General features: G+C 28.5%; 2 protein-coding genes and 1 long non-coding RNA gene across 5 annotated transcripts in view; 1 reads left to right on the top strand and 2 right to left on the bottom strand.

Moving 5' to 3' along the window:
• Positions 1 to 8,610, bottom strand: part of LOC135929427 (fasciclin-2-like) — a 20,994-nt gene extending 12,384 nt beyond the window's left edge. The window contains exon 1 of the mRNA XM_065466003.1: positions 8,433 to 8,610. Coding sequence (XP_065322075.1) covers positions 8,433 to 8,547 — 115 coding nt within the window. The 5' untranslated portion in view covers positions 8,548 to 8,610. The remainder of the gene's footprint in view (positions 1 to 8,432) is intronic.
• A 19,720-nt stretch (positions 8,611 to 28,330) lies between these two features.
• On the bottom strand, positions 28,331 to 71,522 carry LOC135929898 (uncharacterized). 3 transcript variants are annotated; one of them, XM_065466637.1, is made up of 23 exons: positions 71,459 to 71,522; positions 51,228 to 51,585; positions 48,706 to 48,921; positions 48,472 to 48,606; positions 48,167 to 48,370; positions 47,217 to 47,398; positions 46,128 to 46,797; positions 44,448 to 45,779; positions 43,065 to 43,643; positions 42,685 to 42,791; positions 39,736 to 40,062; positions 38,191 to 38,639; positions 37,980 to 38,098; positions 37,481 to 37,699; positions 36,961 to 37,137; positions 36,317 to 36,589; positions 35,453 to 35,644; positions 34,461 to 34,614; positions 33,663 to 33,934; positions 33,070 to 33,458; positions 31,941 to 32,318; positions 30,150 to 30,249; positions 28,331 to 28,983 (listed from the first exon to the last, which is right to left on the bottom strand). In XM_065466637.1, the coding sequence occupies exons 2-23, from the start codon at positions 51,391 to 51,393 to the stop codon at positions 28,583 to 28,585; spliced, it is 7,041 nt and encodes a 2,346-aa protein (XP_065322709.1). In that variant the 5' UTR covers positions 51,394 to 51,585; positions 71,459 to 71,522; the 3' UTR covers positions 28,331 to 28,582. The 3 variants fall into 3 exon arrangements, with proteins under 3 accessions (XP_065322709.1, XP_065322711.1, XP_065322710.1); XM_065466639.1 differs by having other exon boundaries at positions 33,681 to 33,934; XM_065466638.1 differs by lacking the exon at positions 71,459 to 71,522 and adding an exon at positions 58,634 to 58,719.
• LOC135929899 (uncharacterized) lies at positions 42,226 to 42,782 on the top strand. The gene is made up of 3 exons (XR_010572661.1): positions 42,226 to 42,313; positions 42,460 to 42,594; positions 42,647 to 42,782. It is a non-coding gene; the product is annotated as an uncharacterized LOC135929899 (long non-coding RNA).
• Positions 71,523 to 72,089: the final 567 nt, after the last annotated feature.

Genomic DNA, 72,089 nt, shown 5'->3' with positions numbered 1-72,089 from the left:
ATAACAATTTCAATCTAATCGATTGTAAAAATAATATAGAAAATTATATATACTTATTTAAGTCTCTTTTGTGATTGATTATATTTTGTCATATTTTTTTTATTATTGGCCAATAAAATTCTTAAGAATATTATACAATTAATGAGCCAACAATCGATACAATTACATTTCTTAATAACAAGCATGATATGGGGTACATATAAATATAATTTCAACTAATTTTGCTATCATGTAAGATATACGATATTTAATTATACATTCGCTATTAAGTGCTGCTGCCGCCGTCTATATGAATAAATTGGTAGACTGATATAGTTAGTTTTCTTTTTTTAAAGAATGGATAAAATATATTTCCTACCATATACATGATTTGAATGTGACGTGATGAAAGTATAAGGTTAAATTCATTTGCATATCATTTTTTGCTGGGGTTGATAGATAAAATTAAAATTAGATAAGATAAGGATAGAAGGAGGAGCATTATAATCTAATTACATTTCAAATCGGCTTGTTAACCAAATATAAATAGTTGATATTTATTAATATAAAGGGTTATTAAAAATGTGGATTATTTCGAAACCTCTGCTTCACCTGTAATATATTATAGAAATTGAATTGATAGGAGCTTAAGACAAAAGTGAAAATGTAGCAGATAAAAAAAATAAAATAAATATAATTAATTATTTAAAGGAAATTATATTTGTGCGTCAATTGAGCGACATCAAATTTTGAGGTAAAATTTAAATATTTTTTTTTAAACAAAATGATTAATGACTAAGGATAAAGAATGGAGGCATTAATTTAACTAATTATCGATGGACGAAAAAATTTTAGAACATCTGTCCAGGTAAAAAAAATTATAATTTATTTTCAACGATTCATTAAAACGAACAAAGTTTATATATACTTTTATTTTATTGATATTATAAATTATACATCCTAAATGTGTCTAATTAACATAAAATGATATATGATATAGGCAAAGCAATAAAAAAAATGAGAGAAGTAATATTTGATTGTTTTAAAACAAAAAGAACAATTTGTACGTACTTCTTGTGATAAAATGTCGTCTGTCCTTATTTTTATTTTTTATCTTTTAAAAAAAAGCAGACGATCGTGAAGTAAATTAAATAAAAATGGAGTAATTCAATTTGAGTTTTTTTTTATAGGGTTAGAAAAAGTTTTAAACAGACTTCGATGTTACAAAAAATATAGCATAGATCTATTGCTTATTCTTTTACCTTATTCGGAATGCTGATAAGCATTACCTAAGTAACATTTAGGTTACAAAAAGGTAAATTATACTCGTTTTATTAATTTGTACGCACTTCTTGCGATAAAATATCATCTGTCCTAATTTTATTATTTTTTTTAAAAAAAAAGCAGACGATCAATTACTTATTCTTTCGGGATGCTTTAAGTATTGTCTAAGTAACATTTAGTTTATAAAATACTCAAATTTTATGTTTAGATAATTCCGTTCTAGGTCAAAATCTCATTCCGATTTTGAATCAATGTTTTTTTTACTATTAAAATGAATCCATTTAAGAAGGGAATAAAATATCGCGGGAGAATCAATAACAAAGGTAAATATTTTTATAAGGTATTTTTTTGCAAATGGTCAACTTATCATGGATATTAAATTATTTTTATTTTTTTCTTTTTTACACGATTATATCACGTAATTATTCATATCCTTTCTCATCAAAGATATTTCTTAAAGAAAAGAATTTCTTTAATATTAAAAAATATAATATGTATTAATATATATTTTATAGTCAATCAAAATGAGTTAAAACTCTTATCATGGTGTAACTGATTATAAATTTACCATATTTAAATTTAGGAATGAATTAAATGTTATTTAATGGATGCTGGATTTATTTTCAGTTCTGAGATATAAATATACTAGAAAATTTATAGAGATTTTATTAGCTAAGATGATGGAGTTTAACCAATGACATATAATAACACCTAGACTGATGATGCATTCATAATAATGCATTTGAAAACGTCGAGGAAACAACTTATATATTTAATTGTAGTTTTTAACATGAGAATAATTACTATTAGGGTTACCAAAATGGCAGGTCCAGCTTATTGGATGATCAAGCAATTCTTTAATAAAGTTTGCATCAGACATTGGAATAAATTAGCCTCTCGTTTAAAATTTTTAATAATGATATGGGTAATCAAAATGGCGTCCGAATATGTTTTCATTGATGTACACTTTTAATGAATTCACCGTCAGTCTATACTATTTTTAATCATATTATTAATTTTTAACTCGAAACATTTCAAGAACTGTTGTCGGAGAAATTGAATCACCATTCAGGTTTCGTTTAATATTCCTGATTATAAGATAACTACAATAAGTAAATAATGGCAAAGAAATATGAAGCTTCAAATGATCATTTTATTTGCCATAAAAATTAGTAGACACAATTATCAGCATAAGGATACTGACAGCCTTCCTATTTATTTTTATCACTCAAATATTTCCCATTATACTGAATCTATGCGACTAATGATCTTATTATTCTCTCATTTTCCAAAATAATTTTGTTTTTATTCTAAACCAGTGTCCAAAAACGAATTTACTTTTTGTAAGCAGAAGTGTATTAAAGTGCAGCTGTTTTAAGGTTTTTTGTTTCTTACTACGACCGTGATGCAAAAATCGTTCCATTTTAGCCAATTTTTAAAATCGGCGCAAGCCTGAAGATTTTGTTCATAGAGGTCACAAAGGTGTGGGCATTTATTAGCGAAATCTAGAGGCTTAGGGAAGATTTCTAGCTAAAATATTGAGTAACCATTAAAATCGGCTCATTGGAACGATTTTTGCATCACTAACTAGGATAAAGGGGCACTCTGATGGAAAAAGGCAGGAAGGGCTTAATTTTTTTTAAAAAATTAAATTGTTTCTTTTGAGCATCTTTGAAAATCACCAAAATTTTTAAAAAATTTAAGAAGATAAAAATTATTTTTTTAAAAAAAATTTGTAATTTAATCATTGTAAAAATTTTAATGTATTAAAAATCAGAAAATAAAACTTTAGAAATTTTAATTTGATTAAAATTCTCGGAAAAATCTTCAGAGATCTAAATCTTTTAAAAAATTTTTATTTTTAAGAGTCTTTCAAACTCGGACTAAATAAATTTCCAGGATAAATGGGTCAACTGTCGGATGGATTAAAAACTTGCCCATCTCAGTATTAAATTATATTAATTTAAATTAACTTTTGAACAATAAAAAAAATAAATGAATGATTTATCAATTTGAGTCATTTTAAAGTTTTGATATAATTTTTCTTGAAAAATTATAAATTCCCGGAACAAATTAAAAATGCATTAAAATTTCTTACCTTATTTTTTTTTATGAATCACAATTTATTCCCGGTGCCTTTCTTCTAACTATCCTTTCTTAATTTTTAAATTTAAATTCATAAAACAACAAAAAATAGAAGAAGTAAACCAATTAAAATACAATTTTTTCCAACAATTTTAAAACATTTACTTTATATTTTTATTCCCTTTTTTTTTATTTTACCACTTATATATATATAAAAAAAATATACATTAATGTATCTATCCATCCCATACTGAGTGAGTAATTTAATTTAAAAAAAATATATTAACACTTTTTTATAATTTAATTTAATATATTTATTTTTCATTTTTTAAAAAATTTGCATATCATTAAACGACATTTCTTTTTATTTTTAATGATGACTTTTATTGTTATTAATTTTTATATATATATAATTCGACTTGATAAAATTATGGAATATGAATGACTAAGATTTTGTATCCGTTTCTTTATTTCTTGACAATCCCTATTTACAACAAACAATTGTGTGCCTTTTTAGATATCGTATAAATCAAACCACTTGTAATACAAGAACTCTTCAATTTATAAAAATGACGATACAAAACAGTAAGAATAAAACTTCAAAAAGTGGACCACATCTATATTTCAAAAGTGATCATATATCATAGGCAAAAATTTCCAAATCACCCACCCCTTCCCCACTTAAATTTCATTAGATGGCTCTAGGCCAGCTTTCTGCGGTGCTACGTATTCATTTAGGGGGGGGGGGGGGGAGATGGGAATGGGTTGTGGAGCATAGCGGCTTAATTTAGATTGGCTTAAAATAAAAAAATATTTAAGAAAGATTTGCATTTAGGGAATCCCTTCCCCCAGCAATGACTCATTCGATCATTAACTTCGTCAAGGCCGCAAGAAATTCACCCCCCTTTGAGCGGTCATATTTATTGACATTTTTTTTCTCTTCAACTCCCGTACTTTTCGACATCAAAAAAAATCTTATTTATTTAATCTAACTATTCTGATTCTTGAAAAACTCGATAACCATGTAATTTAATATTCCTTTACGCCTTTAGCCAATTATATACGCAATTTTTTTATTTCTCTTATCTTTAACATCTAATATAAATAATAAATTGAATATTTTGAATTTGAACCCAGGTAAAGAAAATAAAAGAGAATTATCGATGGTGGACGGTCATTTACATAATTTTATTTTTTATTTAAAAAAATAAAAATACATTTCCGCACATTCACGCTAATATTTAAATGAATGCGTGATGATAACGTGACTTAATCCTATATGTTTTGATGATTATTTTCTTTTTATAATGTTGTTGTGTTGATTATGTTACATATCGGTAACTTAGTTCGAAAAAGTGGAAAAGATAAATTAATATTAGAGGCATAAAAAAATTATCAAAAATCCATCCTTTTATACCCCCATCCCCTTACACCTATATTTTCTTCTATCCATATTCCACCCTTTAAATTTCGATGACGTTATTTCTTCCTAACGGTAGAAGTGTCGATTAAATTCTAAATATTCCTAAAGTCGGCAGAATATTCCTAAATGGAGTTGGAATAAGAATCGGGGGAGGGTGGCTACAAAAATTTCCTCTTTCCTTTTCCCTTCGCAATTTACATAATATCTTTTGGTTGACGTATCAATATCTTTTTTTTTAAAATTTAATTAATATATTTTGAATTAATTTTCTTTTATTGGACAAAATGACAAAAGGAGAGAGGTTATCAAAATATAATTTTAAAATGTATTTTTTTTTTCGATATGATTTGAACTCTTAAATTGTTTTTAATTAAATGCATCCATCCTTCTTTTGTAATTATGACTCATTTAGTCCATCATTATATCACCATTTATTAAATATTATAATTAAATTAAAATTCAATATATTAAAATTTTTTTAAAAATAATATATAAATATAAAAGCCAAAATACATGCGATTGCGTATCAACAAGACGCTATTCGACGGTCGGGCTGGGCTTTGGTTTTAAAACTCGGGCCGAACATGGGTCAGACCTAAAAATACGTATGTCTTTAAGGGATTTTAAGTGAACATGTTGGATCATTTAACATGGCATCATGTAAAGTGTCCATTTTACCCCATAATATATAAATAATGATTCGAATCACAAACAAAAATGTTTTGAGAAATTTAAAGGAGTTGCTAAGTTGAAATAAGTGATATTTTTTGAAATGTCAAAATATTAAATTTTTAATCGAAAAATGATATGAAAACGTTTTGAGTCTTTGACATTGTTTTTAATTTGCGATAGAAAGCTAGTATAACGAAAATTCAGAAAGAATTATTATTTATAATAATAGATTTTTTTTGTTGTATTTTATTCAAAATTCAAAAACTATGAACTTTTCTTCATTTTATTTTTTTTTTGACGTTCAATTGTAATAAATTTCAAGTTGGGTTTGGAATATATAAAAAAAAATAATTTACTTTACATGTTTTTTTAAAATGGAATCTAATTACAAATTTATTTTAAACAAGTAGGAATAGGATAGGTGTATTATATTGTATAAAAAAAATGTGGGTTATTTTATAGCTGAAAAAAAGGATATATGTAATTATTTACCATTTTTCTTACTTTTCTTTTTGATAATTTAATTTTAATAAAATAAAAACATTTACAACTTTGTATATAATGCCAAACTTTTATTAGACATGTCGGCTCTGTTAGTAATGGAGAGATATGGTTAAAATTATTTGTTCCAACATTTTTGATAAGACAGACACCGAACAGTGACCGATTATATAATACATAGAATTAGATGCGTTTTCAGAACAGGGTAGGGTCTTGGGACCCCTTTCAAAATACCGATTAAGATTAAACTTTTGTCGTCAAATTGTCCTACTAATTAGTGCTTCAAATTTCCGATCCTGAATACTCGGATTCAAAGCTCTGCATTTAAAATGAGAGAGAGAGTCTTAAAGGATCTTTTAAAAGGGAAGTTTATTATTTTTTTTAAATAGAATCTCCAAAAATAAAAAGAGGTTCTCAAGTTAGACAGGTTTTTTATACAGTTATTTTTAAGAGAAAATAATATAGGTGTATCTTCTTCCCTTCCTAGAAAGAAAGAAAGAAAGAAAGAAAGAAAGAAAGAAAGAAAGAAAGAAAGAAAGAAAGAAAGAAAGAAAGAAAGAAAGAAAGAAAGAAAGAAAGAAAGAAAGAAAGAAAGAAAGAAAGAAAGAAAGAAAGAAAGAAAGAAAGAAAGAAAGAAAGAAAGAAAGAAAGAAAGAAAGAAAAAGAAAGAAAGTAATAAATAAATAAAGAAAGATGGAAATAAAGAAAGAATCTTTAGTAAATGTAATGTTGGTAGGTAGGTACATTTACATAGGCAAATGTTATAAAAAAAATATTTTTTCTCAAAAAGAATTATGTATATATATATGTAAAACAATGAGTAATTCTTTTTGTCATGTATACGATATATTTTATCGTACAAGAAAATTTATTGATTTTAACACCTAAATAAACAAGGTATTAAGAGTTTAATTTAGTCATAAATGTATTAATAAATATATAGTTTAAAAGTTTATTTATTTAAAAAAAACGATTTTTTTTTAGTTTTTTCAAAATAAAAACAAAGTATTAATTAATTTTAAAATGGATACATAAAAATTCATTTTTATTATGTGTGTTTGGTCAAATTAGACAAGTTTCATATATAAATTTATGAGTGAAATCACTGACGTGCAGCGCAAATTGGTTGGTAGCATAGGGCTCGACCTATAAAAAAAATCCGGTGGGGGAGGCTAAGACCGATAAATTAATGTTTCAGGGTTCTTGTGTGTGTCGTTAGTTTTTAGCATTTTTTTTTACTAATAAACGCATTGTAAAAAAAGATCCCAAAATCCCTTCTGACCTCGTAGGATTTTCCATACTAAGCTATGCACTCTTGAGGTTCGGAAATACGGATTTCCGAAATTTCTATCCGCAATATTTGTCGAGGCCTTCTTAAGGCGCGCCGAACACGCTCACAGCCCTATCCAAGCGAAGTCGTGAAATGAAATTAAATCATAATTAGTCTTTATTTTTAATTTTTAACCAATGATAAAGATTTAAAAAATATTTAAGATTCCATCCAAAAATTTGGTAAACTTTCTAAACTTGAACAAAAATAAAATAAATCATGCCCAAATTACAAAATTTGCAAAAGTTTTGAAATTTTTTTAATCCTCAATTAGACAAAAAAAAATTATTGATGTTTTTGAAAGAATATTTGATGGTAAATCAATCAATCATATTTATCCAGAAAAATATTAAAAAAATGAGAGGGCAGGTATTTCCGATTTATTTATTTTTCCGAAAAAAATCAAATTTTAATAAAAACAAAAAAGTCAAATAAATTACACTTTTTTCGCAAAAAAAAATGTTCAATTTAAACCCCGAATGTCAAACCGAACCCGAAGCTGTTTTTTATAGTTTCCAGCTAGCCGATCCGGTATTCGACCCGGTTTTCAAAAGCTACCAATTTTTTTCCTCCAAATGAATATGGTTATTTAAGACAAATCGTTTTACTACTTTCAATCTACGTCGGAAGCTTATATTCGATTAATTCTTTGGCGGGAAAATTAGTAGAGAATTTAATTGTGACTAAAGGCAGGTTCTGGGATATAAATAATAAAATATAGAATTTGTATCCCAAATTATTTTGTGGGGGCCAATCAAAAGATAGCAAGGCTTTAGTTTTAAAACCCGAAATATATTTGTAGCTAAAAATCGGAAAGTAACTGAACCGTTACAAATTTTAACATAATAGCCAAAATGGAACTGAATCGTTACTTATAATTAGCTTTACGGTTCAACTCGACACCGCGTTCTCATTGTGTAAACGATACTTGCGCTCAGCCGCATCGTTTTAAAAAACACGATATTAATTTATTTTTTTTTAAAAGGAAAATAAGAAAATTTTACTAACAAAAAAACAATATATTAAATTTAAAGCTTATCCCCTTTAACCGTTGATTTGCATACTCATCTTTATCTATTTTTACTTATAATTTACATTTTTATATTATATATAATGTAAATATATGGCGACTTCCTAATTTATTATGATTTTTTTAACCTTTAGCCGATGATAAATTTAGAATGATAAGAATGGATAGTAAGAATCCTGAGAATTTAGTAAGATTCCTAAAAATAATCCCAACTCTCGATCCCGATAAAAGATTTTGATTCATTTTTTTAGTATAAAATGTTCTTCCCTTTTCCGAATAATTTTTCACTTTTGATATATAATTTTTATAAAATTGAAAAAAGAAAATCAAATTACAAATATATAATAATAATTTTTTTAATTTATTTTTATTACAAGATAATAATAAGAATTAAATAATAAAAAATGAAAACCAATTTTATTTTATATTTTATTTTTTTTGTTAAAAAACAATAATAAATAAATAAAAATAAAAATTTGACCACTGAAATTGAAAGGTAATTAATAATTTGTAATCATAAATAAAATGTATTTGGATTATAAAACATGATTAATAAAAGTTCAGACGTCGATGATTGGATGAATTTTCTTATAATTTATTTTTGGAGGCCATTTTTTAAAATATTGTCTCACTTTTTTAAGCTTGGTTATTCAATTTATAAGTTTTAAAAATGAATTTTTAAAAAAAAATCAAGTCTTATATTTATTTTTGTTAAGGTGTGCGTGTTTAATAATCTGAGAATTCGAGTTTAAGCATTTCCGTTCAGATTAGCCAAGCTATATAATTTGTAATAATGCGTTTAATTGTTTTATTCAAATAAATTGTAATAATATATTCCCATAATTTTCCGGCTTTTTGTTCGGGAAGAATAATCAATCATTTTTTTCATTACCTCGTCAATTTATAAAATTTAACAATAAAAAAACAACAAATATATTAAATATTACATAAAATATTAATTTCGATTTTAAACAATAAATAAATTAAAAAATAATATCGTGGGTCATAATTTTATAAAATACATAATTTAAAAATTTATAAAGAATGTAAGAACGTGGGTAAGAAGGAAATGAGTAAAATTTAAAAAAAAATAAAATTATTTAAATATTGCAGTTAGAGATCTGTAAATCGCTAACGGGCTTTTCAGGCAGGGGCGGGTCCATTTTTAAAAATAATTTCGGTACGGGTTAGGTCGAGCCTAATATTTTTAAAAAAATTTTGGACAGAGTCGGGTTTAAATTTTTAAATGATTTTGTCAAATAAATTGATATATTTTTTTAAATTATTGCTAAGAAGCAGGACACCGATATTTTTTATTTATAGAATATATATAAAAATTTTCTATATATTTAAATGATTTCGGGCAGAGCCGGGCGGACAAATAATTTTTATTTCGGGTCGGGCTTTTCGGAACAAATAAAAAATAAATTCTTTTGGAATCGGGTGGGCCGGACAAATTTTTTTTAAAAATTCGGGCCGATGCAGATCATTAGTTTGGTGTACTATAATAATATAAGCTGTAATTATTATTGTTAAATCTTACAGAATTTTCTAGGAGAAAAAAAACTTAAGATAAATTTTGAGACACTCAACAAATCAATTAATTTTATAATATATGTTAAAAAAAAGTAAATCAAATTTATAAAATGATTTGATATCTAAAACTTTCCCCACAATTTTTTTTAAATTGTTTTTTTGTCGCTAACTCACATGAGAGGAGTTTGGGACATCATAGCTTTAAAAAGGAATCCACCATTTTTCAAAATCTTAGGAATCAGTCATAATCACTCAAGATATCCGGAACAACAAAAAATCTATTTTCAGGTCAGAATTGCAAACTGGTAATAAAAAACATGCTTTATAAGATATTTTTAACAAAAATTTTTTAATTTAATTAATTCATACAAATTATTTTAATAATTTAACTAAATGAAGAGAAAGCTTTCCAAAAGGAGCAATTTAACGAGGGCCCTTCTGCCACCTAGTTTGGATTTTATATCCCCTACTTGAATTTACCAACGGCCTAATAGTGTTATTTAAAGCCAAAATTATATTGCGATAGCCTCTAAGATTTTCATAGATGTCGAGACCTTTCTGCCATATATTAGTAAAATCTCCAGGCTTCGTGTAATATTTTTTTTCTTGGCTAAAATATTGGGTTTGCCATTTTATTTTTCGAGATCGAGCGGTTTAACGACACTAGATCTCGTTCCCCTTTGAATTCCAGGAATGGACAGTTGGACAAAATATACAAATTTTTCTAAAATTCGTGATATTTTTTATTTCGTAGGAAGTCCAAAGGAGAAAATGAGTTGCCAAATCACATGTTTTCATCATAAATTCTATATTTTTCGTTTTTATTTTGGGTTTCCCCATTTTTTGGGGGAAAATTTGGAATAATTCGGAAAAAAATGAACTAGCTAATATTCTATAAAAAAGATGAAGAAATGTGTTATAAAATATTCTTGTAATGAGATAACTTCAACATTCTTTTTATTCACGACTTCAAAACGATTATAAAAAAATTACAACATCAATTCTCAATTGTTTGATGGATCAGAAATATTGATAGTTTAGAAGAAATTTCCCGTAAATTTTATGGGTAACTGATATACTGAATGTTATTAAAAATTTTTTATCTGTTTTGTTATAAATATTAGATAGCATCTTAAATGAGGAGGTCTTTCTTATTGCATTTAATAAAATATAGTCATTTTACCCAAATTTCTACTACTTATTATAAAATTTTTATATGATATCTCTCGCCAACGTTTTATAAGTATAATAACTATAAAAGTAGTAATCGAATATTTTTATTAATCGTATCCGATTCGTATTTTCGAATCTAATAACTGTATTTATTCGTACGATCCTCGTTCGAAGGATCGAATAATTCCTTATTGGTATTGGTTACGAATAATGAAAACATTATTCCATTTTAATCGAATATTCGATTCGAAAATAAAATTCTATAAAAATGTTTTCTAATTATTAAAATGTAGAGAAGAAAAAAGAAGTGATTTTTAAGGCGTGGGGTATAAAAAAAAGTAGAAAAGTAAAAGGTTACGCGAAGGAACAAATTAAATACTCAAGAATAATTTCGAAGATTTATGAATAATTTTTAATATTTTCAATTAATTTTGAATATTAAGGAATAATTTTGAATATATGGTACCTCTGCACTCTGCAGGTATCTAATATATTTCCCTTTTCATATACGATTTGAAAATTAAAATCCAGTGATTTTGTTAACGAATAATTTTTTGTTTTATTCCAAAAATTATTTTTACAAAGAAAGAAAGAAAAGAAAGAAAGAAAGAAAGAAAGAAAGAAAGAAAGAAAGAAATGAATTAACATATTTGTTATAATTATACATGTTTTATAATGATTCTAGCTAATAACCCGTCAAGAATGACAGGGTTGAGGGGTAATTAGTTATTTTTCTCCCTAATTTTATGATAGTTGTTACCTGTTATTTGAAAATAATATCTTTTTATTCTTTATAACCCCCTCCCACCTTCAGGCCAGGACCCCAGGCCTGCGAAAAAATTTGTTTTAGGTGAATGTCTGATCCATAGTTGATAATAGAATTCCCAAGCGTCTAAGCTGATAATAATTTTGAAAAATTTTCCCTAAACCCAGTCTAATATAATTCATAAAAATATTTTCCAATCCCAGCCCCACCCATAATAATTTTAAAAAATTTTTCTCAAACCTGGCCAACGCGTAATAATTTTGATTTTACCTCAAGCCTGGAGATAGGTAAATCTCTTAAAGCCATATTCATTTTTATTCTTTTTAATCCCGCTCAATCCTATTTCAGACCCAGACCAACTCATTAGGACTAATTGTGAATACTATTTTTTGAGTAAAAATATATTTAAATTAGCATTTACCTGAGACCCATATAAATAATATGCTTAATATCTAATATCCCAAAAGGTTCATGCTCATAATCATGTTGAGAAAATTTTCACAAGCCCAACAAAGGCCATAATAATTTTGGTAGTTAAGAACTGAAATAAAATATGTAAGAGTCATAATTCATTTAAAAATACAATCAGAATATGAAAGTTGCATGAGCCTTGGTTTAATGTATAACCCATATTTAAAATTCAAAAATCTTAAAGCATAAAATATTTATTTATAATACAACAAAGATTAAATAATAAAAAATCCGCTAGCTAGCGTTTATTGTTTAAATAAGACAATACATTGATTAAAAGCCCCCTATCATTCCAATTTTTTGCCGATGCCCATCCCCGTCAAATAACATATTTTTCGGCTTAAAGTAATATAAACAATTGTAGGTCTTTACATTTTTTTGATATTACATTTTGAATATGAATCTATTTGTTAATTATTTTTTTTCAAAAAAGTAAACGTCAGAATTAATTATGCAATTATTATTAGCCCCCACCTCAAGACAACGATGCCTTTCTGTTTTGTTTACTAAACCCCTAATGAAATTATTATTTATAATCTACTAAAATTTCATGATGAAACATAGAATTAATCCTTGTTAACTAATAACTGGGTCTAGCAAGGTTCTGGTTTTCACACACGTGAAGAATTTAGTTGTTAAAATCTTGCCTGCTTTTAGCCATCCCCACTCCTCTCTCCACGAATAAATCAAATATTATATATTCAGGTTCAAATCAAGAGGGATTATTTATACAATTAAATGTTGGGCAGTGTGACTTTGATCCCAACTATATACGTACGACTATTAATATAATGGATCGCATTTGACTTTTAAACGCAGAATTTTTAATCAAAATCTTCTTAAAAAAATAATTTTCATGTTCTTTTTTTTATTATTAATTTTTTCATTTTATTTTAATAGGAGTGTATAATTCGTAATAATTTTTTTTAGTGGTATTAGTGAGCCGGGCCAGAGATTAGAATATTTTTTTAAAATTATTTTCAAAAATACCTTCTTTTTTTTTAGCTAGCATCTATCAATATTTAAAAAAATTTCAAATTTAGAGGGGGCTCATCAAATTTTTCAGGGGGCTCACCCCCTACCTAAAGCCTAATTTTGTTTATAATATTTAACTGGCTTACAATTTTAATAATATGACACATTATTATTTAGGTTTCTTTTTATTAAAAAAAATTTAATTTTAATCTCCAAAACAAGATCAAATTTATATTGCCCAAAAATAAGATATTTTTATAATGTATTAGAACTTATTGATGAATTCTGATATTTGATAGGAAGTGATAGTGTTTTTAATTTAAACCCACTCCCAAATATTATAAATAGTTGTGCATTTTGTTGTCCAACTGCAAATATTTTATGTTTAGGGCCTTATATATTTTTTAAAAAAAGCCGTGACGATTTAAAAAAAACCAATCCGAGCCGGAAAACTTTAGTTTAAAAAAATGAAACCAGTTAGGTCAAATTTAGCGAAAGATCGAAAACCGGGCCGAGCCTGAGAATTTGGCCATTTGCATTGCAGACCACTGATTGCTTTATTAGCCAAATCCTATCTCCTTAACTTCAAATCTCATTTCTTTTAAATTTGAAAAAAAAATGAACATGGTTTTTATTAACTTTTGATTAGATTTTCATTGTTAAATGAAAATAATATAATTATTACACAAACAAAACCTTTATTTAATATAAAAGAAATTCAAAATTCAATTATATTTTTTATTTATTTATGAGATAATTATAACTAACCAAAAAAAAATCGGTGAATGATATTTACGAAATATTAATATTTTTATTTTATATAATGATAATAATTTTTTAACCCCCCCCCCTCCTTTTTTTAAAAACTAAATTAACATGGGAGCTTTGTTATAATTTTTTTTTTGTTATTGGATAATTACATTCCTATAATGATAATTAAGAAAAAAATTTACAAAAATTATCATAATAATTCATTATATCTATTTTTTAAATACCTTTATAATATTAATGATTACTAATATTTTTATTTTTAATTTTTATAATATAATAGATAAGTTTTATATATAATAAAAATTAAAAATTAAATTTTATATAATAATATTATATATAATGAGCATCTTTCTTATATTATTTTATCATACGATTTTGTTTAAAAAAAAAATTAATGAAAATTAAACAGGTAATCATAATTCTTTATTTGATGTTTTTTTTACACACCTTATATAAAAGATGATAGTACAATGCCCATTTACGCAAAATTTATTTTATCATGATAAATCAATATATTTAAAAATTAATATACCAACCAATTTAAAAAATATATATTTTAAAAAAAGAATTAATTTCTTTATATCAGAGACCTGGTGCCGTATTTTAATTTTTTCAAATAGGCCTGTGCCCAGGTCCTATATTTTAAAATTCGAAATCGCCATTATTTAGCTAAAAAAATCAAAAATATATTAAATATATTTAATAAGAATCCGAGCCAATGATACCTCTGCAGGTCTTTTCTTTACATATATTCAATATTTTAAATATTTTTGTTTCATTTGAAACTGTGATTCTCGCATTATAGTGTTCGGCTCGATTTCTAAAATTGGCTAACCCCAAATTTTAGCCAAAAAATGTTATGTATGCCTCGAAATTTCGTTAATAGATGTCCAAACTTTTCGGCAATCTCTGAGCAAAATCTTTCAATTTAGCCGTTTTTTAAAATCTAATCGTTTAGCAACACTATCACATTGAAAATCATAGTTAGAACAAAAATTTTATTGATTAGAATATAATTTAAAATTTAAAATACATTATTTTTAATATAATATTAAAAATAATAAATAAAATAACTATTTTTAAAATTTATAATATTTTTCACGAATAAAGAATACTTTTTAAGGGGAATAAAATATGGGAGAGAATAAATATTTTATTTATTTTTATTTCTATCGAATATAATATGTACCTGATTGTATTTGCTAAATATATATAAAAAAGTTTTAACTTGAAAAGGTATTTTTAATTAATATTAATCACCTTGAAATCGATAAAAATTAGCTATTAGATTTGAATTATCGATACTGCGACAATTTTGAAAAGAATAGGAGGAAAATCACCAGAGATAAAAATGATATATAATTAAAAAGTAAGAAGAGAAATTATGCTTATCAACAAATCATTTATTATTTATAAATAATTATAAAAATGTATATATATATAAAAAAAGATTAGAACAATGTTTGTTTTTTACATTTTATTATCATCTTAACTTGAAAAATTTTTAATTTTGAGGAGATTTCCGAGGATTTAAAATTTTTTTATATAAATATTTATATCAAAATTTGTCTTAAATAAACATATAAAAAGATACAAGAACGCGACATTAATTTTAATTGAGAAAATATACCATACCATACCACTTATGAACTCACATAATATAAAAGTATAACAAAATATTTTAATTTATCGGTATCTATGTTATAAAGGTTCCACAATATTTAATTATGTATATAAGATTTGATTATTTTTGTAAATTGTAATGTACATTTTTTTTTAAGTCAACCAACTGTAAATAAAAAATATATAAACCTATACATTAAAACTTTTAAATTATTAATTATTATCTAAATTAATAATTAATAGAAAGACAAAAAATTTAAATAAAAAAATAAATTAACGTTACTAAAAAAATAATAAAAAACTCAACATGAAACTGTTTTATTGAATGACAATTTATATAACAGTGACAGCTTAAACCCGATTAATAAAAATTACATATGTTCGATTACTCATTTTAGCCATTCGGTATAAAGGTGCGCATGCTCTTTAGTAGGTATAACGGCAGGGTTAACTCTATATCCCTGCTTACTAAAAGTTATTATTTTAAAAGATGATTTTTTTTTTCCCCATTCTTTTCCGAATATTTTCTTTCTTTTCTTTTCCACTCCTTTTTTTTCTTCTCTTTTTATAATTAATAATTTTATTTTCCCACTCCATTTCCTTTTGAAGGACGTTTTTTAAAAAAAATTATAATTCTTTTATTTTTTATAAAAAGAATTATGATGTGACAAAATCGTGACACAAATTTGTATTCTCTCAAAAAATGTAATTTTTTATACAAAGTTATGGGAAAAATTAAATAATGTTATTTTTTTTTAAGTTTTAATAAATATATAAAATATTTTTTATTTTGGAAATTCGATCTTTATAATTACATTTTTATTTTGTGAATATTTTTTTTATTAGTATTTATATCCCAATTGATTTTTTAAATTATTTTTTCTTTTATATTTTTTTTAAAAAAAAATTTTAAATTATTGTAATATAAATTTCTTTATTTAAAAAATAAAAATTAATAAATTAACGGTAATGCGATATTAGACAAATAAAATTTATAAAATGCCTTTATATATAAAATATATCTCATTTTATTTTAGTAGAGCCAAAGTACGCAATATTTTCTTTATCCATGTTAATTTTATATGCTAATGTTACAGTTAAATCGCCTAATTGCCATTAGTGTTGTTAAACAAATCAATTTAGCCAATTTTTGAAAAAACCGTCAAATCAAAATATTAGCCAAAATAATATTACCTTAGTTTCAAAATTTCGTTGACAGATGTCGAAATCTATCTGTCATTTATTTTTGGATAAGATCTTAAGTTCCGACTAACCTTGAATTCATAGTGGAGCGATTGCGATCGCGATTTAACAGCTGATTGATTTTTAAAATCTGTTTATGAGATCAATTATTCTTTATTAAAATCATTATTTCTTAGATTATTATTAAAATTTGAATTAAAGATAAAATTAATATTAATAAATAAAAATTGATCTCATAAACAGATTTTAAAAATCAATCCGCTGTTAAATCGCAATCGCGCCACTATGAATTCAAGGTAAATCAAGCCGTTTAAAACATTATTTTCTAATAATTATAAATAAATGATCAGAAGTTCATGATCAAATTTTTTGAAATAATTTATAAGATAGGTATTCATACTAGTGATCTGCATCGGGCCTAATTTTTCAAGCCAGGCCCGAAATTTTTTAAAAAAGTTTTGCCGGCCCGAACCCGAAATTTTTTTAATACCGGCCCAGCTCGGTTCGAATTTATTTAAATATAAAAATTAATTCTTTTAATATATTATAAATACTCAAATCAAAAGATATATGTCATATGGCGTCTAGTTTCTATAAATAAAGAAATTCAACATATAATTGATAAATTTAGATCCATTTTTAAAAAAATTCTAAGACCCGACCCGGCCCGAATTTTTTTAAAAAAATAGGCCCGGCCCGAGGCCTACATTTGCAGATTTCTAATTCTTATCACATAATTTATGGGACTACATTTTTGGCAAAATCAAATCAATGTAGAAAGAAAAAACTCTTTAAAACAACTGATGTAACTTTTAAATTATTTTATTTTAGCCTATTAAAATTTTTTTAAAAATAATTTAATTTTTCCAGAAAATGTATTTCAATCAACATGTGAAGAATTAACTATTTCTACAAAAATTTCGGACAATTTTATAATATATTTCGCCACTTGATTAAGGCGATATGCGTAATGGCTGATTACGCATTTTGATAAAAGAAGTCATCATAATAATATTTCGGGGGTTGAGTTACAAGTTCCTATTTAGCCCCCATAAATGTCTGGTTACCCCTTTGTCGCTTTCGAATTATAACTCCCCACCCTCCCCAAGAAATAAATCCGTTAACTGCCTCAATATGGTGCAACAATTAAGAATATGAATGGAAATTCAAACGGGTGTCCTTTATAGATATAATTTAAGATATCGAAATTTAGCTTTGCCTTATTACGAGGAATATACTAAATATATTTTTTTAAACTAATAGTTATTTTTTTCCGAACCCATGTTGAATAAATCCACCCCCCCCCCACTCCTCCCTTCTTTATTTATTATTTTGTAGTTATCAGCTGAGGCGTACGAGGTAGGAATTCCTAGGCGTGGAATGTTCTAGACCAAATTTTTCCCAGATAGAAAATTCGGGATTGGGGATTAGGAATCTTTTTTTTACGGGAAGCTCTAGACCTCCGTCTAGTAGTTTTTAAATTTAAATTTGATAAAACATTTAACCGCTAAATTTTAAATTACAAAAATTTAGAGTTATTATTATATTCTAAATAATATAAACGATTGATATAAGTGGTTTAGATTGGGTAATCATAGAAAACTACTTTTTTTATGAGATCCTTTTAGCGGGTATGAGGAGAATTGGAATTAAAGGAATTTGAATATATTAATGCCAACCAATGGCATATGATAATACCTAGACTGACAGGCGCGTACGCAGGAATTTAGTCTGGGGGGGGGGGGATAATAACAATTTTTAAGAAATATTATTGTTTTTTTAAAATATCAAGTATAAATTTATTATGACTAATAACTATTTCTAATACACAATTTTAAATTAATGTGAATTATAAAAAAAATATATGTATAAACCGACATATAAAAAACTATAAATTAATGTGAATTAAAAAATAATAAACGGATATAACTGGCGATATTTGAAAAACTATAAAATAAATGTGAATTATAAAATATAAAGAGAATATAACCACTATAAGAATCACTTAAATGACCCAAAATAGAAATTTGAATTTTTTGAGCCTTTAAAATTTATATATAAAGTATAAAAAATTTAAATGTTGGAAATATAAATTAATATACAAAAAGTTTCTTAGGAATAATTGTATTTTGTATGTTATATTTATCCAATGTAAAATCCAATCTTTGTTGGGATGAGCTATTGCAATTAGCTCATCCTTACCTGTCGTCAAATGCCTATGAATATTCAAAAAATCCACTTTCAATCTACTTTCAGAAGTTGTAATTCTTGGTATGTTTAAATATAACCGGGCCGAGCCCAATTTTTTAAAAAAAAAACACCTAGGCTGGGCTTGAATGTTTTTAAAAAACACCCATGTCGGGCTATATATTTTAAAACAGCCTATATTAGAAATCGTTATTATTAGCTATAATATCAAAAATAAATATAATTTATTATTAAAAAATCCGGGCAGGGCCTGAAAATTTTATTTTAAAAAAAGCCGGGCCTGGTCTGAAATTTTTTTTAAAAAACCCGTGCCCGGGCGGTAAAAAATCTTAAAAAAAATCCGAGCCGTGCCCTGCAAATGGTTCTTCTGTATGGCTCTGTTATTCTTCTTAAAAAAGAGAATGTTCTCTCATTAGTTTACTAATGTGAAGAGTTGTTAATATATATAAACCCTTTTAATACATTGGGAATTCAAAAATGTGTTTGAAATAATGCAGAGCATCCATAGCATTTTTTTTGGAAATATATCAACCATAGTTAATCTTATAAACATAGTTATTCAGCTAATAAGGCATCATAAGATACTTTAACATCTTCATGATAAAAATCTACAAATTTTTTTTTTTTATCACCATCTGAAAAAGGTTGAGAAGACTTTTGTGGAAGTAATATTTGCAGATTGGTAAGTGCTGCATGATGAATTTAAAACCATTCATTTATTTGGGTTATAAGTGTATCTGTACTGTATCTCAGATATACTCGTCTACTTATCCATATTAATGTTTTAACGATGAGCTTGCCTTGCTACAAGTCGAGGAAGACAAATATTAAACATGTATACTATGCTTTTGACTCAACAATAACATATATAATATGAAATTCTTCATCAACATTAGCCCTAATTTCCTTGAGTTCTAATAAAATACTCTCCGCTATTCTCATTTTCTTAATCAAGTCAATGTCATGTTTTTGGAAAGTAATACATAAAATAGTTGTAAAATTAAATAAAACATTCTAATGAAAAATTTTTTTTGGAATAAGCATTGAATCCAATAATTTTCTTGCTTCTGAGGAAATATTTCTTTCAGACCATTGTGATATTTCATTAATAGAAAATGATTGGCTCTTCTAACTCCATAAAAGCTGTTACTGCTTGATGGCGGAGACTCTATCTTGTTGTACAAGGCTGCAATTTCTTTCTCCCTATTGGACAAGAAGTTTCAGAAATAATTATTATTTGACTAGAAATTTGAAAATGGTAGATAAATATTACGCCACTAAAAATTTGAAGATAATAAGTAAATATTACGCCGGAAAACTTGAAATCGAAATTAATTGATAAAATAACTTAGTAGATGAATGTAATAATAAATGTAATTAAATATATATTTAATATGAGATAGGAATAAACATTAACAATATAAATTAATATAAAAAATAATTTTGTGAAATATATCCGGCATCTGCATTTTTTGGCTTTGGGGGGGGGGGGGATATGTCCCCCTGCCCTCCCCCGTTGCTTACGCGTAGGATTCATAATAATGCATTTGAAAGCGTCGTAAGCAGCTGAGCCCGCAATTTTGGTAACACATAGTAATTATTCTCAAATGTTAAAAACTACTATTAAATTGACAACTTGCTTCCTTATTATCTTGGCCTCTCGTTTCAAATTTTTAATGCTATGGGTAATCAAAATGGCGTCCCCAGCTGTTTTTCATTGATGTACACTTTTATTGAATGCTGCATCGTCAATCTAGGTATTATTATATGTCATTGGTGCCAACCTGATTATTCAATTTTAGCAAATAATGTATGGGTTTATTTTTTCAATATTAAAATTTAAAAAAACAAATAATATTTCCCCATATTTTATATTTTATTTGATCCTTTTTCTATAAATTAATAAAGCCCAGATTTCAATTTATAAAAATTAACCACAAATAGAAATATTATGTTGTTATATCACTCCATAAAAAAAAGAAGTATATTTATTTTTTTAAAAATTAATTAATTAATTAACAAGTTTTCTTTTTTCTTCAAAAATATTTTTATATTCCTATTTTCCGAGTTGATTGAATTTAATAAAAATCCATATGATTTTTTTTTATTATTTTTTTTCTTTTTCTTCCTTTTCTTCCTTTCTTTAAAAAAAAAAAAATAAATATCGGAATTTATCGAATGGAAAAATAAAAAGGTTGGGAATGGAAATATTGAAAGTTTGCTAACCTTATTTTTTTTTATTCTTATTTTTTTTTTAAAAAAAAATCAAGTTAAACAAAAAAAATGAAAAATATTCACGAATTAACCCCCATAAATTGGCATTCATATTTGTGTGTACAAAAAAATAAATAATTTGGTTGGGTTGGTTTTTCAAATTATCAGAATGGATTTGATAAGTCAACACTTTAAAAGATGATTGTCGCTGTCTTAAGTATTTTCATTTATAACACGAGGAAAATTCATTACATTAATTTGAATGTGGTTCCATTTCCCATTCTTCTCCTAGAACAAAAAAACTTGCAAAATGAAATATTCTTACAAAAGATTGTAATTTATATTTTTTTTAAAAAAAATAAAAATAAAATTATGCTTTTATTTTAAATTTCAAGAAAAGAAAAAGCCAATTTAAGAAGCAATAATAGAATATTATAATTAATTAAGGTGATAATAATAAAAAATAATCTAAAAAGAAAAATAGAGAAATAGGAGGTTAAAATTAAAGCTATTCTTCTATTGTTCTTTTTCCATTCAATTCCAATATATAAAATAAATTTCTAATATTTAGTTAAATTATTAATAATCTTTTTCTAAAACAAAAATGGAATCATTATTATGATTCAGATGAATCAAAAGGAATGATTCATTATTATAACTCTCAAGAAATTAAAAATTTAGAAATTTTTTCTTTCATCTAAGAACATACAAATTCCTAAGATTTTTCTTAATAAAAAAAATAAAATAAATAAGATATATATATATATATATTATACTCTGTATTTTTTTATTAATAAAAGTAAAATTAAAAATTTAGGGCATTTTTAATGATTATTAATTCTACACAGTGTTGTTAAATGGATCGATTTGACCCGATTTAAAAGAAAAAACGAAGAACTTAATATTTTATCCAGAAAAATATTACGCAAGCCAGAAGATTTTGCTCATCGATGGCACAAAGTGTTGGATAATCCAATTAACGAAATTTCGAGATTTAGGCAATATCTGTCTAAAATACTGAGTTAGCCGCTTTTAAAATTGGGTTCAAATCGAGCCGTTTAAAAACACGAAGGTTAAGGCCGAGAGCTCACTTTAAATTTTTTTTAAATAAAAAAACTATCGGGGGAAGTTGTCATGGGGTTTGGCGCGCTAAGGTTGCAAATGAAGTTTCTAATTTTAAGCTGGAATGTTCTAGAAGGTTTTTAGTGAATTCCAATGGGCTATTTATTTTAATATTGATACGATTTTATGTTTGTGTAGGGTGCATCGAATATAATTTGTACAACCTTTATTATATATTATAAAGTTTTTTTTCTTTACAAAAAAATATAATTCGGACTAATTTCAACGAATTCTATTAATTTATTGGAAATGTAAAATATAGAGGGCGGAATATGTTCTAAAATCAAGTGAAACATTAGTAATGATATCCATATTTTAGAATTTATAATAATATTGTCAACCCTTTCCCCAATTACAAATAAATTATGGTCACAGACTATCAGTGCCGTTGCCATCCCTAGAATATTTTCCGCTCTTAAGCAAGGATCTAAATTTTTGACAAAACACAATAAAAGGGATGTAGAAACCAGCAAAAGACAAAAAAATTTCGAATCAACCTAACCATAGTAGGTAGGATAACTTTTTATTGACCCAAAATTTATATAAAAAAATTCAGATCCTACATACATCTAAAAAGATGCACATTTAAGAGCATGTTTTATGCCATTCTAGTCTAACTACATTTTAAATGAACGATTCAGTTCCCCCTGCCCTGATTTTGTGCCGCTTTATGCAGTAGCTGACTAATTGTTTTGGGCCAGAATTGAAATTATACGCTCTATGAGAGAACGTAGACTAAAATACGATAGAGTCCATAAATAGGGTATAATCTCTCACACAATGTTGTGAGTTCAGGAATGATATTCAGAAGCGAGAATACGGTCATCAAAAAATCGCAGGAGAAAATATGATGGCCTTAGAAAGTGAAGGGAAAAGGTTAAAAGCTAGGACACTTGTAATCATAGCCTTATGCAATAAAAAAAATGGAGAACGAAATAAATGACGGTACAATCTTAAAAGATAGAGTTCCCAGATTCAAAATAATTCATTTTTAAATATATTATATGAACGTATAAGTAATATATTTTCTAATATAAATGGATTCCTTTTTGTTCGTTGTGACGGTAACACAAATTTTAGCCACAAAAAGGCCCTTTCTACAGAAACTTGTGTTGCGGGAACCGTTGGTACTTTAAGAGAAAGTTTATATAATTCTGGATATTCAAATTATTTCTATTTCTAAAATGTAAAAACTGAACCGGTTTAAAGCTTTTTTATAAAGGTTCTTTTTTATCCTTCAAAAAATAATTATATCGGGTTGGTTACGGTTCAGATATTTATAACGGTTTATAATGGTTTAACGGTTCGTTACGGTTCATTCCGGTCCCTGATTTTAGATGAAAAAAAGTAACTGAATAGATGTCAAATAAAATTGATGGGCCAAATTTCCCGAGTGTATAGGTTAAAAGAAAAGATTCAAATATTTATTCAATTTAGTCATTTCCAAATTAAAAAGTCAAAAAATTAATATTTAAATTAGCCACTTAGCCAAATTTTTACTTAGTGTTTGTATTGAAAAAGGGCGTTACATATGGCCTTATATAATATTATTTGGTCTAAAATAATAAATTATCCTAAAAAAAATATTTTTCAACGATTAAGTTACTATAATATCCTAACCTAAATAAGTAACAAATCACCCAGCCACCCTCGCATTACCGGAAGAGGGGCTAGCCATTTTTGTTTTTGGCGGGAAAAGGTCAAGCTTTTTGCTGCACCTCGTCCTAATCGGTTTACATGATTCTTAACCGAAATCATTTTTTCGTAACAATATATATATTTTTATTTGAGTATTAAAAAATAATTCTGAGCCATTCAAAGATTTTTTCTTCTTCTAAGATTTTGATATTTTAAGAATTTTCTTTCCTAAAGTGTTTTGTTTTAATTTTGAGTAAATTAAATTAGACACTTAAACAAATTATAAAGTTTTTACAAAAAATTAATGCTGTAAAGATTTCTAAAAAAATCGAACGCGTTCGCGTTCAAGTTCATTGAAAAAATCAAACGCGTTCACGTTCAAGTTCACTTTCAAATCACGTTCACGTTCATGAACCGTTCATAATTTTATGATAAATTATTTTAAAATTTAATTTAATATAAATAAACTTATATTTTTTGATAGAAATATATTAGCCATTTTAAAAAATAATATATTGATAATAAAATTGTAAATAAAATATAATATAGCGAATAAAAAGATATTTTTATTATAAAAAATTATTCTTATTAAATTTTATTAACAATTGTTTTCATTTATCTGATAGACAGGAACACTTGGCAGTTAAAACGGCATTAGCTACAATAAAAACGTGCTCTACAGGCACAGATGAGGGGATTGCGGTATTATACTTAATAAACAGCTCTTTTAAAGTGGACAATTAATTAAAAACAATTATTGTTTTGTTATTTGCTTCAAAAAATTGAGATAAGTTATCCTCCTCCAATCCATTCTCTTCTTCCTCGACAAAAAAAAAGGATATCTGGAAATTAACAGTTCCTAGGGTTTTCAAAGCATTTTTTTCCATAACGCTATAAGTTTATTTTTAATAGGTTCGTTCTGTGAAAGTTTTATCCATGGCAATTGAAGTTTGAATGCTGGATGTATAATTGCAGAAAGAACATATTGATCCTTATATATATGTTCAAATCTTTAAAAAAATAAAATATATGTAAGAGTGATAGGTTTAATACCTTTTATCAATCCCATTTAATACGGCGTCTATCAATGGTTGACCATATTTGAGGCCACTAATTTTTTTTAATTTTAAAATAACTATCGTTATTGTTGGGGTCAAATATCCCAAATGCATTATTTCTTCAAATTTAATGATTTATTATATAAAATAAAATAATTAATATTACAATCAAATGTCGTTTTAAATTGGAATCTGAAGATTTTGACAATATAATACTTTTTGGCCATATTTTACACTTGGTAAGCATTGAATTAATTCCTTCAATATAGGATGTTACTGTAAAACATTTATCATTTTGGCCATGTTAATGATAATTCATCTGATTTTGCCATTCTTATGCTAATCTATTAAATTAAAATATAAACAATAATATTCAAATTAATAAACTATGTGTTAAAAAAAATGAAATGTGAAAAGGAAATACACAGCCGATTAAAAAATATAAATAATTATTTTTTTTAAAAATTCGGAAATATAAAATTTTTCAAATAAATAAAAAGAAAAAGTATTTTTAAAATTGAACGAACGTTAAATTAGAACGCGTTCGTCATAAAAAAGGAACGCGTTCACGTTCAAAGTTCGTCAAAAATAAAAGGAACGCCGTTCATCATTTTTTTCAAAAAAACGAACTTCGTTCACGAACGCGTTCGTTTACAACACTACAAAAAATTGACATTATCATCCGATATGGGTGAATTCGGACATCTTATTGGAATAATGGAATAACACACAAAAATCTATTACAATTATATTTTTTACTGGTGTAAAAATTCGGATAGCTCAGTTCATCTCATCAAAATTATTCTTAAGTTTTAAATTATATATAGGATAAATCAAACAATAAAAAGCGAATGAAGATTATTTTATCTATTTGTTTTTAAACCCATTTATCCCTAATGCTTGATATCGAACAAATATATATTTTAAATATATCTTTTCACTTTACAATACTTTCCTTTATAAAAAAAATTATACTAATTGATATCAATAATCTTTCAAATAAATTCATAAATTACAAAGTTTAGTCTATCTCCTGAATTTTAATTTTTAGACATTAAACTTACTTTAAAAAAAAATTAATTATCGGCGACTTAGAATCGATTTTATCGGCAAAATACTTTTCTCAAGTATCGAACAAAAAGCGAAATTTCTAAACACCCCAATTTTCACATAGGGCAATTGTAATACCACAATTTTTTAAAATAAATACTGACAAAATTGAATAAAATACCGACCATGTAATATGGTTATTATTAGTACTGACCTATTTTTAATAAAAACTACCCATAAATAAATAATAAATCTTCTAAATTGGCCACTTAGACTTTCTTAAAATTGATTAGGTTATTTCTTAATTGTCATTTAGGTATTTCTAAATTTGCCATTTAGACATTTCAAAAGGTTTCTCTTAAAATCGTCATTTTTAAGAATTTCTAAATTTGTCATTTAAACTTTCTTAAAATTGAGTAGGTACATAGAAATAGTAAATATGTCATTTAGGTATTTTCTAAATTTGTCATTTTGGAAACACACCGTTGCAATTTTGGGCCATAATTAAATTTGTCAATTGTAGTTAAAACTAAGTTATTCAAAGGCTCTTCTAATATTTTTGACGGCCAGGGAGCGAAGATGAAATCTACGATTTACAAAAAAATATCATATAATAACAAACTAAGTTCTTCATCGTCATTTTTTAAAAAAGGAATTCGTAAATCAGCTTGGAACATGAATTTCATGCAATATATTATAGTAAAATATAAAGAATTTGCGACAGATTTAAATTACTACGATTCCGTTTTAAATGTATAATACATGAAATTTGGCGTCCCCCTTAAACTTAAATAGCCCCACTCACTCTCTAGCTTGCAATGAATGAGGAGATTTTCTAATACGTATTTATTTAAAAGTTTATTACATGTATTATATATGTATATATTATATAAAATTGAAAAAATTAAATATCATAATTATAGTATTCATAGGCTTGGTAAATGCATATTTTAAATTTATATCTAAAATCTTATAAAAGAAAATGAAATTATAATTTAATTCTTGTTTGTAAAAAAAACAAATATAAAATAATAATAATATAAGCTAAAAAAATTACATATTTAAAACGATAAGGAAATGTATGTATTTAATAAAAATATTTTTACAAATGATTTAAAAAAAAATAAATAATTTCGCGATGTGCAATATATATAAAAAAAAATTATCTTCTTTATACAAAATGAATGATTTAATTTTAAGTAAATATTATTTCTTTTTTTAAAAAAAAATAAAAAGAAAAGACTTTTTATAAAATAAAAATTAACAGCTTTTTGATTGCGAAGCGTTTAAGGCTTAAGTTTATGTGTTTTGTAGAAAAATAAAATAAATATTCAATAACTATTCAAAAAAAAATGGTAGAATTTTATTCAGTTCAAAATCCTCCAATGAAAAAAAATAATATTTTAGGTTTAAAATTAAATTATGCAAGTAATTTATTGATTTTTCCCGCCGGCATGATTTTTAGTCGTATCGTTTTAAATTTATAGTTTAAGCGGCGGACAAGCGAAATAAATAATATTCATCGATGATAATAGCTTATAAAATATTCATAACTTTAAAAAAAAATAAATAAGATATTTATATATATTATTTTTTTTTTTTAAAAAAAAAATACAATAATAAAATTGTTGGAATTTTCAGGGTTTTATATCAAGATAAAATATAATTTAAATTTATATATATTTTTTTAAAAAAAAATCAAATGATAAAAATTTTTTTTGGATATTATAAAAAAAATTATTATATAAAATTCGATGATCAAAAATATAGTGTTTGTTAAACTGTTCATATAGCCGAATTTTATAAAAAAACTAGGCTTAATAATATTATTTAAGCCTCTAGATATGGCCAATAAATGCTGAAACCTTTCTGGCATTTGTGGGCAAATTTTTAAGCTTGGGTAATTTGCGGTTTGGCTAAAATTTTGATAGCCATTTTTTTAAAAAAAAGCTAAATTGAACCATTTAACAAGACTACTTAAAATATCACAATACAATAATATTATGTTGTAATATTTAAAATTTCGAATGCAAATAAATGTAAATTTTTTATAATCAAATGAGAAGAAGAAAAAAATAGACATAACATGATTCAATAAATTTTAATACGATTGATTTAAATAGAAATGCAAATATAAATGAGAATCAATTATATAAATTTAAAAAAAAATTCTTACAAAATTTGCTTGTAAAAAAAAATTTAAAAATAAAACGAAAGAGATCTCATAAAACTATTTGACGAACGAGAAAATATTTAAAATTTTATATTTTGCAGCATTAACTTAAAAAAAACAAGAGAAGTCAAATAGACTCAAAAAATGATAAAATGCTATTTTGTAATTGGAGGAGTATCATGGTACAAATCGGTAAGACTTTTAGCTAAAATGATATTTTTAAGGACATGTATCTATTCACTTAGACAACTATGATTATCTATTTTTCATCACCTGATCCCATTTTTAAAAAATATTTCATCTCTTGAAGGACCTCATGGTCAAGGGGGGATCCTGTGGATGAAGGTGCTCCCGAGTAACGGAAAAATCCAGGTAAGAAGCTATATAACGCGCGTTTAGGGCGTCTAACTCATTCAAGTCTCCGCCGTTCTTCGTTCGTCCAAATGGCGCGTCGGATGTTTCCTCTTCGTCCTCCAACTCCGATATAAGAAAAGGGGGAAGGGGGATAGGGTGGCTAGCCGGGTTCGAGCCTAGATCGTCGAGATCAAAATTCAAAAAATTTGGGTAATGCGGATCGGCGTAATTCGCGGCAAAATTACTGATGTTATTTTCGGGATTGGGTGAATGATGATGATTTTGATTTAAGAGGGACGAGGAATGGGAGGTGCGATTTGATTGGGCCGAGTCTTGGCCTATGGCTACAATAATAATAAACATTAAAGGTTTGGAAATTGATATTTAAAAAAAAGGATTAGATTGCATCATGACGCGTTATCAATTTATAGATAGACCACTTCATTCTGAAAAGCAACTAGGAAGATTCTTTAGTATTTGCTTAAAGATGTATTTCTCTTATTCTTTTTAAGTCTAAAAATAACATTTAATCCAGACAATCTTTTTAGAAAGTTCTAAAAAATCAAGTTAAGACCAGCCTAAGGTTTACGTGTAATGTACAACTGAGTTAAAAACTACAATATGGTTAGAGCCAAAGCCTAATGACTTAACCCTACCCCCTAAGTTAAGCCTCAGGAATGGTCATTATGCATGGCCAAAGTTTGGTAGTTAAACAATACTACCCATGAAAAGGTTACTAAGTTAATTACAGCACAGTTGATTGTGTATTAACCCTTCATTGCAGAGGTGCGACCATGCAGACCCCAGTCATTTTAAAAATGTTATTTTAAAATTCTTTCGATATTTTTGCCTGAATCTTTTAGTAGTTTAACATTTTTAGATAAAATATGTGTGCAAAACTAATTTTAATTTTTTTCAGTAGTTCAAAAGTTTTTTTGGAGTTTGGGGTCACATAGATCCCACCTGAACTTTTTTCCCAGTTTTTGCATTGATATATTAAGCATAAATAAACCCCTTTTTACATATATCATTTTTATTAATGAAATGTCATGTTATATTAATATTTGGACCTTTGATAAACATTTTTACATCATCAATTTTATTTATACATTTTTTTTTCTAAAATAATTTGTCACTTTTTTGATTTCCTCCCTAGACAAAAGCTATCATATGATGATAAAATAAATTATTTAAATAACAGTTAAAATCATTAAATTATAGTTTAATATATTAAAATATGAATGCTACAAATTAATTTGATTTTAATATATAGTGTTTTTAAATCGGGGTCTGAGGGTATCCCACCTATTCACTCGATAGATTTTTTTTCATCCATTCAATGAAGGGCTAAAGCCCTGCATTCAACAAGCTTGTTTTTGGGAGTCATGTCAAAAAAAAAATTTCTGATATTTTTTTTTATAGTTCCCATTTCATTTTTATTTAAAAATGGCGAATCTATTCAAATAAATATATCTTATTTTATTTTGTTACAAAACACTTGCATATTTACATTTTCGCTTTGAGTAAGTGTCAGACGCGCGCTCAAAGTCGAATTGTGAATGATCCTTAACGCAATACGGACTTTTGTTAGGTTTGAAAGAGGAAAGCGACTGCGATGATATATGTGTTTTTGTTTATATTATATATTCCTTTAAAAAAAAATAGGATGAGTTAAAAAAACACAAAAATAAACAATGCAAATATTTAAATATAATGAGTCAGTCAGTCATTCCATGTCAAATCAATATTTGGGTATTTGTATAAAAGCTATTGCACTCATAATAAAAGTATAAAATTTTAGCACCCTGGCTCTTGTTTTAGTAAATCTTTAATTGAAGGACAATCGGTATGCGTAAAATAGGTCATTTTCCTATTCCTTCATCCTTGATATCTTCAAAAATATTAGAGCTAGTATGCTAAAATTTGAGAATGCCTTTATATATCATCAAAAGAAAGTGCCATGTAAAGAACATTTTTTTTAAAATTCTATACCCTATGCTTTTTTAATTTTTATCGCATATTTTCAAATGAAATGGTAATTTTAAAAAATATCTCTAATGTAAAAATTTCTTAAATGTTCAGTCAAAAACCATTCCAGCTTAGTATACTTTATGCTTTAATGTTTTATTAGATATATAACATAAAAATAGTGAAACATGATCGATTTGACATGGAATGGACCAACTATAAAAACGGATAACTTTCGAATTTACAAAAAACGTTTTTTTAAAAAAAATGATTATGTTTTTGTAAATAACTTATTCCAAAATAAGATTTTTTTTGGTCTCGTTGTTAATGGGCATTTAAGGGATATTTTTCAGGACCGAAACCTAGGCGTAAAGGACCATTTTTAATTGTAAACCTTATTAAACATCTTTTAGGCCGCATTCATAGTGAAATTCCATCCAACATTATTAAACAGCTGATCCATTTTAAAAATCTGCATAGATCAATTCTTCATTATTAAATATTTATATTCATTAATCTGATTTGAATTGATCTCTAAATAAATCCTTAAAAAAATCGTTAAACCGTGTCGGATCGGAACCCATTATGAATGCGGCTAGTGTTTGCAACGGTCCGGTCTTTTTTTTCTAAAATGGGACCGGACCGATGGACCGTTAAGTCAAATGAGACCGGACCGTGGGACCGTCGGTCCGGTCCCACCTAAATTTTTTTTTTATAAAGCTACAAAAGTTTTATTCTGCATTTAAATTTATTAAAAATGAATAGTTAAATTACCCTATTAATATTTCAATTATATCATCAATTCATTTTTATTATATTATACACAAATGCCTAATCAAAGAAGAATATAAAAAGTAAACTATGAATATTGAATTTAAAGAAACGGAAGAATATAAAAAGTAAACGATGAATTAGATATTATAAAGTGTTAGGCATTAAATAATCATATTTTATATGTTCATGTACATACACATTAACTATAAAGCAATTTATAGTAAACTTTTATATTCTTTAATCGGTCTTCGATCGGACCGGACCGTGTTGTTGGACGGGACCTACCCATAGGACCGAAAAGTCTAATAAGACTGGACTGGACCGTCGGTCCGACCGGACCGTTGCAAACACTAAATGCGGCCTTAAATACATAATATTTATGCGCCATTTTAAAATATTCAAATTGTCCTTATATATATTCAGAGTGCTGAGGTATAAATCTTAAATCTGGCCCAGATATATTTAAAAAAAATTACTTACGGAATTCACCATTATTTAGGCCCGCTTTGGGCAGGGCATGCAGGTCTCTGGAAATATATATATATAAATTCTTTATTACCGGTTTTCTGTCGATTCCTTGGGATATTGGTTCTATAGCATCGAACCTGCTTCCGTATACCACATTTTCCAAACCATTCCCGTTATTACAATTATTATTATTGACTATATGATGGGTATCGAAGGAGTTCTTCAAATGACTATGCCCATGCTCCCTCGTAAGCTTATCATCGTTTATTCCGTAAATAATTTTAGGATCTTTGAGGTAGGCGTCGGTGGCGGAAATGGGTGGAAGACTGGCGAAAGATGATCCGGACGGGGGCCCACTATATGCCGTTGACTGCTGGTTGACATTAGCCGATCGAACAGAGCCTCGGTCCTCGATAGGGACACTTGTTTCATCGTTATTTCTCTCGCTATCCTCCTCGTAGCTATTATTCTATTCGTATTTGAATGTTTAAAAAAATATATCACTGATGGTTAACTGAAAATTTTTGATATATTCTTTATCTGCAATATTCTTCAGATCCAATAAATTTGGAAAAAAAATTATTAGGCTTTTCTATTTTTTTTCTTCTTTCTTTAAAATTTACATTGTTTTTAGCCATTCGAGAGAAGCAATACTTTAGTCGATATGAAAAGGAAGAAAAATTTTAAAAACAAAAACTTAAATATCCCCTTAATGCAGAGAAAATCGATTTTAAAAGAATGCACATAACAATTTTTTTCTAAAGATGAAAAATAATCACGTGTAACAAGTTACTTTATTTAGGGATGTAACTTGTTTTAACAAAACTCGAATTTACTGTACTTTAAAAGAATAAATAGTATTGGCGTGAACCATCCTTCTAAAAATATGGCTCAGATTAAGTGGAATATTTCATTTTTTTTTAAAATGTAATACATATTTTTTTAAAAAAAGTTATTGAGCACTTAACCTTAAATTTTAAAAAAGGATTTGAGGGGTTTCACGTTAACAGTCCTGATTCGGTACTACCAAAAAAAACTATTGTGCAGACTTTGATAAAAAATGGGCGGTAAAATTTGCTGACGACACTAATGAAAAGAATATACTACATTATACAAGAATTTCTTATCCATTATCAATGTAAATTTATATCTATCTACTCAGAAGCAAAATCAGATGGATCCGAGTAATTAAACAAATTTAGTTAAACATATATTTATACCTTATCAAAGGCTGGGACCAAGCTTTTAGCCGATCTAGCCCTAACTAGCACTGATTGCTTCGTGTTTTTATAGTTCGGCTCGTAGCCCCTTTTCGTTTCCCCGTTAACGTTATATGTCTGGGACAACAGCAAACTATACATATCTCTCTCAGATCTATGGCCGGCCATATATTTAGTATCACCGCCGTTAGCGTATAGAGGATTATTGTAGATTTTGCTTCCAGGCGTTTTAGAGTTGGGGCCCTTAAATTTCTTGTTATTTCGGTTGATTTGATTCGGTTTATTGCAATTCCTTTTGTTGACGGATCGCGAATTTTTTAACGGGGAGCGGTTTTGTCTATTCTTGTCGAAGGAGGCTATCCCATCTTGGTCGTTGATTATAGGCGTACCTGGGTATGGCGATTATTGTGAAGATTTAATATTAATTATTTTTCATGAGATGTTTACTCCCCCCCTTTTCCAAAAATGAGATAAATAGAAGATAAGCGAAAGTTCAAAATAAATCTGTCTAGATTTAGAATGGGGTATGTCTAAGTTCATCAAACCCCACTCTTTCCCTAACGCGCTAAAACATATAAGGTGATAAACGAAACTGTTATCTATCATGGCACCTAGCGTTTCCAACTGTGAATCGACGTTCTCGTCTTCGAGCCTTTCTTCCACGCCTCCAATCTCTTCTTCGTGACACGGAACCATGGTGTAGGTATTGGAGGAGAACGGGTGGTTCATTAATTTTCCGTTATTTTTGTTATCACTCGTTTTGCGTTTCCTACCGAAAGTGTCGTAATAAAATAGATTCCTATTATTGGGAGCAGCTAATGGAGGGTTATGGCCCATATGCTCGAGTCGGGTATTCAAGATGGGCCTAATGAATGCGAAAATTATATTAAATTTCAATACAATATGTCAATAAATGTGCCATGAAATCTGATAGGTGAGCCGATACAACTTTTCAGAGACTTATCCAAATTTTAATTCATCCAATAGTAGGTTTCTACATGTCTAAATAAAAATCACGCATGCGCCTGTATTTTAATAATTAAGGTAACAATTTCCTTTCTTTTCCGCGCATCATTTTTTTTTAAAAAAAACACAAACTTAAAACATAAATGTAAAATTATTTTTTTTAACGAAATTCCAGCCCTGAGAAAGTTTGAAAGAAATCCGATTAATTAAATTATTTTATATATGAAACGCGCCAAAAAAAAATAAAATAGCTCATTGTTCATGTAATAGAAATTGCATAATAAAAAATAAAATAAACTCCCTAGCTGGTAATTATATTATTTATATCTATAATTACCATGTTAAAAGATTTTAAAATCCCAATCTTTCTTTCAATTTTTGTAAACTATAAAAGGTCATTAAAAAATTTTTTTAAATTATATTACCAATTTTGATTCATTTCGTTTGAGACGTCAATGACTTCCCCATTACTGGTAATTATGGAATTCGCCGCAATAGGCGTTCGATGCAACGCTTTATAACTCGTTCCGTTGTAACCGAGGGAAAGTTTGTTTAGAGTGGCTACTCCTTGGTTGTTTACTAAATATGTATTTTACCAAATATATTATATTAGGAAATTTGTGATACATCATGCAATGTTGGGTTAAAAAAAACAATTTGCTATTTTTTTAAGGGTAGCTTAGAAGGTTATAGGTATGCTATTTCGACCCTCACCCTGAGACATTTTTGGGCTAAAAACAGCAGCGACGATTTTGACAGTGATTTCTACAGCGGGGAAGAGGGGGGTGGGATACTGTTATATTAATATATTTCTTCATTATTGTCTAAAGCGTTAATTTCATTTTGACTTATTTTTAAAGTTGAAAATATGACACATCGTTCGGAATACACATTGATGCTAACATATAAAATATAGGTTTACACTTTCTTTCTTCCCATATTTGTCATATATTTTCTTACATTTAATTATACTTAGCCCTTTTTCATTCCCTTAAAAATTTAAAAAATTTTTTGTATCATTTTAAAAGTATGAATTTCTTCGAAATAATATTAGATAAAAATTTAATATTCTTATAAAATGTTGAATTGAAAAGTTACATGTTTAATTTTTTTTAAATGATAAAATAAAAACAATTTATTTTAAAAAATTTAAAGAAGAGTGGGAAGGGAGGGGGAGGTCAAAGTTTACAACTATCGCTGATTCCCTTTTCAGGGAGTACAAAAACCGCAGAATTTGGGGTTAGTTTATAAAGAATGGTATTAGTATTAGAGATCATCGTAGCCCAACCCAGTTTGCCCAGAGGAAAAATATTTTCGGACCGAACACAGCCTTATAAAAATTAAATATATATCTTTTCATAATTAGATAAGCTTAAAATAATTTATTTTTTAACAAAAAAAAGGATTTAAATATTACCGGTCATATGATTATTATTCCTATTTCTTGGCAGAGTGCTCAAATGGTGCTCGGTGGTAGAAAAAATTTGATGATTGGGATTCGTGAAAGGGAAGTTCGTGTTGTTATTAATGGTGTAATTGGTGGGATCTATGGAGAGAACGATTGAATTCGGCCTATTCCTTTTGAACGGGTGGTATCCATTTTGATAATCTTTAAAAATAATAGTAAAAATAAAATCTATAATAAATCTTACGATTCCACCCATCAATACCGGAAATAGTGAACGTTTTAGTAGAGCCTTGCACCGGATATTTTCCAAGTCCGATCCGAGGACATTTTTAAATCAAGGTCCGTGAGCGAGTCTGCTAAAATGTCTCAAGTTCGGTCGGATTAGAACTCAGGTGCAGGGACCTAGTTCTTAGAAAAATCCTCAGTATCACGAATTTTTTTTTCCCACAACTGCATATAATTTCCATATGTGACCCGTTCGCTGGTTGAATTAAAATTTTTTGACAAAACTCTTTAAAAAAAACTTGTCATTTTAAAATTTTTCCAGAATCAGAAACATGATATCATAAGCAAACGAAAGCCTACGTCCAACCAAGCCCGAAGCCCCCAATTTTAAAAAAGCGACTAGAACGCAATTCTGACTTAAAAAAAACCATTATACTATTGTGATATACATTTTTTAAACAATTATCTTTCTTCATTTTAATGATCAAATATTATCTATCTATCACCCAGTGCTACCTTTCCTATTGAGGTTAGGGTAAAGTGCGAATATAAAATGGGTCATTTCAAAACTTAAAAAAATTATGCACTGCCAGCGAAAAGAGAAAAAAAAAATATAGTTAATATATAAGATCGAATATAGCTATTAACTTTGGTATTTGTAATCTTCTCTAAAGGATCTTTCACCACCAATGACCCCATTCTGGACTATCAAATGTTCACGCTCGGCTGAAATGGGACTAGAATCAACGTTTTTGTGCCCGTAATGGTTGAGAGGGCTATTGTAGAGCGAACAATTATTACGATCATTATAGATATTGAAGGAGGTTGTTTCGGTGGCATTGTTAGACTGCATATTTTTAAGGTCCAGGTTATTGTCATCTGTTCCCCCTTCCCTTTCGCTAGGAAATTCGAAGGCGGACACTTAGGAATACGAAGTTTAAAAATATATGTTCTCATAATTATTTAGATAGACAAAAATGTCAATTTTAAAATTCTTAGTTTGAAATGCTCTCCTCTGAAATTTTTTTAACTCACACTTTTTGTTAAAAATTTAGGACAGTTGCATTAAAAAAAAAAGATTAGAGTTAAACGAAAAGTGTATTTTTAAAATAAAACTTTGGGCATAGAGCCGTAAATTTTTTTTGTCGTAATAAATATATTTAAAGGTGACATGCATGATTGACATCAATAATAAATTATTATTTTATTAAATCTCGTAATATTAAAACACGAATGAACGATTAATTAGTTCCTGCGTCAAAAGGTGTATATATATATTTTTAAGATGTTACTTTCGGCTCTCCTAAGCACGTCCAAAATCATGAGAGGAGCTTTGCCATTGTGGAGTTTGACAGGGCTTCCGCCATTTTCGAACCTTCTAGAAGCGGGTTTGGATGATTTGAAAGTGAAGATACTTTTCCAGCCTTTCTTGTACGTGGTCATATTGTATTCGTCAAGGTTAGGTCCTCCTTTGTAAATATCGATTTTTATATTTACGGAAAAAATAAATAAAATTATATCGTTGCCTGGAAACGTTCTATGTAGCAAGATTTTTGACATAGATTTTTTTTCCTAGTTAGGACCCTTCCAATTTAAATATCGCGTATTTATAAATCCGCCTTTTCTATAACATTGTACTCTCTTTAGTTAATATATATATTTTTTGTAAATAGAAAAAAATATAAAATACCCACCCTAAGCCGACTTATATTTCTAGAGGATTAATCGTTAACCCCCTCCCCCCTTCCCTGCCACTCTTTTTTTTATATTAACGTTCTTATCGTCAATAGTCCACAAAAATAAAATATTAACCGTTTCTATATATTTTTCGCTTCTCCAAAAGTTTCCTTTGCTTGCAATAACACGCCAGGGAGGAAGCGAATAGCAAAATAAGCAAAAAGGCCATGGCGTTGCCCAACACCAAAAAGAAAAGCCGTCTGGAGGTCAACGAATGAGGCAAGGGCGGAGATGGTTGTGGAACGTCCAATCGGTGACCCCTCTGAGTGAGTAAGGAATTACTCATAACATATTCTTCGTAATTATAAAATAATTTAACTATATTCTATGAAATTAAGAAAAAATTTCAGCCAATCATCGATATCAGATAAAAAATAACTACGTCATTAAGGCCTCGGATCTGCCCGAGTCGGGACAATAGATATTAAGTTTTGGGTGGACATGGACAGGTCAGAACATAACTGTTCATGACAATCGATACAGACCGGTATCAAGCTACATGTCGGTATAAGCACAAAATTGTTTTGTGTTTTGATAAATTTAAAAAAATGTACTATATATTATAATAAATTACTAGACATATCAACGAATTTAGGATTGCTCAACTTGCTTTTGATAGCTGATTCATAGTGGGAAGCGTTCATTAGGTTCGGGCAGAGGGGAGAAACGAAGGTCACCATTCTCACCTCAAACCTGTTATGTTTTCACAAATACGCAATTTAAATATTTTTTTTATCAAGATATTAACATAAAAGGTTAACAACAATCAAAAAAAAATATAAAACCTAGATGCATCGGGAAACATGGGATGCAAGGGTGGGTTCTGGAGATCATTGCCAGATATCTCGAGGACGACAGAATCATTATGAGTCGTTGATTCGATCATGTTGCTTATATTTTGATAGGTTCCCCCTTTCAATTCGCCCTTCAAATCATTTTGGTCAATGTCGGATTGGAGCCGCTTCTTAACTTGCACCCTGTGCCGATATACATGTTTCCCGGTATTGCGTTTATTACCCTCGACCGAATTCGACGTTTTGTCGTCGTGAATTATGAGCGGTTCCGATCTCAGATATGTCAAGACCGACCCGGCTGGTCTATGGTATACATAAAACCCGGTTTTCGATAGTTGATACTGACTCTCGTTCGAATTTGTTGGCTTATTGGGATCGGATTGAACGCAGGAAGATGGTTCGGAATCAAGTAGTCCATTCTCCTCCCTTTCGTTTTGATACTTGATTTTTTTTGTCAGTTTGAAAAAAAAAGAAGATATACGCGTAAATAATAAATATTTGTGAGTCAGGGGGGGATCTAAGTAAGGAATAAAGATAGGTAATCTGATAATAAAAGCAAAAACGGTACAGGAAGGTAATAAACATTCATAATTCTCTCGTTTTTGGATTTTTCATTTTTATAATGATACAAGAATTTTTATTAAAAATTTTAGAAAATATTAAGAGTAGTGTTGTTAAAACGGCTCGATTTGAGCCGATTTTTTTTAAAAAATGGCTAACACAAATATTTTTATCCATAAAAATGCATAATTATTATTTAAAGCAGTTTAATAAAATAAGACAAACATTAAAAAAAATGGAGATATTTAATATAATAAGGTTTTCAAATAAAATATCACCTAATCTCTGCCTATTGTCACATACGGCAATATATGAGGTAACGATTAGTAAAGAAGAAAAACAAAAAGAGGACCTGGGAGAAAGAAATTGTGAAGACATTGATTCATTGATTATTATTATCAATTATTAATTTTTATCAAGAAATTTGAATATATGGATGGGTTTTGAAACTTCATTATTTTTAAATCTTTAAGATACTTCATAAAATATATGGTCAATAGTTTTTTATTTTCAATTCTTGTATATATATATATACTATTCTATAATTATTCAATTTAACTTCTATAAGTATTCAATTCAACTAACCTTTTATAAATACGTTATATTATTGTATGACAAATATATTATTCAAATAAGTTGAATACCTTTTAAAATACAACAATTATTATAAAAAATTGACTAATGAAACAGAAACATATTACCTATTTGGCCTATTAATTAAATTTTCACAATAAACTGAGTAATTTTTATGCTTGGAGCAGAATAGGCAAAAATAGAATTGCATAAAAAGATAAATAATTTTTATAACATCAAAAAAATTGTGATTTTTCAATTATAAAAGATTCTTTCTTTTTCATCCATAAATAAAAATCATGTAAGATTTACTTATTTGAAGATTTTATTATACCTTGAATAGCATTTAAAAATCTGATTGAAATTGTTATTCTTCAAAATGAATGTTTTAAAAAAAATTACCATCCATTCCACTTCGAATTCGTAATGTGAGACAGGATTTACCCGAACAATGATTGGCGGGTGAGGCTTGACTTGCTTTAAACCGTCTAATCCGCTGGTTAAGTTTGCGATAGATAAGATGGGCGTTTTGAACATTTTCAAAATTTTGAATCTCGCCGAGTTAGGTCCATGTCGGTTATCGTAATTTTGGTAAACGGCTGCAATTCGAAATTTATAAACGGCGCCAAGGCTAAGCGGACCGACAATAGCGGACCGTGAAATGGACCTGATTTGACCGCTTTGCGTTTTCCAGTCTGGATCTATGGCTTGGAGTTGCCTGTATTGAATCTGTTGTTTAGCGTGAGAAGGAAAGATTTAAAATATAATTGAATATTTGTAAAATAAAAAAATTTCTTCCCGGATTTGATCCAGGAAAATTCAGTACCATATGACCAAAATCCCATTGAAGCGAGAAGGAAAAATGGGGGAGGATTAATATTAGTATTAAAAATGGGAAAAGAATGAGGGTCCCCAGAGTCAGAGCTCGGAATTGATTGCATCAAAGTCAGAAGAGAAAGATATTATAAAAGAAACACCAAACTTAGTAAAACCGTTATCAATATCGGATAGGGTCCTTGCCGATATATTTAATCATAATAAAAACCATTGACCTTCTTGAAAGATAAACCTCTAACTACCATTTAAGATATATGGAGATAAATGGTTCCTATACCTTGTTCTGGACAATTGATTTTAAATCGCTATAAATGTTAAAGATCTATCATGTTTTAGGTTTAATTAACGATTTAAATTATGCCGTAAAAACCCTCTTCATTTATTCAAGGTTATGCAGAGGCAGGCAAATATCTCAGCACCGCGCCAAAGACGATTATCTCAGAGAATCGCAGCAACATTCGCTTGACATCGATGACACGAATTCTAGGATGAATGATACAGAAAACGAAATAAAGCCCGACTGCTACAAAACAGAATTTTAAAATCCTGGAACAAAGGAAGGAAGACTGAATCATTTAGAGGAAGAAACCGCGCACCTAAAAAAATCAAGCAACCTTACCCACCCATCTCTCAAGGCTTGGAAGAAGCCGCCTCTTTTCAACATGACGAGGATCAGATTCGATATAAGTCCTCCTCTCGTTTAGACGTACAACTTATAGCGACTAAGCTGGAAGGAACAGCGTACCGGTAAAAACGTTTAACTGAACCAAGCAAGAGAAAAAGGATCTAAAACTGGCAAATCTATATTTCAACGGTTGAACAACTAAGAAGGAAGAACAAGCCGTTAAGGCAAATATATGAAGTTTGGGGTTCAAGTGTTGATAAGTAAAACGAAGTTTGGCCAGAAAGAAAGGAGACAAAATTAGGAAGGGCGAACGACATCCATTAAATAAAGGAGTCAAATTTAAGGAAAGAGCTAATTTCTTTGTGACAAAATGTAATCTTTTTTAAAAAGGGGGGTTATGGTGAGATGGTCAAAATCGTAATTGATTGATAGTTTATTTTATACCCCTAAAGTATCACCTTATATTAAATATTAATCGGAATGGTTTTTAAAAAAATATTATGAAAAATACAATAATTTTTCGTTCGATTTAAAATAAAAGATTTTTTGATTTATGCTCGCGTTGATTTGATTTTGAGATAAAAAGTAAATTTATATGGAATAAGGATAGATCCCAACAATGGTCCAATCCATGAAAATGCAAGAGATTTTGTTTGAAAGTGTAAGTGAAATAATATAAATTTATAAAAAAATAAAATAGTTTAATATATTTAAAAATTAAAATCATTTTATTTAGATAACTCAAATTTACCTAAATATTTATATATTACATGTTCTGGTCATATATATTACGTCGCAAGAGGGCGCTATATATATGTATACAAAAATTAATCTACCAATTTCAATAATAATCAAATGTACATTTAAACAAAACAAGATTATTATTTATTTTTGGTTATATATTTTTTTTATTTTAAAGCTGTAGATGAAAAGCTCAAAAAAATATATGATTGGCCCTCAAGAATTTGTTTTGTTAAACGGCTCGTTTTGAGCAGATTTTTAAAAACGGTTAATTTAATATTTTATCCAGAAATAAATTAATAAAAACTGAAGATTTTTTCTCGTAGATGGAACAAAGGCTTGGACATCTATTAGCAAAATCTCAAGGCTTAGGCAATATTTTTCTAGCTAAAATATTGAGTTAACCGTTTTTAAAAATTCAAATCGAGCCGTTTAACAACACTACTCAGAATAAGAGGAAAAAAAATTCTTAGTTTAATTGGTATAAAAAAAAACCAAAACTAGCCTCCAATCAAGAGAGTTCTCAAAGAATTTTTTATTTTGTGAATACACATATAACAATACAATACGTCGCACGAGTGTTATGATATCTGCTCAATAATTTTAAATTCGAAAATAAATTGTTAAATAAACTATTAATTCAATAATGGTGTTCCAGAACAGTGATTGCACTGTTCAGGTTCTTTTTTTCTCTTTTTAGGAAAGGGAAGCATCGGATGCGTCTTGAAGGGTGAACCATTTTTGAAACTTATCAGGATGATGGAGTTGTCCCGCCAGGTTTTTTTTTTACAATCCATAAATATACCATATGGAAAAATAACTAATAATTATGAATATTTAGGTTTCACGCTTTCATTATTATATAACAGTAAACACAAAATGTAAGAAAAATTAATATTTCCATTTTTCTATTCTCTATTAAGTGTGTGGGCTCAGCCTATTGCAAGTCCGGTGCGGTTTAATTTTTGCACGGACCGACCTTGAGTTGTTACCTGGCCTCGACAAAAGTGGGCGTAGCTGTTCCGATTGTGAAGGAAGGATGGCAAGGAACAAAAGATGTGTGTATATATATATATATCTCTATTCAATTATTATTTTTTAATGAAAAAGTGTATGAAAAATCAATGCTTGCTGGCTATCAAGCGCACCTTGAAAAATAGGATGGATAGGCCTGCATTAGCTGGAACGTCCCAGCTGACTAATACGGAATCGTTGGTTACTTGGGTCACATTAGGTTTACTTGGAGGTACCATTCCTTTTTTATAAAAAAAATCTCTATAAACTATGACCTTATTTATTTAATGAATTGAAACGTAAGAGGGTAACTAACATATTAGATAAACTAGTAATATCATATTTTATCTGCCAAAAATATCGAAAAGGTTTTCTTTCTTTCTTTTATAAGAGGAATTATAACACTAAAATAAAAGTTGATCGTCAAAGTTGGACATGAAAAGAAGCTTTTTTAAAATAAATGCGCGAATGAGATATACTAATAATTAAGTATATATCATATTAATTTGTAAACTTTCTCGTTCCGTTAGGTCTTTTAATCCGTTCTCCGAGGAAACGGGATCCATAGAACCTATTCGCACATCAGAGTTCGCGTCGAGAGGCAATTTTTTACGTTTAGGATTCCTTCCCTTACCGTTTTTCCTGAACTTTTCCGCCATTTCTTGTTCCTCCTCTGATTTTACAACCACCATTTCTTGTTCCTCCTCTGATTTTCCCACCACCATTTCAGCTCCCTTTTCTGGAGCCACTTTGGTAGCTCCACCGCCTCCCAGATTAGACAACATTTCCGTCAATGTTTTTCTATCGTCGTAAGCCTTCGGGGAAATGAGGGAATCGGGCAAGGCCTCTTCGGCGTTCTCGCTCTCTACGTTATGGTCGATTTCGTTTATGCTTTTATTGGGTGGCGGCTCCGAGTGAGTTCTGGCGGGGGGTGATACGAGAGCTTCGGTCTGTATCGGTTTCTCCCCGTAAAAATTGGTAGAATGGGTAACGAAGTTAATGTTGCTTTGGTGATCAAGAAAAGGGATCTGGTTTATTCGATTTGGGTTATTTATTCCTCCCATTTTGGAATCTAAGTTTTTGAAGGAGTGCACTAGATTGAGTAAAAAAAAAGGAGAATAAATTTTGTTATAATTATTCTATAAAAAAAAATAAGATTTCAAAATTACGCATAAGAGTTGAAATTAGGGGTTTTGTCGTAAAACATTATATGAGATATCTACCACCTAACTTAACACTAAAAAAAGCTAATGTGCGAAAAAAACAGATGTTTTAGAGCCAATTTTAAAAAATATTGGCGTTAAATGTAACACATTATCTTATTAGCCCCTAGAAACTATATACAAATAAACTATATCTCACAATGTATATTCCCTAACCCTATCGGATTAACCTGTCTACTAGTCATATCATAAATATATTATATTAATTTACTTTAAACCGCTATTTTAAAATTTATCAACTACTCTTAAATTCTAAATTTTAAGGGGGGGGGGGGAATAAATCTAAAAATTTGATGCTACAAAATAATTTTTTGTTAATGATTGAACATAAAACAGACTACAACTGGTTATCAATAAATGTAAACATATTTTCTTATTGCATTAATCAGTTGTAATTACTTTCTTTCTTTCTTACCTTTTTTTTTACAGAAAATAATTAAAAATAAAGAGGAATGTTCCTAGGTTATCCAGATTTCTATAACTAGATACTTTTAAGGAGTATCTATCAAAATGGAACATACAGAGGAACTGTACCCTTCCGGATTACTGATAAATAACAATTGGCAATACTTAAATACCAAGCATAAAAAAAATATTGTTCATAAAATGTAATGAAATACATCACTGGCATCCTCAGCACCTAGAAAAAAAAATGATAAGGAAATATAAATTACCATTTTTATCCTCCTCAATCTTGACTTCGGCGGAAGCGGTAAGCGTTTTCATGGACAAGGATGGATCCCCTAAAGAGTTGCCGAAATTCCAGCTAGCTATGCAAGTGTATCTCCCGGCATCGCTCTTCTGGGCATCGGCGATTCGCAGAACGGATATAATCGTCATCCCAGAGGCTCTTTCGTTCTTATGCTCGTTTAAAAAACTATGATTTTCTGTAGGCGAGGAAGGAACATCAGGATCGCTGGGAGTGTAATTATACACTTTTACCGATTTGTTTTGATCATAGATGAGTTCCCCTTCGGAGATATTGATACGGCCCGAGAACCAAAGTTCGTCCAGGTTGTAGAGCACGTTACGCCCGTCCTTGAGCCAAGTGAAGGATAGGGAAGGATTCATTCTGGAATTGGTGGAATGACTCAGTTGGGTGGAAATAAATGGATCTAGGGCAGAACAGTTAAGGTTAAGATCTTGACCCGTGGATAGGGAAAGAGAAGAGGGTCCCGAAATAGTGAAGGGTCGCAATTTTTGGGAATTTCTAGCCAATTTTTTATGAGCGTTTCTCGTTTTTTGGAATGGGAGGGTAGGAACGCCCTGTTTTGGATGAGAGGGAACGCCTACAGTTTTGCTCATTTTGGCGTGAGTTTCAACATCGAGATGGTTCGATTCGCTTGGAAGATCAAAAGGATCGCGTAACGAAGACAAAGGATTTGGCCGGAGCCGATCGTTTACCTTTGTTTTATCTTCCCCTAAAGACTGTCCTACGATATGAGATAAGTTGGCGTTACTCGTGCTGAAAGCGGCATGTCTCGTCGAATATTTTTCGTCGGAACTTGTATTATCTTTATTTTCGCTATTCCGAGAAGCGATATCAACTTGTGAACTTCTGATGATGCTTAAAGGTTTATCGGGGTTAAAAGCCATCAACTTGGGCCTTAGGTTCCGGTTAACCCCGATTTCATTGTTCAAAACCCCCGTATCGAATTCGGAATCAAGGGTAACGTTCTCCCTTTCCTTATGATAAACGTTCGATTTCAAGGGCTCATAAACAAGATTATCATAATCCCATTTTTCATGTACTATATTAGCATCTTTCGAATGGTCGTTTTCTCTGAAACGTAAACTATCTGATAATCCCTTCTCAAGCACATTAGATTGATCGTTTCCTCTTCTATCCATTTTCATATAATTATTTACATTGTATGAATTCTCTGAAATTCTGAACACCTCGTGAATCGAACCCAGTCTATTGCTAGCTAAACATTCGTATACGCCTGGCTTATTTCGGGTATCGAGAGAGAAAATGGCGGCAGTTATGTGATCACTATGGTCAGCTGTTTAAAGACAATTTAAAAAATTATTTATTGGTCAATTTTTTTTCCTAAAAAAAGCACAAAAGGAAAAAAAAATTTAATAATCGGACAAAAATTTAAAAAACTATACATTTCGATAAATTCAAGATAAGAAGGGCCATCGTAGTTATATGAGTCTATAACTCAATTATATAATCGAAACTTCGCAAAAAGTTACAACATAGTGGTCAGGTGGCCTTATGTAGTAAAAACTTAATATTTGTAAATCTTAACTTTGTGTATCCTGTTCATCGTAAGCGATTGATTTAATTTATTTACAATGTAAAAATATTTTAATAAAATGTTATGCGTTGGTGCGCCTTAACAAACCGAGGGAGGAAAGCAGGGACGATGATTGGCTCGTCTGTTGAACGTTCTTAATTGGATGACCGTTGAGCAGCCAATCGAAAGTCAGGGGGTTAGAAGAAAAAATGGAGCAAGATAAAACGGCATCATTGGTGAGCAAAGGTAATATTGTTTCATCGGTAGTCGATAAATTCACCCCGCGATGTGTAAATATATTGCGAGCAGTTGAAGGTATCACATGGTCAAAAGACGAAATGACCTTTCCCCGATTGTCCTTAGAATCAGTCACTTCACCCGAGAACGGAGCGTTGTGATTGGCGGGATGGCCCGAGAGAATGGAGACGGGAGGAAGGTTGGAAAGGACGTTGTAACGAATAACCAAGTCATTATTACTTCTAGAGGAGCATTCGTAATATATTAGAGGTATACGTAGCATGGTGGTGTAGTAAGCTAGTAATCGTTGGCGCGATATATTGCCATTCCCGTTTACTTTCGGTTCCGTTTCTTCGACTAGCAGCGAGGATAGAAGCAGATCAGACCCGTTAGCCGTGGTTTTGTAAGGCAAAACTACTTTTGCGATCGTGGCGTTCGAAAACATGGCAGTCAAAGGGGAACGAGACCAATGCCAATCTTGAAAACATTGCATTCTCACGGAAGCTAACGGAAAGATTCCCAAATCCAATGTTAGGTTAACCTAAGGATAAAAAAACATAAAAAATGTTTTTTTTCAAATATAATGCGAAAAAAAAACAGGACAGAAAAAAACATACTTTAAAAAATCATTTTAACGAAATTTTGAAAAATTCAAAAATTATATTTATAAAATTCAAATTTATTTTCTTATAAATTTTAAAAAGATTCCTTTTCGTAATAAATTCAATTGCACGGTGATGAAAATTTTTTAACAAAATAAAAAAATTGAAATAAAATTGGTATATTTTCCATGAGGATTTTAGCAATTAAAAAAAACGAATTTTTTTTCAACCTTAGATTAGTCGCTAATTTGTTTTATATTAGTATCAAATAAATGTAGATAAATTTAATAACAAAAAAAATTACAATTTTGATCATAAAAATTTATTGAAAAAAAAGGAAATCTCAGAATAAACATACTGTGATGACATTTTCGTTCTCATTCCTATGTCTGTCAAAAACGCTGGAAGGCTTCAATTCGACCCTCCCCACTTTCTTTCTCTTCTCTAACATGGAATTCGTCACCCAACAGGAATATGTCCCTGCGTCAGCCCGCGTCACGTTAGTTAATATCAATTGTCCAGTGGGAAGCATTATATAACCTTTTTTATCATTATTTTTTGTCGCGTTAAAAATAAATCGTCTCGCAAAATTTACTATTTTTTTCCCTAGGATCCCCATATTTTATATAATATTTTTTTTATTATGATACCAATTATAGGTCCGTAACGGGCGCGTTTTTAGCCCGCCCGCTGATGTAAATTTTTTTAAAGAATGGGCCCGAGGGCTAAAAAATTTTCAATTTTCATCAGTTATTTAAAATCATATAAGTAAACATTAAAAAAAATATGCTCCAAAAAATTTCAACATTTTTATAATACCAAAAAGTCTCAACAAATGAGGATGGGAAGAAACTAATGAAGTAAAAAATATATCGAATTAGAATCTGCGACGATTTTAGTTAATTTTAATTTATTTTTCACATATTTGAAGCAAAATAATGATTTTCTGATTCGCATATATTCATTTTTTAAAAAATAAAAAAAAAATAGCGTTAATATAGACATTTTTTTTAAAAATCGGTTAAGATACAATTATTTTAAAACCGGCCGGATTCAAAGAGGGGAGATCCGGGTCCGAACCGGTAACGGGATGTAAATTTCTAGGAAAAAAGTATAATAATCGATATCGTTATTTTTTTAAGTAAATAACTGATACAATAATAGATACCTTTCTTTCTTTTTTTGTTCGAATATAAAAATTTTGTCAAATTAATTCCGGCATTTTAAATATTCTTGCTTACGTCATAATATCTCATAAAAATCCCCCCTCCAAAAAAAAAATAAAATCTTTTCTACTAAATTAATAACCTTTTCTTTTATGATTTTCCTCGGGGCCGTATACGGTAAACTCGGTGGCACTCTCCGACGGAAACCCGGCGTAAGGCGTAAATAGTACGGAAGGAATGGAATGGGGGACGGAATGCATGTCGGCCGCTTCGCAAGGAATGAGGACAGCTGATTGGCCCTCAGTAAAACGAGCGATCCTTTTAAAGTGGGGAGCTTTTCCCAGTTCTATTTTTTTAGAATAAAAAAAATAATGATATAAATTTAACTCCGGAATAGACGTGGAGAAGACCCTCCAGGGTAAAAATAAAATGTTAATCAATCCTTACCCGCTTGAGTGACGTTGATCTTGGAACCGGCTATAGTACCGCAAGTAGTGGCCAGAAAGCATTGATAAGCTCCCTGATTCCTTCTCTTATGAAAGGTTCGGACTAGTAGGTCGCCTATAGGTTTAACCACTATTCCTGTAGGAATATCATTATTTAAAAATTATATACACACATGTTTTGTTTTCTTTCTTTTGTTCTTTTTTTAAAATTCATCGGAATCCGAGTATAAAAAACCTAATTTTCCCGCGAGTCCGGCTCCTACGAATTCCTCGTTGAATTTCCAATATATTTTGGGGTGATAGTCGAAAGACTTGGTCGAGGCTCTACATTCCAAGTTCAAGGCGGACCGAGGGCCAACGATCACGTTAGGGCGAGCGGGCTCCTTCTTGAAAGATGGAAGGAACGAAGAACACAGATGCTGGGGTATTTGATCTATTTGTCCTGACGGATCTAATTTATCATACGATTAGAAATCATCTACTATGAAAGGGAGGGGAAAGTCAAGGCTATCGCCACATTATTTTAAGGAGATGCCCTACTAGTCGATACGAGATAATTTAAATATAAATATTATACTTTACACATCAGAGGAAAGGAAGGCGGGGTCTAGAGGGTTATGACTATGGGTGCGACTTTATCACGACCCTTTCAGTCGCGGTAGTGCGAATATAAAACCACCTTTCAACCTTTATACACGAATATATTATTAAGATACTTTTACATATGTGTTGGTGGAGGTTGTATTTTTTAAATATTTTTTTCACGCATTTATTAAAAATACGGCATCACATTAATTTTATGAGAAAACTTAAAGGGTTAATTAAAATTTGAACCGATTAAGAAAGAGAAATTTTGTGTTAAGGATGTAGTGTTAAGGGAATCGATCCGGTCCAGTTAAATATCGATCTTTGGTTTAGACCGTATATCAATTAATATATCCCGAATGAACAAGTTTTTGGCATGATATATGGTTTAAAAATGGGTCCCGCCCTTCAATTAAAATCTATTCAGACAGCTAAGCAAATAATAAGATTCAAAAGTTATGAAAATAAAATCGGATGTTTTTTTTTTCAATATCGATTTTAAAATTTTTTAAAATGTGGTTCCCATTTTATCTTTCTATTTTTTGGCAAAATCAATTGTATTCCTGATTGGTCCCTTTTAATCTGTCCAATGATTATTCATTACGCAATATAACCAATTACTTATTATTATTTTTTTGTAACGTTACGTCAATTCGTTCCATTTTCAATTTTTTTTAGAAAAAAAAAATCTTTAATTGTAATCCTTTGACCAATCACCATTCATTAATCATTACGCAATATATTACATTTATTTTTTTTGCAACATTACGTCAATTCGATTTCCTTCCATTTTCAATTATTTTTTCTTTTTAAAGTAGCATATGGTTGGATTTTCAGTTTCGTAAATTTCGAGCTCTTTGAATTCGTAATTATAAAATAATCAATTCTTTCTTACAAAATAATTTATTAGTTTTTTTCTGCTTTCTTTCAATCCCTCATTCATAAGAATTAGATAGGATATAGGGTATTACATTAAAAATGCATTTACGTTTATTTGCTTTCATCAAAAAAAAATATGAGATCAAATCTTTCTTCCCTTTCTTCTTCCTCGCTCCATTCCTCATATATAACATCAGGGGCCGGGCCGTATATTTTAAATATTCATTAGCTATAAAAATTAATAATATACAGGTCTCCAATATACAGTATTAACCTATATAATTACTACATTTTATATAATAAAAAAATATTAATTAACAAATCCCTCCCCCCCCCCCCCCCTTCCCTATCCATTATGAATCGTGATTCGTAGTTATTTAAGATATTAACATAAAAATAAGATCATTTTTTTAGCCAAATTTTTTTTTAAAAATGCCTCACTCTAAAAGGTTTCGGTGATTAACGAAATAAATTTAGTCATATAAAATAATATTTTTTTTGTCATTTAAAAGCGATTTTTTTCTCCGTTTTTATAAAGTTACAAAATATATATATATATATATAACAAAAGAAAAAATTACTAAAAAAAATAATAAAAACCATTAATTTTCCCTTTTTCAATTCAAAGGAAAATTTAACTTTCATATTAAGCAATATGAGAGTACGTTGTTTCACTAACTAATACTCCAAGTATAATTAAGGAGATTAAAACGTTTATCGAAATGTTTAAAAAAAAATTCAGTAATTATGCATTTTTACATATACATCACGCATAATACAAATGGAAATCAAAATACATTATATAATGTATTAATCGATGCGTTAAGTACTTTAGTGGTATACATACGCGTAAAAGGCTTATAAGAGACACAAAAAAACAATAGTTTTCGTTCAGTTCCTTAGACGGGGAAAGAAAAGGGAGGAAATTTTTTTTATATGCTAAATTAATGCGAAATGGAAGTTAGGAGAAACAAAAAAAATGATTGAATTCGAAGATTGACTTTCGTGACATTTATTTGATGGTTACGATTTTGCCTATCATTATGTTGATAGATTGATATTTCGAAAGAAAAAATCTGGATTTTGAATTGTCAAAAGAGAAGGACCATTCAAATAAAAATACATTAACCTTAAAAAAAACCCCGTTGTAAAACATATAGAAGAAAAAAAACAGTACTATACATTTGATTTTTTAATCTAAAGTTCCTTTAGGAAAAAAAATAAACTGTAATTCCTTCATACTCAATCATTTGAATCCATAATAATAGCTAATAGAATAAAATAAAAAATTACCGTCTCCGTGGTTAAATGCGTGGGAATTGGAATTACGCGAGGGAGATTCTCCGACGCCTTTTGAATCCGCGACCTTGAAACGCGATAATTCTGCGTGGTTCGACGTTATGGCCTTGATCAGTAGCAGGGCCAAGATACGCGCGAGATGTAAGGGCGTTACAGTCATCGAAACTCGCGAATTATGAGCGATATAAAAAAGGGACTAAAGGCGTGCGCGCGTGTTCCAATAATTTGAGCCTATTCTTTTTAATTCCGAAATTGTGTGAATATTTTTGTGTCACGATGATTCTGAAGGTGGGGTGACGAGTATCAGCTTCACTATATTTGTTGTTTTCATATGAAACTCTAATCCAATCATCTTTAAAATAAAATACACAAAATATATACTTTTTTAAAGTAAGATTTTTATTGTTAGCAGCAGGCAGAAGAAGCAAAAAAAATCGAAGATGTTTATTATTTTATGCGTTTTTTAAAGGTATTTTTTTTATTAAAATAAAGAAATTATTATTTTATTTTTATTATTTTTTTAAATTAGCCGAAAAGGGGGGATAATTTTAATTTATTTTTTTAGAGGATCGTAAAAGCAAATAGTGATTAATAAAATATAAATCCCCGAAATCAATAAATAGCATTTTTTATAACATATTTCGAAAAGAATGACTAATGTAAAGTATATTTAAGGTAACCAAAAGGATTCGGTTCTGCTTGCACGGTTTAGATTACAGAAACCGGGTTCGATCCGATTTAGCGGTTCGGTTTACTCGGTAGATAGCGAATTTCATTAGCCCCAAATTTAAATGGATAGCGACACATTCACAATTTGTATTGTCAAAAACCTGCATTCGTTGGTAATAATATTCAAGCATAGTCACCAACCCCGGGAGAGGGGGAGGTGTCGAAAGCCTGCTCAGAAGTTCTAAAATTTAATCTGAGCACGCGCTTAAAATAATTTATCTTATGAGCCTTGCGCAGGTGCAAATCCAATTTTTATTATAAAGCGCTAGCGATTACGAAGGCCAGATAAAGTTTAACGAATCAAAGTTTTTAAAAATTATTATCCATTTTTTTAAATATAGGAATATTCATATTTTTTTATTGGGAAATTTTTTTTATCTAACCCCATATCTCTCTGCCCCTATCAGCTATTCGCTTAATATTTTGTTAATTTTTAATTTTAAAAGTATTTTAAAAGCTTTGTAATATATTAATAAAAGATTTTTAACCAACTTAAACGGGAGTCCAATTTATCTTGACTTAGTAGTTAACATGAAATATGATTGGGACTCAAAATTTTGACCAAATTAGGGAGTTGTCCCCCACCAATTATCGAGAGCTCAAATTAAACAAGTTTTACTCAATAAAGATAATAAGAAAAGATATATATGGAAAGTTTCATATAAATTTGTCTCCAAAAATGTTAATAATGGGTGACAGTAGCCTATTAGTTATGTTTAATGATATTTAGGGTCATCTTATACGATTTTTTGAAAAATTTTAAAATTTTTTTTTAAAAAAAAACCCTAAAAAAAGAGGACAAACAAGGATTTTTGCTAAAACGAATAATTACCTAACCTTTAAAATGTGGGGCGAAAACAAGTAGGAAAGGTTTAGTCCTCTATATCAAATCTCGGCTTTGTTCGTTTCGCCAAAATCTTTTGATTTCGCAATTTTTGCTTTTTTTAAAAAAAAATTGGCCAACTTGAGCTTTTTGATAACACCATTTAATACTGTTTTTGGCATGAGATGCAATAATGGAGACCGATACTGATGGTCTTCAACCGATATACGAGATATCAGGCGGGATAACGGGTATCCAGCCGATATATCCAGTTTCGATTGATATTTCCGGTATCGATCAGCATCAGATCGGCGATACTTTCAATGATATGATACTAAAAAAGAGTTCTGAAAATTGGAAACCCAACATATAAATGGAGGTGATATAGTTACGTTTTTTTTCTTTCTTCCTATTTCTCTTTCATTTACTTTTATTGAATCTTTCAAAAAAAAAACTAAACTAGGTGGACCTGTGATTATAAAATTTTGTTTCCAACCAGACTCGCAGCCTTGATAAATTGAACATTTTTTTTTAAAGAATGACCAAGTAAATTGTTTATTTACCTTACAATTTCGCTTAATATAATTTTTTTCCCGATTTCGCCGAAATATCGTGCTTTTTCCGATAAATATTTTTAAATCGGAATCAAATCGCGCAGTTTAAAAATAATTTAGGGATTGGGATTTAGATCTTGGGGGAAGGGGGTGGGGTTGGTCTATCTGATCAGATCGGTGTTGTCAATATTTTTTTGCTGTTGCTCGGTTTGGGTGGGAAACCTGAAACAATATATCGAATGCAGAGCTCATACACACTTCATTAAATTCACTTGAATTGGCTTTCCTTTCTTTCTCTCCCTCTCTTGTAATGTAAGTGTTGGTATAATATAATATTAAAGTTGTGGTTTATCTTCTTTCTTTCTTAAATTTGATAACCTTTATTTATTACCCCCTAATAAATAATATTATAATGAATTTTTAGGAGAATAAACACGTTAAAAAAAAGGAAAGAAGGGGAATGGGGGTGTTTAAATAAAAGTATCTAAATATATTCTTTCTAAATTTTTATTTTCTACATTCCAGATGTTTACATATAAAAAAGTACTTGTCAAAAGATTAAAATTACTTACTTATATAATTATGTATGTAATGTACTGTAAAATAAATAATAAAAAAAATTAATGTGGTTTTTTTTCTTCTTCGTATACTCCTAAAAATGTAAGAGAAAAAAAGAATGAATTATGATAATTAATTCTAACGTGTAAAAAAAAATATATAGCTCGCGACTATTTTTGTAGCGGTTTTTGGCCCCGTAAGTTTTTGCAACGGTTATTCGGCCCGGTCCATGCAAGTTTTTGAAACCGTTATTCGACCCGCACCGTAAAATAATTTTGAACTTGTCCGAGACAGAAATTTCGGTAACTAATTTTATTTTTGTTCATACCACCCATATCGACTAATTTGCCCCTCTTTTTCGTTTCGTCGTTACTTTAAAATTTAGTTGTGTATTTTTATTTTTAACTATAAGCATGCCTTTTGTTTAATTTAATACTGGATAATAACGCGAAATGTCCTAAAGTGAAGCAAACAAACAAACAAAAACTGATATTTTCAAACTTTCGTTACAGTTACAACGACAACAAAAAATAAGATATTTTGGGGGGAGAAGGCACGAGAGTTGTTAAAATACTAGACCACTTAAAAAAATTTTCCATAAGTTGCTAGGCTGTCCCAACCCGTTATATTTTGAATTTCCCGGCATATCTAATTCTTTCCCAATGTCCAATGATGCTCTTATTCTCTCCTCTATGGATATCTATTTCTTTCCAACATGACCGTTTTTATAAATCGATTGGGGCTCGATATATCCGTCTGTAGATTTGATATTTTTCGTTTAGACAGCTTTTTAAAATACAATTGAAACAAGCATTATTTCAATTCTATTTTCAAATAGTTATTATTTATATAAATCAAAATATTAGTTTTTTGAAATTCAAAAAAAAAATAAAAAAAATAATATCGGAATTTCAATTCGAGGGGTAGCCTTTGGCTCATCGAAATTTTCGAAAGATAAGAGATTTGGGAGACCCCACCCGGATTTTTTTATGTATAATAGTGCGAACAAATTGAGCGTTTCAAACGCCGCGTTGCAAGCGCCAATAATGCCTTTTAAATGGCCTAGGGTAAATTGGTTAAATTACCGTTTGACGTTAACCACCATTTTAAAAAAAACGCAAACAGTTTGCTATTTCAATACATTTTTTTATTCTTCGTTTTGTAATATTATATAAAAATGTAATATAAATTAGTGATCTGCATCGGGCCTAATTTTCAAGCCCGGCCCGGCCCGAAATTTTTTTATAAAGTTTTGCCCGGCCCGAACCCGAAATTTTTTATAAAAAAATTTTGCATGCCGGCCCGGCCCGAATTTATTTAAATATAGAAATTAATTTTTATAATTACTCAAAATAAACGATATATGTTATATGGCGTCTACTTTCTATAAATTACATATAAAATTTAACATAAAATTGATAAATTTATATATATTTTTTAAAATTTATAAAGCCCGTCCCGACACGGCCTGAATTTTCTTAAAAAAATTAGACCGGGTCCAGGTACGGGTCGGGCCTACTTTTGCAGATCTCTAATATAATTAACTTACTTATATCCTAAAAAAGGAATATTTAGAAATTAAAGAAATAAAAACGCAGACGATAATATAATTTTCGACAAATTCTATATATTTTTTTAACTTATTTAAAATTTTGAATCGACGGATATTAAAAAAAGGACAACCTCAATTTAAACAAGGTACGCTTTACGTTTTTTTAATTTAAAAATTACGGTAAAAAGTAAACGCTCAATTTGTGCGCACTATAAATCTCCCGCCATGGCTCGTTATATCTTTTATATAAATTTGCATAGTCCATTATATTTTTTATTCAAATTTCCGGTCCACTGGTCTCGACCGCAAATGCAAAAGTTGAAAAGCCGGGTCACGTGTCCGGGTTAAACTCAAATCAACTATTTTTTAAGGCGCTTTTTTTATAAAAAAAAACCTTATTTTTGTGCTTTCATGATAAGTCAATTCTGGGGAGGGGAAAGGGAGGGGAAATTTTTTCCCCCACTTATAAATATGGAGAGTTGTTTGATCTTTCCTTTTCACACGATTTAGAATAGGTATAAAGTTAATATATTTCTTTTTAAAATATACTATTATAATATATAAGTAAATGAAAGTTTGTTTTTATAAATACCGTGTTTTGTGTATGATTTGTTGTAAAAACATTTCCATATATTTGTAATAACTTTCTAATAAAATTGTTTGACTTGCTGCAATCATTGTAAAAAAAAATAACATATTGATAAACATTTTTAAAAATAATAATTACAGCAAAGTTGAATACTTATTTAAGAAAGTACAAATATATGGAAATGCTTTACGACAAACAATATTTTATATTGTAATAATAACATAGCAATGAAAGTTTACTTTATGTATAAGTAAAATACTTAATTTATTTTTTTGTCACGTTATTATTGCCAAAGTTATAGAATCAAAATCATCTAATAATGATAATATTATTCAAACAATAGCATTATTAAAGTGAAAATCAAAAGGTTTTAAAATGGCAACGATTTTACGCGCGTATTTTTTTTCTTCATTATTCACATAAATCCTCTAAAATAAAAGAAACTTTAATTTTCAATAAATTATTAAAGGGATTATTAAAATATATATATTTTTTAAAAAAAAACTGTTTCTAAAAATATAGTAAACTTATGTATTTTTATACCTATACATATATAGTATTGTTTTAATGAAGTTTTTCAAACACATCGACAATTCCATTAATCCCTCTTTCAATCCCAGATAAAATTATTTTACTTGTAAAAAAATTGTTGTTTTATTTTTAAACATATTTTATAAAAATTTTAAACGAATTTTTCTAGAGTTTTTAAAACATTTGCTCAAAAAAAACTTAAAAAAATAATGATTTTTTTTGTTTTTGAGAATACTCAAATTAGTGATCTGCATCGGGCCTAATTTTTCAAGCCCGGCCAGGCTCGAAATTTTTTTAAAAAAAGTTTACCGACCGGCCCGGCCCGAATTTTTTTAAATATAGAAATTAATTTTTATAATTACTCAAAATAAAAGACATATGTTATATGTCGTAGTTTCAATAAATAAAATCAAATATTTTTATTTTACATAAAAAATTTAATATAAACTTGATAAATTTTAAAAAAATTTCAAGGCCCGACTCGACGCGGCCCGAATTTTTTTTAAATATTAGGCCCGGTCCGGCCCGAGCTCAATTATTTTAAATAGATTAGGCCCGAGCCCGGCCCGAAGCCCGTTCGGGCCGGACCGGATACGGGGTCCTAACTTTGCGGATCTCTAACTCAAATACGATTTGTTGATTAAAAAATTCCTAAATCTTTTATACGATTTTTTTCGAAAATATTTTTGCCCGCGAACTTTTCTGGATGAATTGTCATACATATTGCCATTTAATTAACCTATAATTAATGTGACAAAGCGTCTACCCATGGGACCATTTAATTACCCAAAATGATAGGAATATAATTAATCTCGTAGGGTATTCCAGATAACTCAACCCCACCCTCTCCCCTTTACTGAAAACTACCTTAGTTCCTAAGAAAATTAAATGAATAGAGGTAATTGACACGCGGTAAAAATGGTATATATATATAGAAGATGGAATTGGCTTTGTTCCTTTTTGAATGACTAAATTTTAATATAATATGATTACTATAAACGATTACAAATTTTTTTCTTTCTAGTTATATTATAATTCGTGCAATGCAAATAGAATATTAAAATGTATTTTATTTTCCCCATCTTTGATACAAAATTATACATACATCATTTTCGAAACTATCATATAAAAGTAAAAACTTATTAAAAAAAATTAATCCTAATTTAGTTGTACAGATATTAAGAATATACCTTAGGTTTCACCCAACCAAAAAAAGAAGAAAATTAGAACTTGTATTATGTTTTTTTTTGCTTAATTAAAAAATCTCCCAATTAAGGTATGGGCCATAATTAGTGCTATTAAACGGCTATCTCAATATATTATTCGGAAAAGTATAACGCGAGCCTGAATAATTTTCTCCATGATGGCAAAAAGTGGAGAAATCTCAAGGTTTAAGCAATATTTTTCTGGCTAAAATATTGAGTTAGCCCGTTCAGATCGAGCCATTTAACAACATTTGTCATAAATAAAAACAAATTTTTTTTAAAATAATTTCTGCGAGTAAAATAATTGAATCTGGAGAGGGGGGATTAATATAATTGTATATGGTGTTTCAGAATATCGCACGATACCGTAAGTGGTGGTCAAGACAGTGACTTTTAATACTAACGACTGCCATTGTATTTGACAGTAGTACATGCCATTGAAAGGCATTTCAATGAGACTTTCATCGTACACATTTAAATGCATCTAAAACTTAGTATCAATGTCAATGGTTCCAAGCCACAACTTATTTCATCTTGCGTCTAAACGGTTAAAAATATTCTAACGTTTAAAACTTCCAAGATATGCGTGAAAAACGCGTTAATTTTTGGCTTTTCGAAAAACAATATTAAAAAAAATTGAACGTTTAAAACTCAACGTAATAGATACCAAGATGGAAGGGAGGGGTATAGTGCTAGACAATCTATATAGTGATCATCCCTTTTATATTTTAACACAGCGTCATTGAGAGGTCTAGAGGGTTCAGCGCGGCCAACTCGGGGAGGGTCGATATAAATATATAAATAGCTAGACCGTTGCTAAATCGCATAAATTACGGAGATTCACCATTACAACTTTTACCTGTATCGGATATTGTGAGTATCGGATACCGTAGGTAACGATCAACGCGAGTAACTTTCCGAGATATGGGTGTCGGATCGCTGATAAATTAAAAATTGGAGGACCTTCCTAAACAGATAATAAATATCAGAATTTTGAATTATAAGAGTAAAAATGACTTTTTGGACTTGCGTATATATAAATTAGTGTGTGGTGTTAATTAATTAATAAATCATAAATGTAGCTTGGAGAAGAAAAAAAATTAACGAAAATAACTGTTATTTTGTAGAATATTATTAAATTTTACGGATGATATACTGTAATTATTTATTTAAAGAGGTCATCTTTTTTTTTAAAAAAAATGCATGAAATAAGCCATATGGTTACTTTCTTTTATTTTTTTAAATTAAAACTCATTCATACACATTATAATTTTATTAATATTTATTTAATGTACATATACATATAATACATACACACGTATATAAAAGTGAAGTGATTATTAAATAAAATAAATAATCAATTCAATAAAATTACGATACTTAAATAATTGATGTATATGTTTAAAAGGGTTTTAAAACGTTACTTTTTTTAAAAAATGAAATACTTGTGGTCAATTAGTAAAGTAAAGTTCGAAGAAATGTGTCGAAACCCTTTTTATAAAAATTTATGCACCCGTTATATCCCGAAATAAATATTTTTCTAAACAGCTCCAATAAAAGTGGCCGCGTGGGCCATACAAGGACGATAGCTATCTCTTGGCCAGCTCTAGGATAATGGTGATCTCGTGCCCCGTTCACGCATGTCGACCAAACTACAGTGAACTTGATAACAATACTCAGGTGAAAAATCAAGCATACAATCGGTAAGAATACTCCGGTGGGATATCCGTCGATATTGATGCTCCAGTGAGAGATCAATTAACAAGGGAATACTCTAGGTGAGATCAATAAACAAAGGAAGCGATATTGATACTCTAGGCGAGATCAATCAACAAGGGAAGCGATATTGATACTCTAGGCGAGATCAATCGTACCAAGGCAGCTAATATTGATGCTCTTCGATTAAGCCATGCCACTAAATAAATTTGTGACCCGCGAGATAAAAAAAGAGATGAAATTTCCCGCGAAGTCCTGTTAAATGTTTAAAAAATCCTGAAATCCTGCAAAAATGTTACAAATCATAAAATTTTATAAGATGTCAATTTTTAAGATAATTTTAAATTAATTTTTTATATATATATTAAATAATATTAGCTAGAAATTCATTTTCATGCTATTTTTTTATCAAAATAAAAAAACTCTGAAGTAAATATATTTCATATATTCCATTAAATTCAAGTAGGGCTAAGAAAAAGCAATGAATATGGTTTGCTTATGTGATAATGTCAGCGTTAATTTTTGTAAGATTTAACGCACAATGGCGGAATCTAAATAAATTAACGAATTAGCCAGCAGGCTTGTAATTGTAGCTAAAAAAATATCCAAAGAATCTATAGCTATGAAGTACCAGAAATATATTCAACAGATTAACGGATAAAGAAAAGAAGTTCCAAAAAAAATTATCATTGTATGTTGTTGAATGGACAAATCATGTAAAGAGCGTATCTGCGATGGTTACCATTTGTTACCACAAATTTTCATGCTTCTTGAAAACTTTTTCTATCATATTATTATACGCAATTTTGCAGAAGCATATCTTGCCTCACATGATCTATTGTATGTGGCCATTAGGGTAAATTGATAGATAATCAACTATAAACAGTAATGGAATGCTGAGCTAAATCTTCGCTATGTTCTCATGCGACAGACAAAGTCAAGCGTATAAAAAATATATCCCGATACTATTTTTCAGAAATAATAATTTATTTCATCGGCCAAATTTTTTATTTGAACGCGGTTAAAAGTATCCATACGTAGGATGAGTCAGGTATGACGTTATTTTGTGGTTGGAATGTCGATTTAATGACATTAATACGCAACAATCATATGATAAATAACGATAATCACTCGAAGTGCAAACCACGGGGTGTAAGGAAACTTTAAATTTAATGAATAGACAATCTAAGTAGTATCAAATTAAGATCTTAGCCAAAATAATCCTAAGCAAGCTTCGAGATTTCAAGTAATAGATGCCCCAAACCTTTTTGCCATATATTCTTTTGGTTAAAATATTTGGTTAGCCGTTTTTAAAAAATCGAACCGTTTAACGAACACTAAATATAATCCCATTCACTTAATTTCTAATCGAGCTTATTTAACATTTATCCTTCTTTAACAATAAAAAAAATATTTGGACAGACATGTATAATATATATATATATATCATCATTATCACGCGAATGCGAAATTAAACAGGTACGTTATAATTATGATCATATAAATAATTATGAAAGTTTTAATATGGGATAAATAACGAGTAACTGATTTAAAAAAAATAATAAGATAATTAAATTATCTTATTTTTTTTTTTAAAAAAAAGATATTATCTCCTTTTTGATTAGAAATTTTTAAATAATATATATAAGCTAAGGTAATTAATTTACATCGTTATTCTATTTTATTAGTTACCTTCGAATCCAAGGGAAAAAAAATGAAATTATTTATAAAAAAAAATAGGTATTGATAAAATCATTAATTTTAAATTTAATAAATCTTAAAATATAACAATTTCTTGTGGCGTAAATGAGCGGAAGCTTTGATTTCAGGCGAAGATCTTTCGGGCGTGCCAAAAAAAACGCCAATCTAAATTAAATTCGACATTTTAACTAAAAATGGCGAATGTGTCTGCCCTAGACCGTGGATATGTACCTAGTAGGTTACCGAATAACATATCCCAAGATTATTGACGGAAATCAAATTCACTTTAATGTGAGAAGAAAAAAAACGTAAATAATCAATTTTAATATTTTTAAAATATTTAGGATGAAAGCGGATATCTCTGCGCAGCTTAAAAAAAATTCGGGCCGGGTCGAATATTTTTAAAAATCTATACGGGCGGCCGGTTCGAGTCAAGATAATTCCAAAAATAACCTCGTACATTAAATTAACCCCAAATCCGTATCAGACCTTTAGGGAATAAAAAGAGATAAGAATTTTTATTTTAGATCAGAGGCATGTGGAATGTAGGTTGTTTGTTTTTGATTATTTAGTTATTTTTACAGGTTAAGCTGTAAAAAAAAATCACGTCACTGTTTGACAATTTACTCCCCTGTTTCTATTGGGCCAATTCCTCATTCCTTATTTCAATTGGATCCCTCAATCGTTGGTCAGGGTAAGCTTATTAAAAATTAATTTTTGGAGTGAAAACCCATCTCTAATTTAACCCTGCCTGAAAGGTTGGCTAAAGCAAATAATATTTTTGATTATTTCGTTATTTTTACACTTAGCAAAATCTTTGGATATACACCTATGTTTTGTAGTGTAGGCTATAATATTTTATTATAAATGATATTACCGTGTTGTGCAGGTAGCCATATATATTTTTTTTATATTTATCTTGTAAAATAAAAATTATTTAACTTCTAAAATTGTCAAGAAATATAAATTTTGTTATTTTGACAAATAATTTAGATTTTGCAAACAAATCAAAAAAATAAGGAAATGTTTTTCCATCAAATCCGCTAAACACTGTAAGACTTTTTCGATTAGAGGTCTGCATTGGGCGGGTTTTTAGTCCGCCTGCCCATAGACTAGGAGGTGGGCGGGCAAAGAATTTTAGACTCGGGAGGACGGGTATATTTTTTTTAAAACTATGGGCTGGCTTATCGGCTAAAATATGCCCATTGCAGACCTTTAATTAATTTTTTAAAAACATTTAATTTAATCTATAAATTTTTTTTACTCGCAAATTATGTGCGCGAATTTATACGGAGTTATAAAAATGAATGAATGGGGAAAAAATCGTGTTATTTTGAGTCAATATTTCAGACCCTTATTATTTTTTTGTCGAAGGGTTCTCACCGCTTATTGAAACGCGCCCACCGTGATCTACGTATTTATGGATCCGCCAAATCTAAGCCATCATTGAAGCGAAGATTCTCCATGTAAAAGTAGATATCTTTTAGCACTAGTCCGATTAGAGCATATCGACCTCCCTTTCCCCCATTTTTAATTTAAAAAAAATATTTTAGGCTCAATTATCAATCTCACTTCGCATATGACACAGGAAAAAAATATCTTACATGATCAAAGTCTAGGTCAAAACTTGACTTTGTGAATTTTTATTGAGACAATTTTATAACTTTATTTTTTTTTCTTTCAGAAACGAAAATGATAGGTGTCAAATGTTAAAAGATATGGGGAAATGTGTGGGGGAGGGGGGTAGAAAGTCAGGTTTTTACCTTAAATTATATTTAGAAACTTTGCCTTAATTATTGAGTGAAACATTTGTATATATTTCGCGTACTTCTGCTAATAAATATTTTATTTTATAAAGTGTGATTCTTAAAATTGAGAATTAATGTAAGGAAAAGAAATAGAGAAAAAGGTATATTAAAAAAATATCATATTGAGAGCGTAAAATCTGTGTTAAACGAAAAACCTGTTATTTTTTTTTGACGACATTTCCATAGCGTGTCGTTATTAGTTAAATGGAGCTATTTTAAACACTGAGGAAAAAAAACACACACGGTTCAACGGCTTTTTCAATTTTTGCATTATAGATTTTAACTTTATAAATAATATATATATTTTTATTAAAAAAAATAATAAAGTAGGAGAGTTGGTTAATAATTATTATTAATATTTTTCGAAAAACAAAAAAAAATAATTAGCTTTTATGACTTATTAATAAAAAAAATTGAATTAAATAAATTATTGATTTGATTCTTAGCATTTATTCTAGTTCTTTCCTTCCTAATCAAATTTACTTTATTTTAAAAAAAATGGAATTGAGATTCAGTGAAATCACGGAATTTGTATTTTTTTAAAATGGAATTGAGATTCAGTGAAATCACGGAATTTGTTTTTTTAAAATGGAATTGAGATTCAGTGAAATCACAAGGTGTATGAACCTTTCGACAAAAAAAAGGGGTTTCGGGTTCAAGGTTTGAAATAAAGAAATATTGACTCAAAATAACACGATATTTTTTTCTTGTATAATATTTATTTAATACTCTGGTAGTAATGTTGTTACATGGCTCGATTTGAGCCGATTTTTTAAAAACGGCTAACTCAATATTTTATCCAGAAAAAAATATATTACGCAAGCCTGAAGATTTAGGCCATGGATGGCACAAAGGTTTGGACAATCTATTAGCGATATCTCGTGGTTTAGGCAATATTTTTTCGAGTCTGCCGTTTTCTACAAATCGAGCCGTTTAACAACAATCTTCTGTATAAATACGTGGACACAATTTACAAGTATAAAAAAATTTATAAAAATTAATTTATGACTAAAGTGATCTGCATCGGACCAAATTTTTTAAGCCGATCCGACCCGGCCCCCTTCCGAACGAATTTATTTTTAATTTGTCCCGAAAGCCCGACCCGAAATAAAAATCTCGATGTGTAAGAAAAATATTATAATAAATATAAAATATTAGCGCCTTGTTTCTAGCAAGAAATTTTATAGCATATCAATTTTTATTTCATAAAACCAACCAATGGCATATAATAATACCTGACCGATGATGCATTCATAATAATGAATTTGAAAGCATCGTTGAATGCAAATCAGCTGGACCCACCATTTTGGTAACACATAGAAATTCATGTTAAAAACTGCTATTAAATTGATAACATGCTTTATTATTATCTCAATGGTCAGGCAATTCTTCTTCTTCCATAGGAATAAATTGGCCTCTTGTTAAAAAATTTTAATGATAGGGCAACCAAAATGGCGCCCACAGCTGTTTTCATTGATGTAAACTTTTAATGAATAGTCGCAGTCTAGGTATTTTTATATGTCATCGAGCCCAACCCGTCCCGGAATTTTTTTAAAATATTAGACCCGACCCGGCCCGTGATCTCTAATTCTATATTTTGTTATTGAACGTTTTATTTAAAAACATTAAATAAATATTATGCCCTATACTACAAAATATTTTCTAGAATTGTTCTAGGGGGTGAGTTCCCCCCCCCCCCATATTTGGGATCTCTATGTTTACGTATTAGAGGCCTGTGGCTATATTAGATTTTTATGGAAATAAATAGTTTTTTACTTTTTGACATCTAGAACCCTTGAAACCCTCCACTTTAAAAAAGGGTCAGGGTCAGGATGGTCCAGCAAAATTAAGAGGGTTCAGGGTCTGCGCTCAAATCCCTGGTTTCCCCTCCCCCTCCCATTTACTTTTAAATTATAAAAAAAAGAATTAATAATTTATTAAATTTATATTGGCGATTTTTTAAAAAAAAATTATTTATTTTTTAAATTAATTTTTTTGAACTTTTGTTGCAATCGTAATTGTATTCAATGATACAAACAAATTACAATATGAGCCAATTTATATATATATCAGAGACCTGAAGAGGTGCCCGGCCCGAATTCTTTTTTAAGAAAATTTTTGGACCGGCCCCGATTTTTTTTAAAAAAAAATTTTCAGGCCCGGCCCGGATTTCTTCAAAATATATTTTTTTTATTTTTGATTTTTATAGCTAATATGATATATATAAAATTGATCAATATCTATCTGGCCCATAAAATTTATAATTTGGGATATAATTTTATATTCACCCTTTTTTTAAATATTTGATTTTGTATATTTGTAAAAAAAAATACTTATTAAGAACGAAAAATACTGCGGCCAAATTAGGCATGTTAGAAACTCAATATTTGTGAATTTGAGTGTTTGAATGGAGAGATTTTTCCATTTTATTGTTTGAATAGCCATTACCACAATCAGTTATATAAAAATAATACAAATAAAACAGCTGTTCTCTCATTAGATTTTTTGTTTCAGTTTCTATAGGTGTTGATTGAGGAATAAATTTATTACTTCGACCTTAGTAAGAAGAATTCAACGAGAACAGAGTTTTCCCAGATGCTAAAACTAAGTTGAATCCTATTGCACTTTAATAAAATTTGCAATATTAGCCGTCAATTTAGAGGATGATTTATGGAATGATTGTGAAATGTAAATGTTTTTATAAAAGACGATTAAAATATAAGGTAGACGATCCCCTTTGATATTTTATTAATCATAAAACGATTATAAGAATAAAATTATATAAATTTAATAATGAGATATAATTAACTTATCTTTTTATAATTCCAAGGGTGTGGATTAATATATAAAATGTTTATTCCAAAGCCTTGTAAGGTCCCTATCATTTTTTTTCCCTAAAATCGATATATATTTTTTTTATCAGTTTAAATTTTAATCATAAAATAAGAACCAAACGAAAAAAGAAGATAAATAATATAATATATACCCACGAGACAGATAAGTATGTTAAAAGTTAAATGATTTTTATTTATTCTGATATTAACATACATATAAATTCAACTTGATAATGTTGAGTTGACTATAGACTTTAAAATAAGGGTATTTTTTTATATATATGTAGTATATTTACATAAATAAAATTATTTTATATCATAAAAAAATGCATATTTCTAACAATAGAAGATAAAAGATAAACAATACATATGGAGTATATATGTAATTTACTATGTACACCATTTTGCAGATATAAAACAATTAAATTTATAATAATAATAAATAAAATAACCATCTGACCATATAAATAATTTTAAACTTTTTTTAAAAAATATCCTTATTCAATAAATGTATCACACTCGCATCACAAACTATACATAGCAGCTCATACATATGGGCGTAATAATTTAATTATTTTTGCATTTTAAAAAAAAATATAAAATTTAGGCATTTTTAATACGATAGAAGCTAAATAATCCGCCAATCCTTGGGTAAGGGAATCGTGTTTTCTTTTTATATTTCGTGTGGGATCAGGAAAAAATTTACTGGTGGATCAAGTTAAGAAATATCATTGTCATGATTTCACAGCAATATCACATGATTTAATTGTATATTATTTTGCAATTTTGTTTATTTCTCAATTCTTATAAGTAGTGTTGTTAAACGGCTCGTTTTGAGCCGATTTTTAAAAACGGCTAACTCAATATTTTAGCCAGATAAGTATTGCTTAAACCTCAAGATTTCGACAATATATATCTAGATCTTTGTTCCTTCTATGAGCAAAATCTTCAGGCTTAGGTAATATTTGTCTGGATCAAGTATTAAGTTAGCCGTTTTTAAAAATCGGCTCAAAACAACCCGTTTAACAAAACTACTTATAAGTTACAACGCAGCAACCAAAACATTAAATGTGATTCGAAAATCATAGCGTTCGATAACCCGCTAAATTTTTTGGCCAGGTTCGGGTTTGAAATTGTGAATCCAGTTAAGTTGAAGGATAGTCAAGAAAATATTATAGAAGCGTAGAGATTTAGTTAATAGATGTCCAATCTTTCTGGCATTTATGAGCAAAATCTAAAGGCTTACATGATATATTTTGCCCCCCCCCCCTATAGAAATCTATAAAAAATAAACACATACAAATTCACTGATTATATTTATAATATTTCTTTATTCTTGCCAATATTGGAACCCGATTAATCACCACTATATCAACTTCTACCTTTTTTCTAAGCTCAATCTTTAAAGATGTACAGTCACCCCTCTATAATTAATCTATAATTAAACGGGCCCTGACAGCAGGGTAAATTACTGCCAAACAATGGACACTAATCCACTGCACTGGATACGCTTTCTAAATGGTGTAGGGTACGCCTACTTGATCGTGGATGTCCCAAGTGAAAGGTATGATATTTTATTTCAAGCCATACTAAAGCAAAATAATATACATTATAATTGTCATAAATAAACATTCGATAATATTTTCTACATTTAATATAATTTAAAAGTAAATTACTGTGAAACAAAAAATTCCAAAATGTCATATTTTAAAATTTAAAAAAATAAAATAAATAATTTTGTTTCTTTATATTTTGAGAGAAATTTTATTTTTAAGTATTAAAAAAAGAAATAATATATGTATCACATATATTATATAAAATAACATGTGTTTTCAAAAATACTATTTTCCTAAAGGAATTATTTTAAAAAAAATTAGCCAGATCCAACCTTAAAATTTTTCCAAAAATGAGTTCAATTGGGGTTCGCAAGGAATTTGAGAAAGGGTTCAGGTTTAATCTAAAATAAAATATCCTCTGGACCACATTTGCAGCTCCTTTCAGGATTGGTTAGAAGCTCTGTCAAAAAACTTTATCAATAACATGTGATAAATCTTTTTTATAAAAAATGAAAAAAAAACATGGTGAAATTGTGTTTTAAAAAATTTTCTAAAATTTTAATTCGTGTTTTGAAACAAATTTTGAATGCAACCACATACTAAAAAAAATTATGATAAATTTTTTACATATATATTTTGATTGTGAGGTTGAGAAAGATTAGTATTGTTAAACGGCTCTTTTTGAACCGATTTTTAAAAACGGCTAACTCAATATTTTCGTCAGAAAAATATTAGGCAAGCCTGAAAATTTTGGTCATTGATAGCACACAGGTTTGTACTTCTGTGCGCGAAACCTCGAGGCTTATAGTGCGAAATTGAGCGTTTCAAAACGCGTTGCAAACGCCAATAATGCCTTTCAAATGGCCTAGGGCAAATTGGTAAAATTAACGTTTGGCGTTAGCAACCATTTTAAAAAAACGTAAAAATAGGTTTGCTTTTTCATTTACCTTTTTTTATTCTTCGTTTTGTAATATTATATAAAAATGTTAAATAAAATAACTTACTTAGAATTTTAAAAAGGGATGTTTAGAAATTAAAGAAATAAGAAGGCAGACGATAATATAATAATTTTCAAAAACAAATCCTTTTTCTTTTTAGAACTTATTTAAAATTTTGAATCGACGGATATTAATAAAAAGACAACCTCAATTTAAATAAGGGACGCGTTACGTTTTTTTTATTTAAAAATTACGGCAAAACGTAAACGCTCAATTTGTGCACTATTAGCCAATATTTTTCTAGCTAAAATATTGAGTTAGCCGTTTTTAAAAATAGGCTCAAATCGAGCTGCTTAACTACACCATGAAAAATAATTAATTAATTATTTTTAAAAAAATTTCAGGTCCGGTGGGGGAAAATGTTTTTCTTCTAGGGGTCAGATTGTGTCAAAAAAAATCACTTTTCGTAAGTCATCTAATAACGTGCCATATTTATGGGTGAAAATTTCCAAAAAAAATTAATATCAATTTAAAATAAAAAGAGATAACTGAAAAATATTTGATTATTAAATAAAGGAGTGGTTTCTTCAAATATTTTGTAATACAAGATAAAGATATACTGTATTATTATTAAAGATTTATTTGGTTTTATTTCAATATAAAATCAAATTAAAAAACACTATAAAATTTTTAAAAAAGACTATATAATTAAAAATACTGCACTTGGTTTGATAAGTAGTATGTTATTTACCAATATTAAGCTTTGTTAATTTAGCCAGGTCAAGAAAATTGACCAAACTGATTTCAAGGATTTAGATGTAAAAAATAGTTCAATTTAGACTAAGTAAGGTAAGTTGAGATAAGTTTTTATGATTAAAATCTTTTAAATAAGTTGAACTATTTAACTCAGCCCATCTAGTCAACTACATTTTTTATACATTACAAGGTAACCAAAAAAGAATTTAAATTATTCTATAAAGGATTATTTGATTAAAATGTATTGAAAAGTGGCTTAGAAAATAATATTAAAATTAACTAAATGATTAGCCTAATTACTAATCCAAACAGAGATTTGGTTGAAAAGATAAAAATATGAAGCCTCAATTTTATTTATTATTTTTTATTCAAGTTCATTACCATGATATATAATAAACAATTAATATTGGAAAAATGATTAATTATTGAATGTATCATAACTGACACAAAAGATAATTTAATGATTGTGACAAGGCTTTTTGCATGTTTGCAGAAAGTCTTTGTCATACACTACATTTCTAAAGAGAAAATCTTAAAATAATATACGTTTATATGAGGGAGAACAGAAGAGTATAACTTATATTTCTGGAGGTGTACATAAGATATTACTAATCAGTATTGTTACAGACCACATTGAAGTTCTGCTATTTAGTGATATATTTACTTAAACAGTTTATCAGCTGATCATGCAGTTTTAAATTACACTCAGATATTTTGTTTTAGTAAATTTTTAGCTGACTTAACAGATATGGTGTCAATTATTAGTAGTTATATATTGGTTAGAATGATAAAGGGGTCTTTTAATTTCTTTTACATAATATTTACACTACAAGTATATTTTCCTTAAAAGTGGAAAAATTAATAATTTCAAAAATCAAACAATTTATTTAGATAACAATAATTCATTTAGATGAAAAAATTTTTATAAGTCAAAAAATATACTAGATATTCAAACAAATTTAAATGATGCAAAATTTTATATGAACTCCAAAAAATATTAAAACAAAAAAACGGAAGTAAAACCCTATTTTTTTAAATGTGTTCATTCTTTGAAAAGATGCATATTTTGTATATCAGGGTTTAAAAAAATAAAATTGCTAATCCAAATTATTTTTTATAAGATAGTGAAAGCCATGTCAGAAACCTATATGGACAGGAACAGCCCATGACACACGGGCCATGTATTATATTTCGAGCGGGTCTGGCCTTTGAAAATCTTTTAATGGGTCTGGGTCAGACCTAGGCCTTTATTTAAATTTAAGCTTATTGAAAACAGTTGCTAACTTGAAAAAAATAATAATAATAAATTTCAGTAGTGTAAACAAAATTATTGCCTAGATATATTTAAATATGATTTATTTTTTTATTAAATGCATTAATTGAATTTTTGGATAAGGTAGAAGGCTGGAAAATTTTTTCAAAACTTATCATGGACTTTAAAATTTTTTTAATATTAAATATGGGCCAGGCCTGGGTCTAAATTTTTTTACTGCAAGTCTGGGTTGGGCTTGAAGATATCCCTATCCTATACTCCTCTCCCTTTTCAAACTTGATAAATTAATCATAATAATTTTTTCAGAATAGTAAGTATATACATTATATTATACACTTATTAAGAATAATTAATATAAATTTTGAAAATATTTACAACATATTTAAATAGATATATACTTGGCCGAATTCTGAAAGGTATGGGGATAACTCCCCCCCCCCCACAACTCCCTTTAGGAAAATTTTAGATACAATTATAATTTAACTTAAGGCAAATACCCTCTCTTAATAAATTTCCTTGTTTTATATAATTTTTACCAGTATATTATGCAGTAAAACTACTTAAATTGAAATATGTTAAGAATACCAAAATTGAACCTTTATATCCTATTAATTCATGTATCAAAATTTTTATAAAGAGAGGGGGGAAACTATTATGTTGATTTTTCACCGATAAATTTTTTTAGGGGTCATATAGTTCACTTATTATAAGCCTTTGGCTATTCGATTTTAATAAAATTAATTTTGGGTCTTCCCTTTTTTATAAAAATACTTTTAATTTAACAATTTTAAATTATGGCCATTATTTTAAAAAGCTATTAACTTTAACCAAATTTTCCATTATTTTATAGTGGTATATTCTATAAATTTTTTGGGAAAATGAGGGGGAGGAGATTTTTTATTAGTTTAAAATGATATTTATAAAAAATAGACTGATTTAAAATGGGCAAATCCATGTTATAATTTATTTTTATAAGCATAAAATTAAATATAGAGAAAATATGTAGGCTTATAATGTCATTAATTTAATTATTAATCTAAAAGTAATATATGATAATTTGATTTAAAAATATGTAATAATTATTTTAAAAAATTCAAATAACTTGTGAAACGCTGAATGAATTATGAATAATTGTGGGTAAAGCTATATATATATATTCATTTCACTAGGAAAATTATATTTGTAAAAATGAAATAATTAATCATTACAAGCTTTAATCAGAGTTGCAATAGCTTAGTGAAAACATTTTGCAAATGCTACTGCGATAGATAAAGTTATTTGCATAGTGTATAATAATTGGTTTACTATTAAATGTAGCTTTTATAGAGACTATTTTCTAGAGAATTTTTTTTGTATGCTAAAAACTTTTTTTCTTCTTTTTACAATAATATTTAAGTAATAAATTGTATTAAAAAAGATAGAAATTATGTATAAGATCAAAAAACAATTGAAATCTTTATTCTTTTTTTGTAATTTATAATAAAAACGAGAAAATGTTTATATATTATGAAAATCCTTGAAACATTTAATATGAAGTGTGATTTGACATGTTTGGCACATATATCTTGAATGCGTATGGCAATATCTACATCTAAGTATTTTTCTATCTATAATTTTGGATAAATAATTTCCAGATGAATCAGTATGGTTCTTTAGTGCAAACTGGCTTGCGTGTCCTGAACTTAAATTTTTTTTTTCAATTTTTAATGGTGTAAAGAAGTAGTTAGTAAATT

The sequence above is a fragment of the Gordionus sp. m RMFG-2023 genome, chromosome 5 (genome assembly GCF_954871325.1).
Source record: "Gordionus sp. m RMFG-2023 chromosome 5, tfGorSpeb1-WG-v2, whole genome shotgun sequence".
NCBI lineage: Eukaryota > Metazoa > Nematomorpha > Gordioida > Chordodea > Parachordodidae > Gordionus > Gordionus sp. m RMFG-2023.
The sequence above is the reverse complement of the archived record's forward strand: the minus strand, read 5'-3'. Positions and strand labels throughout refer to the sequence as shown.

Coding starts and splice junctions, on each gene's coding strand:
- LOC135929898 (XM_065466637.1), bottom strand. CDS start 51,393: ATGACTGTAACGCCCTTACATCTCGCGCGTATCTTGGCCCTGCTACTG. Junction 48,371..48,471: donor GATCAACGTCACTCAAGCGG/GTAAGGATTGAT, acceptor CTAAAAAAATAG/AACTGGGAAAAGCTCCCCAC. Junction 45,780..46,127: donor GTCCCTGCTTTCCTCCCTCG/GTTTGTTAAGGC, acceptor GTCTTTAAACAG/CTGACCATAGTGATCACATA.